The 62,246-nt window shown below is 35.8% G+C and overlaps 8 protein-coding genes across 17 annotated transcripts; 7 read left to right on the forward strand and 1 right to left on the reverse strand.

The window, feature by feature from the left end:
• Nucleotides 1-2,489: 2,489 nt before the first annotated feature.
• Nucleotides 2,490-5,527, reverse strand: LOC120000249. Its single transcript, XM_038848218.1, has 4 exons — nucleotides 4,791-5,527; nucleotides 3,991-4,231; nucleotides 3,063-3,180; nucleotides 2,490-2,963 (listed from the first exon to the last, which is right to left on the reverse strand). Exons 1-4 carry the CDS (start codon nucleotides 5,378-5,380, stop codon nucleotides 2,872-2,874), a joined length of 1,041 nt encoding a protein of 346 aa, XP_038704146.1. The 5' UTR covers nucleotides 5,381-5,527; the 3' UTR covers nucleotides 2,490-2,871.
• Nucleotides 5,528-6,905: 1,378 nt separating this feature from the next.
• Nucleotides 6,906-7,878, forward strand: LOC120000608. Its single transcript, XM_038848732.1, has 2 exons — nucleotides 6,906-7,397; nucleotides 7,666-7,878. The coding sequence occupies exons 1-2, from the start codon at nucleotides 6,906-6,908 to the stop codon at nucleotides 7,876-7,878; spliced, it is 705 nt and encodes a 234-aa protein (XP_038704660.1).
• Nucleotides 7,879-10,590: 2,712 nt separating this feature from the next.
• On the forward strand, nucleotides 10,591-11,571 carry LOC120000848. The gene has a single exon (XM_038849008.1). It carries the CDS (start codon nucleotides 10,634-10,636, stop codon nucleotides 11,342-11,344), a length of 711 nt encoding a protein of 236 aa, XP_038704936.1. The 5' UTR covers nucleotides 10,591-10,633; the 3' UTR covers nucleotides 11,345-11,571.
• A 12,380-nt stretch (nucleotides 11,572-23,951) lies between these two features.
• Nucleotides 23,952-26,424, forward strand: LOC120001012 (protein LAZY 1-like). The gene is made up of 5 exons (XM_038849225.1): nucleotides 23,952-24,057; nucleotides 24,343-24,409; nucleotides 24,477-25,276; nucleotides 25,411-25,693; nucleotides 25,933-26,424. Exons 1-5 carry the CDS (start codon nucleotides 24,052-24,054, stop codon nucleotides 25,950-25,952), a joined length of 1,176 nt encoding a protein of 391 aa, XP_038705153.1. The 5' UTR covers nucleotides 23,952-24,051; the 3' UTR covers nucleotides 25,953-26,424.
• A 3,557-nt stretch (nucleotides 26,425-29,981) lies between these two features.
• Nucleotides 29,982-31,600, forward strand: LOC120000609 (probable WRKY transcription factor 75). The gene is made up of 2 exons (XM_038848733.1): nucleotides 29,982-30,391; nucleotides 31,181-31,600. Exons 1-2 carry the CDS (start codon nucleotides 29,982-29,984, stop codon nucleotides 31,374-31,376), a joined length of 606 nt encoding a protein of 201 aa, XP_038704661.1. The 3' UTR covers nucleotides 31,377-31,600.
• A 3,219-nt stretch (nucleotides 31,601-34,819) lies between these two features.
• On the forward strand, nucleotides 34,820-42,604 carry LOC120000023. 3 transcript variants are annotated; one of them, XM_038847891.1, is made up of 13 exons: nucleotides 34,820-35,084; nucleotides 36,476-36,549; nucleotides 37,221-37,304; nucleotides 38,338-38,407; nucleotides 38,615-38,676; nucleotides 39,482-39,583; nucleotides 40,429-40,518; nucleotides 40,609-40,683; nucleotides 40,788-40,820; nucleotides 40,912-40,992; nucleotides 41,235-41,297; nucleotides 41,655-41,723; nucleotides 42,013-42,604. In XM_038847891.1, exons 1-13 carry the CDS (start codon nucleotides 35,042-35,044, stop codon nucleotides 42,229-42,231), a joined length of 1,065 nt encoding a protein of 354 aa, XP_038703819.1. In that variant the 5' UTR covers nucleotides 34,820-35,041; the 3' UTR covers nucleotides 42,232-42,604. The 3 variants fall into 3 exon arrangements, with proteins under 3 accessions (XP_038703819.1, XP_038703820.1, XP_038703818.1); XM_038847890.1 differs by having other exon boundaries at nucleotides 34,821-35,084; nucleotides 38,338-38,413; XM_038847892.1 differs by lacking the exon at nucleotides 41,235-41,297 and having other exon boundaries at nucleotides 38,338-38,413.
• Nucleotides 42,605-42,795: 191 nt separating this feature from the next.
• LOC120000022 (probable DNA primase large subunit) lies at nucleotides 42,796-51,723 on the forward strand. Of its 4 annotated transcripts, none has more exons than XR_005468564.1 (21): nucleotides 42,796-43,261; nucleotides 43,485-43,546; nucleotides 43,623-43,726; nucleotides 43,810-43,891; nucleotides 43,978-44,037; nucleotides 44,223-44,280; nucleotides 45,476-45,495; nucleotides 45,949-46,032; nucleotides 46,128-46,192; nucleotides 46,743-46,791; nucleotides 46,872-46,919; nucleotides 47,002-47,091; nucleotides 47,262-47,321; nucleotides 47,913-47,972; nucleotides 48,083-48,157; nucleotides 48,422-48,507; nucleotides 48,839-48,932; nucleotides 49,010-49,117; nucleotides 49,800-49,861; nucleotides 49,995-50,110; nucleotides 50,761-51,014. XR_005468564.1 is itself a non-coding variant. In XM_038847889.1 (20 exons), exons 1-19 carry the CDS (start codon nucleotides 43,129-43,131, stop codon nucleotides 49,815-49,817), a joined length of 1,356 nt encoding a protein of 451 aa, XP_038703817.1. In that variant the 5' UTR covers nucleotides 42,796-43,128; the 3' UTR covers nucleotides 49,818-49,861; nucleotides 51,239-51,723. The 4 variants fall into 4 exon arrangements, 2 of the variants coding, with proteins under 2 accessions (XP_038703817.1, XP_038703816.1); XR_005468565.1 differs by having other exon boundaries at nucleotides 50,058-50,110; XM_038847889.1 differs by lacking the exons at nucleotides 49,995-50,110; nucleotides 50,761-51,014 and adding an exon at nucleotides 51,239-51,723.
• A 1,438-nt stretch (nucleotides 51,724-53,161) lies between these two features.
• Nucleotides 53,162-56,649, forward strand: LOC120000025 (squamosa promoter-binding-like protein 16). Of its 5 annotated transcripts, XM_038847896.1 has the most exons (5): nucleotides 53,163-53,479; nucleotides 53,756-54,059; nucleotides 54,169-54,532; nucleotides 55,373-55,509; nucleotides 55,853-56,649. In XM_038847896.1, exons 3-5 carry the CDS (start codon nucleotides 54,321-54,323, stop codon nucleotides 56,443-56,445), a joined length of 942 nt encoding a protein of 313 aa, XP_038703824.1. In that variant the 5' UTR covers nucleotides 53,163-53,479; nucleotides 53,756-54,059; nucleotides 54,169-54,320; the 3' UTR covers nucleotides 56,446-56,649. The 5 variants fall into 5 exon arrangements, with proteins under 5 accessions (XP_038703826.1, XP_038703824.1, XP_038703821.1 ...); XM_038847898.1 differs by lacking the exon at nucleotides 53,756-54,059 and having other exon boundaries at nucleotides 53,162-53,479; nucleotides 54,303-54,532; XM_038847893.1 differs by having other exon boundaries at nucleotides 53,756-54,532.
• Nucleotides 56,650-62,246: the final 5,597 nt, after the last annotated feature.

Below are 62,246 nucleotides of genomic sequence, written 5' to 3' on the forward strand. Positions count from 1 at the left end.
CTGCTGTGGCTTATTATCAACCACCACCACACTTTTCTCTCTCAAATTCAATTCCATCTTCCTCTTAACATACTCCTCATACATCTCATCACCACTTGAAGAAGAAGAAGATGATGATGACTTTGAATATTCTCCAAAAATAAGGAACCCAACAATCACATTAACCACTATGAACAAGCACTTAGGGTTAGCAAAAGAATACCAAAAAGAAGGGATGGTAGTGAACAAGAAATGCTTAATGAAAGCACCTTGAGATGGGAATAAACAAAGTAAAGAAGTACTACATGCCAATGCAATCACAGAATGAACAAGAATGTGATTGTAAGGAAACTGAGTAGTACTACTCTTCATGGGCTTGAGCTTTTCTGCCTTCATTGTATCCATTATAGTTGAAATGGGTGCAAGAAGGACAATAGCAATTGGTTAATTTTTGGAATTGATGGGGAGGTTATAGTTGTAGGAGAGATTTAGAGGAGTTTCATCTCATAACATCAAAACATGGAACAAGGAATAGAATTGTAAGGTGTGTTTATATAGTGAGAAAAAAAAGTAGTATTTTAGAGGATATTTTTTGTGGGATTCTTTGCACTATTTTACTTGTATATGTTTTTGTTTTTTGAAATGAGAAGTTGCTTTTTCATAAAGTTATGGCAGGTTGAGAATGTGTGACAGTGCTTTTGTTTCCATAGCCTCCTTTTTCTTTCCACCATCATATTGTTGATGGTTTTGTTAATTTTTATTTCCCATGAAATAAAATAAAAAAACTTGACAGAATAATATTGAGATCTTCAACTTGGGCAGACCACAGTTTTGGATGCAAGCTTAAAGTTAAAGCCAGCCGTGATATTTAAAACTTCTGTTAAAGAAAAGATTATAAAAAACGAAATTATATATATATATATATAAAAAGTTACATAAACGAATTCTAACCCATTAGTTTGGTAGCCCAACAGGTGTATTCTATTGATTTAATCAATGGAATAACTTCATTGTAAAAAATTTATTGTTTTAATATAGATTCCATTTTTTTTAAAAAAAACACAGTATATAATTCATTATTTTAGTTCTAAATCCATTGTTTTTGAAATTCCATTAAAAAAAATGGAATTAATATCCACCCGATAAAACTCATCGATAATGAATCTTGTTAGAAAGACTTTATGCTTTGATTCCGAATATGTAATTTTTTTAAAAATCTAACATGTATTTTGAGAGTTAAAACGTTTTAAAATTTCGTTTAGGAGACTTGGACTCTCATGAACTATCACTATATGAGCTATCTAGCCCTACTGATAAAATTATGTACTTATGTGCATGTAGAATAATATTAAAAAAAAACCCAATTGGTTATAAGTTTATTTGATATTTTTATGACCATTTCAATATTGGAGGAGGAGTAATGGCAGGTAAAAAGTAAAACAACCTAATTAATTTATTTCCATCATGTTTTATTGTATAACATTTTGAAATGTATTATATTAATTGCTATTGCTTCCTCCTTATGAATGAAGCATTAGAAGGGCCATGTGTTGAATGGAAATAAAAAGGAGTTTGTAAAGGAGATGGAGAGTAATTAACACCATTCAATGAGCCTTTACATTGAGGGATCATTGTCCAAAATAACTTTAGTTATTGTAACTAATGCATGCTTTTGTTTGTAAACTAATATCATTATATTCTTACACAAGTTTTTGATTAAATAATGTCATACAATTGTGTTAATTAAGGGGGGAGAACACAGCTGAGGTAATCAAGCATGCTCTCTTGATGGATTTACCTTAGACCTTAGTGGGAAGGTAGATAGTGATATGATGTCAAAGAGTCTTAATTTTTATGTGTGCTTTTACTTTTGATGGGGAGAAAAGAATAATGGTTTCTTAGATTCCCATCTAACAATAAAAGACTCACATTTTTTTTTCCCTTTCCATAGAGAAACATGAATGGAGTCCATGTGTTTTGAGATGAATGAAGCTTCATGGAAGGCTTTAAAGGTTAAAAAAAAAAGATGCATATAAAGGTTTAAAAAGTAGGTTAGGTATCAAAATGCATCACGTATTACATTTATGTAAGGGGAGAAAGAAATTATTATATTTATCCTAACGTATCTAACAATGTATTTATTTTTTAAAACAAAAATCAAATTCAATAGCGTTTAAAACATCTGAGTTTATACCTGATGGTGTATAATTATCATTTATTTTTCATGTTGAATTTGTTCTTTGTATCGAACAAAAAATACATCATTAAATTCGTTAGACTAAATCCTACACGTCTATTAATTTTATTTTGTATAGGGCCTTTTTCGCCCTTATAATTTCTTTTGAAAACTTGCTTAATTTATGGATATCATTAGAACACCACCAAAATAACTTGTTATTTTTCTTAAGAGAGAGTTTGTTTGAAATTTTTAAAAAAAAAATAAAAATACATGCATATTATATACTTATAAATTTATACAAATCCTACTCCTAAAAGAAAGAAGGGAAAGGCCAAAAACTAAAGGAATCTACCATTGAATTGATTGATCCAAGCATAAAGTACAACAGAATGGCAACCATTCCAGCTTCGACATAATGGTGCCCCAGCCAAATTGCAATCACCCTCACAGAACTGAACAGAAAACAACAAGAAAAGCCGGCAAAACTCTACTACAAATACTACAGGTTATGCTCAAGCTGCGGGGACAAGACCTTGCAAAAGAGTCGAAAGATGACCAAACCTCTAAGATGAATAAAAAGAATGCTATGCAATGATAGCATGTAATTCTCAAATGGAGAACAAGATTGCATGCCAAACATTGAAAAGTCAAAAAAAATAGAACTACTCCTCCTATTCAGCTTTCTAAGCCGCAAAACTGTAGAACTAATTCCCTCAAAGTACGGCAGCAACCTTCTCTTGGGAGATGAGGGCTGAAGGATGGGCAATCAAAGGCTCATAGTGATCAGCTCCAGCACCACACCAACCTACAATGCAGAACATTTGTAGCTATCGTCTGTCAGCGGACCAAGAACAACTGAGAAGCAATAACAATGGCAACATAAAATGATGAACAGTTTCTTTACCTGTTCCTTTCATAAATAGAAAGAAAGGAGGCTCGCAAATTTCACTCCTTGGACGATGAGGGAGAAAGAAAACACAATTTTCTTCATCAACCATTGCATCAGACCCATGGGCTTGCACCTGTAAATGTCAAATGGACACAAAGGAGGCTTTTTTTTCAGAACTGCTTTTATGAGGCCAAAAAATATTTAAATGCAAGTGTGTAAAAGTATCTACTCTCCAAAACTACATAAAATCTCACCCAAAAACACAACGGCTGTGGCTGAAACCTGCAGCATAATGATGCCAGGAAAAACAGAGGAGGGTATTACACACTAATGTCCAAAGAGGACAGTTGATGTGAGGGGCAGGTTGAAGATAAATAGGAAGAATATAGAGAATCCCTTCCCTGCAACCTACCCAACTTAATACACATAACATACATTATAATCTCCTTATGGATGCCTTTAGGCATTTCTGGTTAAGCAGGTAGCTATTCATGATCATCATACATTTTCACAACAAAAATTCATCTTTAGAGATCCTTCTTCAAGACTGCAGTTCCATTATTCAAGTAAGGAGGCATCATCAACCCAAATAACTCAAAACCGTCAATTAACAACATGAAATCTAATAGTATTCTTGACGTTATTTCTCGTAAACAAACATCATACATATTGTCAAAGAGGCTTCCAGGTGGTTATTCATTACATATTATCATATCCTGTAAAACCAAATCTCACAGGTAGACAATAGTTTCCTTTTTTTTCTTCAAATGCACACAAATAGACAACAATTTTGTGCTGCTTAGCCAAGAGCATCCGTATAAAAAGATAAATAACTTGATGCATTTGAAATTTGAAAAGAAAAATGAACAAAATCAGACCATCAGATCACTAATACTAATCAGACAGTTAGAACATAGAACACAAAAGCTTCTTACGGTCTTACCACATAAATCTCTCGCTTGAATTCTGTAGCAAGACACTCAATAGCTATATCATCTCCAAAAGCTGCAGCATGGCCTTCTCTATTCTCATCTACGGATAATAAACCATCCTCAGTATACTGCAAAGAGATGATATCATGTTCATCATCAAGTGAACCGGAGATCAACATGTATTTCGCCCAACTGAAGCCATCTGTCACTGGACTACATCTCTCTTTGTAAATAGACTCCGCGGCCAATTCTCTACAATCAGAAAAACAAGTAATAAGGAAAAAGCAAAACCAAAGCCTAAAACAATCTACAATCACGCACACACTCCATTTTTCAAGCATTACTATTCTGTTGAAATCTCTCGGCAGAAAGGAGCACCACCAGTGAAGAGAATAACAATGAAGTCCCAATAAGTTCCATACAATCATAAAAAAAGTTAGATAAGTGCCATATATCGTCATAAAACGCAAGGAATTTTCAGACTTGAAGCTTTTGTTTAGTTAAAACCCGAAAGATTATCTCCAATAAGAAACAAGGGAAGAAAAGCTCAGCTTAAGGATGACCCATACATTTACACTTGAGAGCGACGAAGAGAGTATTATTGGATCTCTCAAGACGATTAAAAGATCCAAGATTTTCTGTGGATTTCAATATATATATATACTGTATATCTCCAACGACAATTTCTCGGCAATGATACAAGCAACATTTCCAACGTGAAGAGAAACCCAGACTATAACCATAAGCATGGATCCGGATCCGGATCTATATCATGAAAGAAAGAAGAGAGAACAAAGCACAAAATTTATACCTTTGCATCCCAAGCTGGACGAGCTCGTCGATGGCCGAATCTAGGGCAAGACGATCGTCCTTCTTGGCCAGGAGCTTCACCTCCTGTACCACGTGGACTCCCCATCCATTCTTCAGATCCGGCGAGTACATATGCCCAATCACCTCATTAATCACGCCTTTGTCCTGCTCGCTCGCCGATCCAAAATCTTCTGTGAACCGGTGCACAGTCCTCCGCCGGAGCTCCCGCGCGTCGATACCACACGCCAACGCCCTCTGAGACGCAGTGAACAGACAATTCCCGTCCGACGACACCTCGCCACCATGGGAGAGCCGGAAAACGACCGGAGAGGAATCTTGATCTCCGGGGCGCTTCCATAGCACACCCCTTGCATGCAGCCTTTGTAGACGCCGCCTCTGTTGGTCCTCAAGGCCAATTACGTCATCCCAAGAATCTTTAACAGCGATGGTGGCGGTAGTGGCAGCCGACTGGTCAACAAGATCAACAGCTTGGAGAGAAGAAGAATTCGGGTCTCGCCAATGGCCGGCCGGTGATGATGATGCTTGCAATGTCTCCGCTACCGCCGTTGAATCACAATAGAGCTTTCCCATTTCAATCCCTCTTTTTATTTATTATTATTATTTTTCCTTTTTATCAACCTTTCTCCTCCTCTTCAATGGAGAAATTGCAGAGAAGAGAGAGAGAGAGAGGGGAGAGGAGAGAGAAAGACAGGGAAGACTGGATTAACGGATAGATGTAACGACGCGGGAGTGTTTTGGACACGCGGCAATATCTGGAGGTCTCTAGGGGGCGGAGAATACTTTCTGACGAAGAGAGTGATGCTAACGTAAGCCTGTGGGGCCATCAACGGAAATCATGAGGCAGATTTATTATTTGCCAACTTGGCATTTGATTCACGCGATTCGGCGTTAGGTGAGCTGTGTCCTGTCTCTTTAATCACCCACTAAAACATTGACACGTATGAGAACGGGACCATTACTTCCCGATGGCCAATGAGGATTTGTCAATTATGAACTTCCACGTGCACGGCTCTTATGCCGACGTCGTTTGATAACGTTCGTGGCATATTTGTGAGCAACGGTCGAGTACTGACGTGGCATTATTCAAAGAAGTTGCCACTTTTATTTTTTGTAATTAATATTCTTAATTAAGGATTATATTTAATGATTATCAAAATAGTTAAATAATCAAGCAAATAAGATGAATTTCTCGAAGTTTTACCTTCGTATATTAAATGTGCTCTTTGTTTTATTAGGCCCATTAGTCTTAGGCTCAAAACCTACTATTAGGCCCATCGAAATAGATCATGAAACTCTCCTTACTATTAGGCTCATTCGAAATAGCTCATGAAACTCTCCTTACTATTAGGCGCAAATCCGGGTTGGGCTGGGCTTCATTTCGTTAATTCAAAATAGCGCATTAACTGACGTATTATTTCTATCGGGTGGGTCAATGTTATCCGACGATAAATCGGCTTGGTTTCTTGACACATGTAAAACGATTTTGCCTCCCACGTGTAGAAGTCATCCACGTGGCAATCTTTAGAACCTACACGTCAATCTACTCCCCATGACCGCTGCTGGAATGATTCCAGCAATTTCACCTCATCTCCACCATTAAATACATTAAGTGTAGGGTTGTCAAATCAATGTATTGTTGCATTGGATGGTGGAGATGTGATGAAATTACTGGAATAATTCCAGCCCCCCTATCCCTTCACTTAAGTTGCATTTATCAGTAAGAACAGCTCTTATTTCCTTGTTCATATTTTACTCTGTTTTTCACTTTCTTCCTCTCTTTGTTGGGATGTTTCATGCATATTATCGATTTATGTATTATTGGTCGTCTTCTTCTTTTTTGCCTTAATTGGGCTAAAAAGATGATAACGAATAGTTTTTTCAATCAAACTGATTAAATTCAGGCAAACCCAGTAAAATTGTAACTTGGATTCACATTCTGTGCATGTTTCAAGATCGTTGTGTTGATATAATGTCAGCTGCAACACTACCAGTGGCTCCTACAACAGAGCCAGCAGACACATCCACTTCAGATAATCACACAAAGCCCCAACAACACAAGCCACTCCACAATCAACGCTAAGAAGAATTAGCTGTGATGGGTTCATTGCTAGTAATTGAACTCCAACTGGTCGCCTTCATTATGGTATTCTCCGTGAGCGGCCTCGTCTCAGTCCTTGACATAGCATTCCCAATTTTCATGTCAGCATATCTCGTAGCCTTGTCGCGCTTCGCCTTCCCCGCGCACGATAGGGGCTCATCTGGGTCTCGAGAGATCTTCCAAGGTAGCAAGTTGTTCAGGCTGTATGTGGTTGTAGGAACAACAGTGGGGCTGTTCTTGCCTTTGGCTTATGTATTGGGTGGATTTGCGAGGGGCGATGATCAAGCTGTCCGATCCGCAACGCCTCACTTGTTCTTGCTTTCGTGCCAGATTCTTACCGAGAATGTTATAAGTGGATTGTCTCTGTTTTCGCCTCCGGTCAGGGCACTTGTTCCTCTGCTTTATACTGTCAGGAGGATCTTTGTGATCGTTGATTGGATCCAAGATGTTTGGCTCAACAAAACACTTCCCGCCAACGCAGAATTTAAGGTAGCATGAGAATGTGTCACAGTTACATCAGTTATGACAGGAATCCCAACAGTTAGTATATCAGTTATCCCAACTGTTGAATTGCACACACAAGATTTCATGTGCATCATTTCAAACCAGTAACTAGGATACCAATTAATTACTGGGATCTTTATCATTTTCGCAATTACGTTGGCTTTGTCAATGATCGTTTACTTTTGCTAATTATGTAATTTTTGCATAGCAACATTGATATTGATGTTAGGATGGTTAATTAATGATCATGCAGGACGTAGCATGGTTTTGGTTTGGGAGGATTCTAGCACTGGCCAATTTGGCATACTTCTCCATCAACCTTTTCGGGTTCTTGATTCCGCAGTTCCTTCCACGAGCGTTTGAGAGATATTTCAGAGAGAGGGATGAGATTCACTCCAAGATGGTGGAAGATAAGCGTTCTGCTGTGAACAACAAATCTCAGTCCACAGATAAGAAAATGGATTGAATGTGTGTTTGTTTACTTCTTTTTTTCCTTGCAAGTTTTTATTGTCTTGTAATGCACACTTAATTTTAGCTCTTAAAACATGTGTTAGATTGTGGTTGGGTTAATAGCATTTTTGGGTACTAAATAATCTTATCTAGTTCAACTCTGGAACTCATTTTTCAAACGTTTCAAGTTAAGTACTTAAATTTCAAATTTGTTTCAGTTTTCTCATTCGAACATATTTTTGTCATTTGGGGCAGTAAAATTATTGATGTGGCATAAACAATTATTTTATTTATATTTTAATTGATGTGACCATGGGTGACTTGGATATTTTATAAAAAAATAAACCCAAGAAAATAAAAACCTAAAAATCCAAATCTCTCCAATCTTCTTCCTTTCTAACGTGGGATTCACAAATACGCTACAATGGGTTCCCAAATCTCTCCATCTTCTTTTCGGACGGTGTCTTGTCTTTGTGACAATGGAGGTTTGACTCCTCTTCCATCTCCCGGGTTCACTTACTTTCTTAGTGTTTCAGCAGCTCGAAATGGATTAGTGGTTGGAGAGTTCCTGCAATCAACTTTATTTATTTATTCTGCACAACTTCTTTTCTTTTCCTTCATTATCGTCCTCGGTGATTTTGTGAGTTCCTTCTTTTGTTTCTTTTTTTTTTATTTGCCTGTGTTATTATATTTTTTAACGAATATCCAATTCACCAATCGACATTAGCAAAACCAATTGAATTTGACTTAAGTCACATTGGATGTTTGACTAATTGAAATAGTTGAAAACTGTCCGTGTGATGATTTTGGAACAAAAGTGAAATTTGGATACCAAACTTGAAACGTTTGAAAAATGAATTCTCAAATTGAATTAGATCAAATTATTCAATGTCCAAAAATATTATTAGCCCGATTGTAGTTTTTGAATTTGGAAGTTGATATGTATACGACCAGCTATTTTTCCCTTTGACTTTGAGTCACATGTTTTACGAAGAAAATTGAATTTGGAATTCCTTGACCAAAAACAGAACATGGAATCTCCTCCCCTATTTGATTTCAATTTTTTTATTTTTTTTTTGGCCTTTTGAGGACAATGTACGACGAGAAAAGGGACCTTATGTTATCTGGCGAAGTCAAAATCAAAATCAAATCCAAAAAATATTTGTCATTTTGTTCACTTTATTCAGCTTAATTTGTCCTTTCAAAGAATTTTCTATTTCTATCAAACAAATTTGAGGGGAAAAAGGTTGAAACGTTGTGTCTTGGGAATCCACTTTTTAAAGAATGATTTGGTCATATAAAATTCACAAAATTTCTTCTAAGTGAAATAAATATAACATGACATTGATCTTAATAAGACTCTCCTCAAAGTTTTGAAAGAACAACGAGGGTCTTCTAAGTGTATTTTTCTTATAGAATAATTTATGGTATATTTTTATTTTGAAAATAATTTGGGTTGGGCTACAGCCCTCCTCTGTTCATAGGAATGGTAATGATAATGAGAATGAGAGTGGTAGTTGGAATGGGAATGGTAAGTGTGATGAGAATGATAAGTGGAATGGGAATGATAATGGGAATTGAAATGGAAATTAGAATGAAAATGAGAATGGTAATTGAAACAACCATTACAATGATACGTTTAATTGGGTCCAGAATATTAATAGTAATGATGGATTACATCGTGTTTATATATATATATATATATATATATGACTGAAGTATTCTTATATATTTATGTATTTTCTCTCTTCATAAATAAATCATGATTAAATAATATTTTGGATGACCTACAATTGAAATAAAACATATAATATAATATTCAGAAAATTTAGGAGGATTATTGTACTATTAGAAATTTAAGATTAGTACCTTTTTTTTATTAAAATTAGTACTATTGAATTATATAACTCTCCTTCAATCAAGATAAATTGGCCGAATCACGTGAAACCAAATTAAAATATTATTGAATTATAAAATTATATAGTATATTAGTATATTTATTTTTAGACATTTTAAAAAAAAATATTTGAACCATTATTACACAATATAAGACCTTAAAACAATATTTATAAAAATGGTATGATAATAAAAAGCCTATAGTTGACTATTCTCAAAAGAATAGTAGGAGGTGAGAATGACCATCACATACACTAAGGAAACTACCATTTCCATTATCATTGTTTTTGAAACCAACCAAACAATGATACAATGACTCAAGGGTGTATCCAAATGTACCAGAGAATGAGAATGGTCATTACAATAATGCATTTTATTGCATTAAAAATACTGATATTAATGATTGATTAATGTAATGTTCATTATTATTCATTGATCTAACGGTGTACCAAACGTGCTATTTTCCTCAATGACCCAAATTCATCTCATACACAACTTGATACAACAATAATGCGATGATTTTTCCCTTCATGAGTAAGAAATTGAAGATATAGATGAATTTATCAACCGTTGTGCCAAGCACGCGCTCTTTTCGTTCAGAACCTGTTTCCTTGGCATTCGTGAAAAAAAAAACGTTATAAATACAAATAGATATACAAGGTCCGTTTAAGAGTGTGTTGTATTTTGTGATTTAATAAATACTAAGCATTGACCAATACATATGCTTACCTTTCTATCTTGCTTATTAAGTAATTTAATAATGGAAACAAAAAATAAATAAGAAAAATTTTAAAAAATATAAATAAAAAAGGTTGTTGAAGAAAAGAAACCCTACTAACTGTGAGAATCATTCACACAGAGACCCAAAGCCAAACATGAAGGTAAAGAAAAAAGGAGGCAAGGTATTCCCTTCTGCTTCTTCTTCTTCCTCCTCCTCTGTCAGTGGAACACGAGGAGGAGGAGAAAGAGATGTTCTTTCAGTTTTGAAGCTTCTTCCTGCAGCTATTCTTGCTCTCGTTTCAATCCTCTGTTTCGAGGACCGTGAAGTCCTTGCTTACATGATTACTCGTTCCATCAACCCTTCACCTTCAATACTCCCAAACAAGCCTATAAAGAGATCAAATCACAACAACAAGAGCAAAAGCAACCCAAGTGGCGGTGGCGTTAAAGGACATAAGCCGCCGGTTTTTGACTGTGATTGCTTCCATTGCTACACAAATTACTGGCATCGTTGGAACTTTTCCCCGAATCGGGACTTGATTGAGGAGGCGATTGAGGCATTCGAAGAACATTTGTCCAACGATGAAAAATCAAGGAAGTCCGGCAAGAGGCGCGACAAGGCTAATCGCCGGAACGGTGAGAAGCCACTGATGAGCCCTGTTCATGAGACTGATAAACCAACGTCTCCCTCTCCTACGGAAAATGTGTTGTATCCAATTACATCCTCTGAGACTGTGGTTACTGGATCGGCTGCGATGGTGCATTCTCCGGGGAGCACCCACAAAGGTTTTGCTAGGAAGGTGTTGCCGGACTTGTTAGGGTTACTGAATTCCCGTTTATGGAGTCTTTGGAATCCAAATGGTTGAGTTATTGATTGAGAAATGAAAATAAAACATTTTTCGAGCCCAGAAAATAAATAAAAGTATTTTGTTATGGGTAGATTTTCGCTGTCATAAGTTTCAATCTCCTGCCGGCAGGAAGTCATTTTCTCGGCGGTGAACATTGTTTGGCTGCTTTTCCTGGAAAAAATTTGATGTAATATATGTTGGTGATTTGTTCTTATTAATTGCTTTGGAAATAAGATTCTAAGATTGATTGCTGAGTGCTGATTAGGTGGAGAAGGATAGATATTTTGAGTGGGACAAGTGGGGAATCATATAATAGCATGCCATTGACCGACACCAAAGTGTGTGTGTACTTACCCCAAGTGTAGGGTATCGTCAAGTAATAAACCGGTGAGTCCGGTATCGATCCACGAGGAAGCAATGCAAATTTGAAGTGAATGATATGCAAATAACTAGCTAACACTAATAAACACAATGAATATCAAATAAAAGCAAGTAAAAGAAATGGGCCGAATGACTCGGTAGCATGAGCGATTTTGTGATCAAAGTAAGCACAAATTGGACTTAAAACAATTAATTAAAAACCTAGTCTCTAATCCGTCCCGGTGGTTACTCGGTTCTCATACTCAAGGTATCATTGCAAACACACACAACCATACACAATGCATTGTGTGATACTATCAATCATGCATATGCAAAGAGAATTGGGATATAAGACTTCAATTCATACATGTAGGCCATCGGGTCTCTTAATCTACGATGAACGCAAAGGGATAAGCACCTAATATTATGGATTAATGTTCCCCCTTGGGGCTCGGCTTGGCTAACACCCTAGTTTCACACTCAAAGATCAATTAACCATAACTCTCCCATGCACATTCCTAAATTAACCCAAAACCCCATCATCAATACACATAATTAATAGCTATGCAATGGAAAACTCAATTAATTAAGGAAATCATGCAATGGATTTAACAATTCTCAATCTAACACATTAGATGCAATCCCTAGACTAGACAATCCAAGAATACAATCAAATATGTCATTCTCATATATCCAATCACACAACTATCACGAAATTAAAAGAGAAGGATCGAAACTACGACCCTTTGAGCATACCTTGAGTAATCGAAACCTTGCATCCACCTTTCGGGATTAGAAACTAGAGAAGAGAACTACCCACTCATGATTGTTGCAATAAACATCCAATCTATTGTCATCTAAATCAGAGTTTATACAAAATCAAGAGAAAGCACCAAAAAACAACAAAGAAAACTTAGAGAGAGAAACTAGATCTACACTACTCCTATGGTGGCTTCATCTTGGAGAAGTCAATGAATAAATATTAAATCTCAACCTTGCAATATGTAGCCGTTGCACTTGCATTATTTTCCAAGTCTAGCTTTGCAAGATTTGAGTTGTCATGTGCACTTGCAGCCATCTTTGACCATTTGATTAAACTTGCACCAAATCTTGACCTTGGTATCTCCAACAATTTTGTCATCTTTGACCATTTGATCAAACTTGCACCAAATCTTGGCATTGGTATCTCCAACAATTTCCTTTTAAATGTGTAGAACTTGCAGCCATCTTTGACTCCAAAAATCAAGTAAGATCTTCTTTTAAGTCAAAAATTGCAAGCAAGAATGTTGTCTTATGCACAACCATTGGATTCACCTTTAAATGATCATCTTAACCCTTCAAGTCTTGTTGTAATCTAATCCATTCATAAAACAATTCAATCTCGGCCATAGATTAGTGTACCGTTGGAGCTTGTAGTCTTCAAGAATATCTTCATAATCTAAGTCCCGACACCTCACAGCAAAAAGTGCCCAAAAAGTGCTCCAACTTGCCCAATTCAGTCATTTAAGCCCGATTTCCTGCAGAACCAACGGGAAACATGTATAAGGGTAAAATTACTTTATTTAAACACAAATGAATTACTATAAGCACTAGAACCTCCTAATTAGATAGTATTAGGACCTCAAAATAGAGGTCCGGTCACACCCCCCAACTTAGACGTTGCTAGTCCCTAGCAATGCAAACACTTCTAAAACTAAAATTTGCTAAATAAAATCCTAACTCACTGACGTAGGCATCACGGTTGCATTTAGCGCATGCAACAAGCCTTTAAACCCCTAGGTCACCCTAGTGGACGAGTTGTAGTCTCGTGAGGGCTTATCAGAGCGATACCCACAAACACTTACCAAGGGATCCACTATTACTTTGAAAGCACCATAAATTATTCTTAAGTTCTCACATGCAAGAAATAGAGCTAATCCCCCAATTCCCCTGCTAGTCGAAAACATGCAAACTCTTTGGAAAATCAATCTCAATCCCCTTAAAAATGACCAAGAACATTTTATACTATGAAAAATATATGTGCAATCAAACTAGCAATCAAACTAGACAACTCAACACATTCACACAAGCAAAACCTTGTTATGGACCCTTTTGGTGTTCATAAATTCTCAATCCCAAATGTACACAAAAACATGAAATCATTGTGCTAAGTGAATGACTTACACAATTGAATTAAATGTATGTGTTTATGAAAGATAATTTTGGATGGGCATAGCTTTGAGAAAGAAATCACCTACAAGAGCAACTAATGCATTCACCAACTCACTTGCTTACCTTGGATCAAATTCATCAAAAGGTTAACTGGGTTGTAATGTGGTCATGGGACAAGGTAGGAAGAATTTGAATCTAGGTAACAAGTTGCAAGGTTAAGTTCAAACATGTGAGCTAAATTCTCATTTTGTCACCCCTTCCATTGTACCACAAATTCAAACACTTCTCATCCTTTACACACAAAGGATTAACTTTATTGCATACACCTTTTTTTTTTTTTTTTTTTTTTTTTTTTTTTGAATATAACATCATTTATACAACAACCCTCATAATTTTTTTTCTCATAATAAGGAGGGGTAATATCACTACCGATTTATTTTTCAAGCTCCTACTCAACCTTGCAACCAAAGATGGGAAATAGAAAATAGCTCACACAAGGCATGTAAGTGAAATCAAGAGGCTTAAAGAAATTTGGGGCTTATAATCACTCACAAATGAATAGGCTAAGCTCAAATCTCTCAACCTAGTGAATCCTTCAATCCTAAGTTCACAAGCAAGTGGCAAAATACAAAAATCACACTTCTCAGTAATCAAATGTAATGTTTACAAAGCTATTGAAGAACAAGCGATAAGATGTCAAATGAATATCAATGAAAAGAATCACCCAAAACCCAATGTATATCAATGAAGAATGGCTCAAAGGAATGAGAAGGGTAAAAAGGTAATTTTTCAGACAAAAGGATCCAAAAACGCAGTCATACAAATGCTTCAATGCCAAGATGTCTGCTCAACTACACAATTTTGATATCAAACTAGGTCCCAATCATCCCAAGAAAGATTGATCATAGTCATCCTACTCAATCACATGCTTTGACTTCACAAAAGAAATCAAGAAACCTACTCTACACTTGCATATTTGAACAAGAATAAGAAATTAGCGTTCAAATTGGTAGTGAATCCCCAAAAGCATCTACCATTCCCTTCCTAAAGTCCATCTAGCATGTATGAACAACAAAGCACAACACAATAGGATAGAGGGTAGGAAATCATACCATACTCTTCAAAAGTGATCGGAATCATGAGAAACGAAGCATAACCTGAAAAAGTTAATACCAACCACACTATCCAAGCATGACACAACAAGAAATTTTTTTTTTGTTTTTTTTTTTTTTTTCAAATTTTTGATATTCACAAAAGCACACCAAAATAAAGCAAGTTTCACAATGAATTCACAATTCACTCACCCCCCAACTTAAATGAGACATTGTCCCCAATGTCAAGAACAAAAAAAACAAGGCAAGAACAAATTGTGAGATGCATTGTGAACATACAAAAACACACCAAAATTGAAATCAAATCAAAACTAATCACAACCATACTATGGTACAAGGGTGGAGTCTAAACATGACACATGGGAGAATTGGGATCCTTGAGATCCCAAGAACATCCTCATAATCACTACTCCCATGTTGAGGAACATGACGGACCACGCATGATTCGGTCCCTCTTTCCCGAAACTCACATGGAAAAAATTGTAATTGGGATTTGGGACGCCATACTTTTTTAATTTCTGTAAAAAATTTCTGTGCAAAGTAGCATTTAGAGGACTTTTTAAATCCACTTGGTAAAGGTATTTTTTTTGGTTTTTGAGGATGCACTTGGTATGATTCAACTTTGAGTGGGGAAGGCTCTAAAGCTCCTAAAAGAGAGGACAAAAATCCCACACCGTAAATAGTTAAGGATTTCAAAACTCCTTTCATAGCATCTCCCTCAATCAAAAGTTTACTACCTTTCTCAACCAATGCTAGTACAACCTCAATTGAATCATGTGCAAGTGTCAACTTTAATTTGTCCTCAACATGAGAGTGAATATAAAGCTTAGGGATGTACTCAATTGCCCTCCCAAGGTGTAACTCATTCCCTTTTGGTCTCACTTTGTTCTCCTCTTTCTCTTCATTTCTCTTCTCTTCGCTCTTTTCCTCAACCTTTTCAACTTGATAATTATCCTTGTCTCGACATGATCTATCTCCAACTACAACATTTTTCACCTCACCACCCACTTCTTCCACTAATTTCTCATCCTCACTTACCTTAGGAGTCATGGTATTGTCAATTACTATCCCACTCCTTGAGGTAATGATGGGTTGTTCTTGTTCTTGCACATTCAACCTCTCACTTGAAGTTTCGAATTGAAATTCTAATGTTTGAGTGATCTTTGTCAATTGGCTTCTTAAATCTTCCAAGGCTCTATTGGTTTGCTCACGAAATTCAAATCTCCTTTGATTAACCTCCAATTGAGCTTCCATGAATATTTGAAGCGTATCCTCAAGTGATCTCTCTTGGGGTGGGGTGCATGGTTGGTAAGATGGTGGAGCTATACATTGGTGTGAAGATTGTGCTTGCCTAAAGGGTTGGTACTCATGTGCATGAATGTAATCAAAAGGAGGAGGTGCATGTAAATTTTGTCCGAAGGGAGCATATTGTGGCACTTGTGGCATTTGATAATACATAGGTGGGTGGACATTTTGTGGGGCAAATTGCGCCGCATTGTCTTGTTGAAGTGGTTGAGGTGCATTTTGCAAAGCATGCTCAACTTGAACATTTTGCAAATTTTGGGCATTGCCAATTTGGACATCTTGCCCTTGCACCGGATTCATCAACTCATCAATATTCACATGTTGCAAAAGACGACGCAATGCATCAAGATTCATATCACCCCCACGTACACTCCCCGCATCACTCACATTTATATCACCACTTATCCCATCTCTATTAGACCCATGCCCACTAACATTATCTCTAGGTTGAGACATGATGGCAAGGAACAATAGCAAGTAACACACAAAAGTAGCAATCAACCATGTCAAGTAACACAAGATTTTTTTTTTTTTTATTTATTATTTTTTTTTTCAATTAATGAACAACCAAGAACAATATTAAGCAAGAACAAGAGCAAGGATAGGAATAGAGCAACAATCAACCTTAGGAACAATAACACACCAAGATGTAGCAAGTAGTGATAAAAATAAAAATGCACAAAGCTCTCTTAAACAACGTATCACTACCAAGCAGCAAACAAGGTGGCATCCATCGCCCACAGGAATCTAAGTTAGCCCCATCCGCCAAGTTCTCCTCACAAATTTTTTTTTTTTTTTTTTTTTTCAGCAACTATACTAAATCAACTACTCTAGAAAGCAAGGAAAATGAAGGAACGAAGTTACCCTTGAAGCGTGACCGTGCTCCTTCCTTATTTGATGGTGTTTAATAGCATAAAGCTAGCATCTACAAGCCACCCAGCTCCATCTTTGACACTAGCTTCCCCGGCAACGGCGCCAAAAACTTGACCGACACCAAAGTGTGTGTGTGTACTTACCCCAAGTGTAGGGTATCGTCAAGTAATAAACCGGTGAGTCCGGTATCGATCCACGAGGAAGCAATGCAAATTTGAAGTGAATGATATGCAAATGACTAGCTAACACTAATAAACACAATGAATATCAAATAAAAGCAAGTAAAAGAAATGGGCCGAATGACTCGGTAGCATGAGCGATTTTGTGATCAAAGTAAGCACAAATTGGACTTAAAACAATTAATTAAAAACCTAGTCTCTAATCCGTCCCGGTGGTTACTCGGTTCTCATACTCAAGGTATCATTGCAAACACACACAACCATACACAATGCATTGTGTGATACTATCAATCATGCATATGCAAAGAGAATTGGGATATAAGACTTCAATTCATACATGTAGGCCATCGGGTCTCTTAATCTACGATGAACGCAAAGGGATAAGCACCTAATATTATGGATTAATGTTCCCCCTTGGGGCTCGGCTTGGCTAACACCCTAGTTTCACACTCAAAGATCAATTAACCATAACTCTCCCATGCACATTCCTAAATTAACCCAAAACCCCATCATCAATACACATAATTAATAGCTATGCAATGGAAAACTCAATTAATTAAGGAAATCATGCAATGGATTTAACAATTCTCAATCTAACACATTAGATGCAATCCCTAGACTAGACAATCCAAGAATACAATCAAATATGTCATTCTCATATATCCAATCACACAACTATCACGAAATTAAAAGAGAAGGATCGAAACTACGACCCTTTGAGCATACCTTGAGTAATCGAAACCTTGCATCCACCTTTCGGGATTAGAAACTAGAGAAGAGAACTACCCACTCATGATTGTTGCAATAAACATCCAATCTATTGTCATCTAAATCAGAGTTTATACAAAATCAAGAGAAAGCACCAAAAAACAACAAAGAAAACTTAGAGAGAGAAACTAGATCTACACTACTCCTATGGTGGCTTCATCTTGGAGAAGTCAATGAATAAATATTAAATCTCAACCTTGCAATATGTAGCCGTTGCACTTGCATTATTTTCCAAGTCTAGCTTTGCAAGATTTGAGTTGTCATGTGCACTTGCAGCCATCTTTGACCATTTGATTAAACTTGCACCAAATCTTGACCTTGGTATCTCCAACAATTTTGTCATCTTTGACCATTTGATCAAACTTGCACCAAATCTTGGCATTGGTATCTCCAACAATTTCCTTTTAAATGTGTAGAACTTGCAGCCATCTTTGACTCCAAAAATCAAGTAAGATCTTCTTTTAAGTCAAAAATTGCAAGCAAGAATGTTGTCTTATGCACAACCATTGGATTCACCTTTAAATGATCATCTTAACCCTTCAAGTCTTGTTGTAATCTAATCCATTCATAAAACAATTCAATCTCGGCCATAGATTAGTGTACCGTTGGAGCTTGTAGTCTTCAAGAATATCTTCATAATCTAAGTCCCGACACCTCACAGCAAAAAGTGCCCAAAAAGTGCTCCAACTTGCCCAATTCAGTCATTTAAGCCCGATTTCCTGCAGAACCAACGGGAAACATGTATAAGGGTAAAATTACTTTATTTAAACACAAATGAATTACTATAAGCACTAGAACCTCCTAATTAGATAGTATTAGGACCTCAAAATAGAGGTCCGGTCAGCCATCAATTGGATTATTAAATTAATGTTGCTTTATTTTATGGGTGGATTCTCATTTGAATGGCAAAATTTAGGATGGGATTTTCTATGTGTTTCTTTCGGTTTCTTTCTAGGGGCTTGGGAATCCTTTTCAAACAACAATGTATTATGTATCCTTTTCATAATTAACTTTTTTTTGTTTACCTGTTCCAAGGCCATTGATGTCGGTTTTGTCGTTGCGCCGATGTATGATTTATTTTGGGTGCCATTACATATGGTGAGTTTGGATCGAGGGAAGAGAAAAGAAAAGAAGATAATGGAATATAGAATATTTTTCCTTCTCTCAAACACCTGTTTGGATAGGTAAAGAGAATTTGGGGGAGAGAAGAGAAAAGAAGGGAAGGTAAAGCATTTTTCTTTTGTTATGTTTTGATAGATAAAAAAAAGATAGTAAATGAGATAATAACCATCATGAAGAAAGTAAAGGAAAAAAATTCATTTAATTTATTATTAAAATATTATGTACAAATAAACATAAAATTTTAACTTATATAACCTAAATTAGCGCGGTGGCGTTCCCTCCAAATGTCCTCCACATTTTGATGAGGACGTATTTTGTTAAAAAATTTGATAAAATCTTCCCCAATTCCCTTCAAATAAGGGGATTTGGAGTAAACTCATTTATCTTATTTTATCTTCCATCAAATTTCTCAATCCAAACACACCCAATGAGAAGAATACCAAAAATACCATACCACTTAGGTCAAATCTATTTGTTCTTCTTTCTTTTTTTTGCCTGCTGGTACTATGTATTCCTGCATTGGCCAAACTCTGGTAAGTAACCGAGTAGGTGATGTACAAAATTACAAAATTGTCCTCCAATTTTTGTTAAGATTGGGTAGAAATAAAAAAAGTTTGATACTTCGATGTGAAAGATCTAAAAAGTAAAAAGCGTTGATTTAGTGCCCCTTGTGAAATCCTATAAAGCCAGACCATGTGCCTGCTTTTCCATTAATGTTAGTTTTTACTTCATCAAACACCTCATAGCATATTTCACAATTTTAAACTTATATTTTTTTCATAACTTTTCCGTTAACATTGAAAATTAATCTTTCCGCTCTATCAAACGGACCATATTGATAGACCAATCTGGCAATTGAGCTTCAAAGAAAAGCAGTGAAGAAAGTGGGTTCACTTGGGGCAGCAGTGGTCCTTATACTGTAAGGCCAGTACTGTACTACTGTGTCCTATTGCAATGCAGATGACAGGGTTGCTGAGCTTGAGGATTGTCTCTTCTCTTTTTGTTTGTAAAGGTGAATGACAATAACACTTTGGACAGAAGTAGGTCAGAGAGTCAGACCCACCATTTCTGTATAATAATGGCGATGATTACCTTTTCTTGCGAGAGCAAACTCGTAATTTCCTGGTTCAGAAGCTGGGCCTTGGGCCACGTTACTCGACTTTAGCAGGATGGACCTATTAGGGCACATTACACAGACACACAGCCTAAGAGGGACCGAACGAACATGGTATGATGGTAATGAGACAAACAAGCTCGAGGTCCAGTGCAGTGGCGTACACAGTTTTGGGCCTCGATTAGTAGGCCTATTTAGATTAAAAAAATATAAATTCTTTTCATTTAAAATAAAATATAAATAATAGTTGTGAGATAAAATTATAGTAATGAAATGTTGGGTAATAGGATAAATAAAATTTATTCGTCCAAAAGAAGAACATTCAAGAGTTTGCATATAAATAATAAATGTAAGTTGTTACCAAACAATCAATATATAAGCTCTCGGAGAAAAAAGGAAAGAGAGAGAAAGAGAAAAAGAAAAAGAAAAAGAATCAAACGCGAGGTGTAAAATGACCAATTCATGATCAACAAAAAACACTAACACAGGCCCATCCCATCATTCATGTGAGGTACTGAACTACTGATCGAGGATCATTCACTATCAATAAGGCCCATTAGATTGTACTAAATCGTCAAGTCTCACTCCATAAACCCTAAATATTTCTGGGTACTTTACCATATATCAGTTGGTTTCACCAGTAAATTTGTTATAAAATGTAAGCTACCCCCACCCCACCACTTTATTCCAAGTTGATTGACTTAATTGATCAATCAATATGGGGGATCCTGACAAGCACCACACCATGGTAAGGTTAGTTGGTGGGGGGGGGGGGGTCACGGGGATTACTGAGGCTTTTTTTTATGATAGAAAATGTCAAATGGGTATGAATGTGGATTATTAATGTCTCCCTTTAGGGTTAGTTCCCATTTGATTTGATGGTTTTAGAAGGAAAATGTCTCTCACGGTCTTCTGTTTTAGGCTTTTAGTTACATGTCTGCTACCCAAAAAGAAATTGGCACAGAAACCCTCCTGACCCTACATTTTTTGGCACTAAATGATCTGAATTTTTTATAAAAGTCGGATCCATCAACACATGGTTTGGCCCTTGTCGTTTTTCTCCACTTTTGTCAAAAGGGTTTTGTCCAATTAATTAGACATCCTCACACGTTTGGGTGAAATACTTTGGAGAACACCTATGCTTCTATGATAACTAGTAACTAAAATAAACTAGTCATCAGCCCGTGCAATGCTAAGAACGTTATAGTAAAGGTTAAAAATATATAGTTGGGGCTGCTGGAAATCCAAGCCCAAACATATTAACAATGGTGTTTGTTTTGGGCAATAGTTCCTTCACGGATATGTTATATATTCATAGGTCGATATCATTGGTTTCCCATAAACACTTTGTATGAGAGGTATAAGGGCTTTATTTATATACCACTCGGTTGGGTTATGCTAGCCAATTCGATGAGCAATATTAGTCATGACATTTCTACACTTGTGCATTGGGTTATGTCAGACCCAACAGTGGATAAGTAGAGGCTACGTCCAAATGGATATAGTTTTTATTCTGATACCATGTCGAAAATTCCAGCCCAAGCACATCAATGATATTGTACACTCTGAGCCCTTGCAAATTTACTCTTCGTAGGCTGTCGCCATTCGTCATTGGTTCTTAGGCTCATAAAATACGTAGTTGTATGAGAGGTGCAAGGACTTTACTTATTTTCCGAAGAAATTAAAAAAAAATGATGATTTATGTATGAGTATTTCACATGATGTTGATTAATGCTACTTGTGGTAGTGTCTTTCACAAATAATGAAATGATGAACATTCATGAAAAGATGTTTGTTCTCATCAAGGATGTCTTCATTCTTTGTGTCTCCAAGCAACCAAACCCATTCCGAATTTTCGGCTATTTCTGCTCATATATTTGCTGGTAGGCCACACCCACACTTTGTTGGCTGACCAGGCATAACACACACTGGTCCAGTTGAACAATCTTGAAGTGAAAAAAAACATGCACAAAGTACAATCTACTTACACTTATTCATGATTGAGAATTCAGAATTTAATTATATCTTGCATGAAAGCAAAAGGTAGAAGATGAGCGGATTTGGTTGATCATACGTGGCAATTTGACCATCCTACATAAATTGTGGAGAACAAAATCTACCATTTTTATTGGCCAACATACCGCGCAAAACTCGGGGTATGTACCATGAGAACCCAAAGTCACTATCATTCAAGCATGCATATACTATATGCGTAGGATAAACTCGTAGACTGTTAATGACTTATAATATTCCACATCTCTTGGGTTATTATACTGTGTATAAAAAAAAATCATGTCTCTATCACTTATGGAGGCTTTTTTCTTTGGTTTAAGTACCAAAATGTCATGACTCAAGAAGAGTTAAGTCGTGTGGATTTAATGTATCCATCACGAAAACCGATAAACTAAAAAATGAACAATATCGTTTATGTCAGTGGCTGAGGTTTTCAACGTAATTACTGTATGATAACACTACATGCAATTATGCAAAGATATTTATTAAAGGAATATTAAACACTATTAGATCATGTTCATTTGCATACAAAACCTACACGGGGCAGTGGACCAACAAGAATCAACATGAGCTCTTTTCAACATTAATCGGGATCCGTAAAGAGGAAAAGAAGATCTCCTTCATTGTCTGATTATTTTTGCCTTCACTTAGGATCGTGGAGTTTTCCTATCATGAAAACAGCATCCCATGGAGGTAGTGCATGTGCATGAACATGTCAAATTGGATTTAAAAAAAAAAAAACATACGCATAGTTTGCCTAGCTAGTTGATTAGGGGTTAACCAAATCTCTAATAATGTCATATCATACCATTTAGATGCAATAATGCCCACAACAACATTCATTGACACTGAAACTTATAATATCAAAAATACCCTTCACTAGAATTTTGACATGTGGCGAGATATACCGAGCTAACACATCAACCTAGAAGACTCCTCGGCCTCCGACCCAGGTAGAGCCAATGACTCCAACCGAGAAGAAGACACCAAAAGGGCCCATATAGGGCATGACGACCTAGAAGAGAGCATCTCGACAAGATCAGGATGCCCTTCAGTATTGGTTGAGCCTTATCCTCGGAGACCCTTGGAAATCCAGAGTGTTGAAGTAGATCAACTCCATTTAGGAAGGCAATCATGATAGAATTCACCTTCTTGAAAATCCGCATGAGATCAAGGATAACATATCTATTATTACCAAAATTTGGATTCTCTCAACTCATATAAAAGGAGATTTTCCGCTACATGTAAACGATCATAAACCCTGCACTCTACTTGCTACTAGAGAGAGAGCTCCCAATACTCCCTCGAGGGCCTCTTTTAGCTCATGTGTTCTACTATGCATGCCATCCTCAATCGTATCGAGGACACCGTCTGATGTCAATCCTACTACTTGACACGTCATCAAGACTGAAAACTGTTTTGGGCGTCATTACAAACAAATTAAAACTATTTTGGACGTCATCACAAACAAATTAATTTTAAGGATTAATTGGTAATGAAATCAACTAGAAATAGGGGTGGAGGACCCACTCTCCAATTTGATCACATGATTTGATCTAAGAAAACGAGTAGCCAACCCAAACCTTGTAACTATCTCTGTGTTTCTCTTCCCTTTAGGTTTACCTTTTTATGCACAAGCATTTGATCATCTAACTGTGAAAAGGTTTACTCTTTTCTCTCCTTTCTTTGCAGCCAAACTGATCATCAGAAGAGAAGACAGAACAAGCAATGAAGGTAATCAAAGCATTAGTCATTTTGGTTTATACCAAAAATGAATCAGTTTCGCTACAATTCCTGCGGCTCTAGCTAATTGTCCACCCTTTCCAAGTGTGAAGATTTATATGTTATGTGTAGCCGTGACTAAGGGCATATATAAGGATGTTGTCCAAACCCATTTCAAGTAATTGTAGTAAAATCTGACCCGTTGAACCTTTTGCTTTTCCCGCGATACAAACATATTTTCTTTTGTCACTTCTTTCTTGATAGAGTTGCTCCTTTTTGTATCCCTTTTTGGTGCAGTTACTAGGCTGGATGCACCGGAAGTTCCGGCAGAATGGTTGTGAAGCAATGAAAGATCTTGCCATTGGTAATGATTAAGACTGGTTAAAATGTCCGAATCAAGACTCCTCCTTATGCTTTGTTCGTTGTTTCAGGGAACTCCTGCAGTACTTGTCTGACTGGGCAGCCATCGCTGGACGACCAAAAGCCAAACTTCTATAACAACAAGCCATTCAAGTTCAACCAGAAAGACCAACTTCGGAACTCTTTCGCTAGTTTCGAAGCAGCAGCTGAAGAAGAAGAATACTATGAAGAAGAACCATCGGAAGCGATAACAGAACTCTTTCATGGTTTCCTTGCTATTGGAACACTTGGTTCAGACCCTATCAACACGGACCCTTCCACACCTACCTTCTCATTCTCTGTTGAGAACATAACTGAGAAGGAAACTGAAGCAACCGAGAACGAATTGAAGCTGATCAACGATGAACTCGAGAAGGTTCTTGTAGCTGAGGATAGTTCCAACATTTCATCTGGGAGAACTAGCCATGTCAGCAATGGAAGGAGTAGCCATGGAAGTACTATTACTCTCAGTGGCAAAATCCTTGAAGCTCAGGACACTACTGAAAGCAATGTCTGTCCTCTCCAGGGCTATCTGTTCGGGTCCGCTTTCGAGCTTTCGGAGACGACAAGGACTTCTGTGGCAAAGAAGGAGAACAGGACTTCACTTGGTGAGCTGTTCCAGAGGACTAAGATAGCAGAGGATAATTTTGGAGGAGCTAAAGTGGACAAGGAAGATAAGAGGAGTGACAAGGAAGCAGGAGCAACAGCTGATAAATCTGCTGTGAACCTGATGAAGAAGATACTCAAGAAGAAAATGCTTCACGCTTCTTCAAGGAACTGCTCCACTACTTCCACTGTTGATTCTGCTTCAGCAGAAACCAAACTCAACAAGGTTTGTCTACAGTTTATACTGCAATTCAGATGATCATGGGCTGGCTAGGCCCATGAACAGACAAGAGGCCCAATAATATTTATGGGCCGAGCAACTAAAAAATTGAAGTTCTGATGAACCTCTTATTTGTACAGATACTACAAATGTTTCACAGGAAAGTTCACCCTGAGAACTCAACAACTACAAAGAATCAGCATGGAAAACCATCTAAAACTGAGAACAACAAGAATGGTGGTCAGAACAATGGAGGTAATCATCAGGTGCTCCCAAATGAAGAAGGAATCACTGCAATGAAACCTCAGAGAACACTTTCAAAGGGAAGCATGAGGCGCTACAAGAGCCAATCCAACCCTCCCCAGTTTTCTCTTAGTGACTCAAATGGGAACAGGGAGTGCTGGATCAAAACAGATGCAGACTGTAAGTACCAACTACTAGTGCATTGATTTCACATTCTCAGAACTCCACTATACTTGTCTGTCACCAATATTGCACCTCCACAGACAGACTCGAATGCATGCATGTGTTTCTGAGTTTCCCTCTAAGAACTTTAATATTTCTCACAAATTCACAATAGGCTTCAGTACCACACACGTCCCCTGTTTAATGTATACCAAAAGGAGACTATTCTGATTCAGTTGCATGACTTTGCTTTCTAGATCTTGTGTTGGAGCTGTGAAGAGAAGCAGCAGCAATCAAGCAAATGTCTTTTAAATGGTCAAGGCTAGTAACTATGAAGTGTCATTCTACTTGGAAGAATATACTTGGTGTGTGAATGTATTGTGTTATAAAGAGTTTGAGGTAAATAAAAAGGGGGTTCTCCCGGGAACCTACCTAGCTAAGAGAAATCAGTTGGAATATTATGCTTCCTTTCTTCCTGTATTAAACATATTTTATTTCTATCAAGATGAACTCTTTAAACTCTTGAAATCATGGGTTTGGAAAGAATAGTGGGTTTTTTTTTTTTCTACATTCTCCCAATCATGCCCCTATCTGGCATCCTCCCTCCAGCACCATATATGGTGCAATTAGCACAAGATACAAACATTCGACAAATTGGAAAGGTAACAATTTCAGCAAAGACTCAATAGCTTTAGGAGTCGTCGATCTAAAGAAGTTCATTGTCACCTTCTTCTCCTAAGGATATCATTGCTTCCAGGCCTGCTTCCTGCCATGATAGGAGATACATACAAGCGGCAAACTCAAAGGGTCTGTTAAGGATCCAGGTATTTCAATTTATATCATTGCTGCCCAAGCTAGCCCCAGCAACCAAACTTCCTCCTGCCATGGTAGGAGATACATACAAGCAGCAAACTCAAAGGGTCTGTTAAGGATCCAGGTATTTCAATTTATAGCAATCGTAGCAAAAGTTTGTGTTCTGAAATGGATCGTGAAATTCAGGTAACAGTAACCAAAGACCACTAAACAATATAAGAATCACAATTACGCACAAACAAGAGCGATGAAGAGAGTGAAAATAAGCGAAGGATCCAAGCGATGAAGAGATCGAGTGAGGAATGGACCAAGAACAAGAGCTGGAGCGTCGTATTGTGATAGGAAGGAATTTGCATTGGTTGAGAGTGAATATGGGCCTTTTTGTATTGGGCCGATATTTATTGTAGAATGGGCCTGAATTAGTTCTACTCTCTTTCCTGGCTCTATTACTAATTATCAATTAAGATTTTCGGAACTTTACAATTATCCTGAGTTTGAAATTCACATCATCCAATTATTTAAGAGGTGTGTCACATCACTCTGACAGATTATTTTTACACTGTGAGATACTTAGATGCGATTTTAAGAGTATGTCAAGTTCCTCTATGAATAATTCTGATTGTCGTCATTTTTTATTTTTTTTGTGAGAGTGAACACGGTGAAATTTTGTTACAGTCCACCAGATTTTAAGATTTTATCCCAATAATAAATCCACAGGTCACATATTGTAGTATCCGAAAATCACATGATCAATTATGTCTTGGGACGAAATTCATCAGAAAAATAGATGTTAGAGGACCCTGCGGCCTCCCACGCACATGTGGTAAAAGGTTCAAACAATTAACTTAACAATATGAACCAACGATTTTTTAATTATGATTATTCTGTCTCATGCCAAGTTCTTCATTGTCTATAAAATTTGACTGGATTAATGGTCACAAAATCTCTATATTGTGTGTTAAATCTTCTGCCATCAGCTGCTGCATATATTCTTACAATGACTTAACAATATTGAAATATATGTATAAAATAGTACCTCCAGATTTTCCAATATTGACCAGTCACAATCTATATATATATATTTATATGTATATGTATTTTTTTTTCTTTAGTTTAATATCATCCATTGCGCAATACACATTTGACTGACCAAAACATGACGCCTTAACAATATTCAAATTAATCTACTTGACTATGTATATTAAAATATGCTATAATGTATTAAGATTAATTATCAACACATGTTAATGAATATATAATAACCTCTGTAATATATATTTATATACAGAAATCCTCTCATACGGGGTGTAAAATCTGATTCTTTTATTTTTGTTAAAGTCTATAGATCGATAGATTAAGAAAGTATAATATTAAATTATAATTAATTGATACTATCATCATCTCTTCATAATGTAAACGTAATTATAGTTTATTCATCAAGTTGCTTTGGTTTTATGACGATTTATTAGAAACTTCTAATTGAAAATAATTAGCCAAGTCACGATTGTGAGAGAAGCAATTATATACAATCAACATGGATTTAACAATGAAAACCTCACCCCCTTACTTGTTAATTAGGTTTTTTCTCAAGTTCAGTAAGTTGGGCTTAGCGTCCACTTATTGGGTATGGGAGGAACAAACCCCGTGATGATAATTCGATATATTCATTGGAATCGAGACTCCATAATGGGCCATATAATTGATTGTTTGAGATTGTGAATTTCTGAAATAATTGATAACAAAATTACATGGCTGTTGATTCCTGTTTTGTCTTCTTTTTCCATCCTAATATTCCCTTCAACAGCCTAGAAAGTGACTCGTATGGACTCTATACCATTAAATCAATTCAAAGCAGACTAAACCAATATATATATATATATATATATATATATATATATATATATATATATATATATATATATATATATATATATATATATATATATATATATATATATATATATAAAGTTTTTTGTCGTGTTACAAAATTTTCTTTTTTTGGTGGAAGAGGGGGCTGCAGGGTGACTGGCTATTTCTAAATTTCAAACAAAATTCTATCATGGGTTGGTGACATTAATTAAGATTCAAAACCCACGTGTTTCTTGTCGTACCGTTACCAACCATGATAGTTAATATTCCTCTCCTATTGTATTTTGACTATTTGCTTTAGTTCTTGGTAAAACAAATTATGACCAAGACCTTATAGGCTAGTACTATATAATAATTAAATAAAAATACCCAAAAGAAACTAGTTTTTATTTTTATATTTCAATGACCAATCAACTCATCAGTCATCATACACACACAGTCAAATATTGACTTTTTTTTTTTTAATTTGATGATATATACGATGAAAATTATAAATTAATTAATGAGCCTCCATGACTTATTGCTTGGCAAACGCAAGCTATAAAATCATTTATGGGTCAATTTTAAAAGATTTTTTCCCGAATGTGAACGATATGTGTGACACCCTTTTTTCATCATCCGATGCATATGATCATCATATACATGTAATTTTGTCGCCAACTTACTCCAATTGTGATGTATGAGTAATGGCAAAGTAATTACAAAGAAAACCAACAAATGGAATTGAAATACCACGTTCTCAGCATAAAATTTGACTAGAAAACTTGTTTCGACGTGACATTTTGTATTTTTTTTCGTTACATTAGATAATAGCTGGTCCTGGGTCTCGTATCCTTTTATCTTTCAAGTAATATATCAAAATTTGAGAGTTTTCTCTCTAGTGGATTTTAATATTATATTTTATAGATTAAATGTTGGTTTAATATTGTTCGTAGTTTTCACCTGAGTCAAATTTATAATATACAAACGATCATGGCGTATATTAGAAGGTTGAATTTGAGATCTGATGGGACCTATGTACTATACTTACCAAACAAAGGGACGTACGAAAGCAAGATATATATATATATATATATATAGAAATTCTCCTATGTGGAACAAAAGTGTGAACCAAATTTGTGGACTTGTTTTTCAACCATAGATGTGATGGGTCCCATTATAAAGGTGTGGCCCCCCACTTATGTTGTGATTTATTACAACCATTGGATTTTGGTCCACAAACTTGGTCCACACTTTTTTGTCCACATAGGAGAATTCTTGTATATATATATATATAATTTGAAATTAATTAACACTAATTTCTGAGAGAGCGTTAACAGTTAATGGAGATAATTAATAGGTCAAATAAATATCTAATTGGCTAGGTATCATGATTACTTCCCAAACCCTTAATCATGATGGCTTATGAAAAATTAAGCTTGATTATAAGTTCTACAAAACTCCAGTAATTTAAGTTAATTACTTGACGTTTACGGCATCAAGTACAGGACAATGAAGGCAAAAGAAATTAGGTGGATCAAGGGACCCACCCTAGCTCGCCAAGGCAGCCGCCTTTCATTGTCTTAAATTCCAATGGAATCCCTCCCCCTTCACTTTTTTCTTCCTTCAAGATCCTTATTCCTTAATGGATAACTATACTGGTTTAATAATCTTCCCCCCTCCTCCTCCTCCTCCTCCTCCTCCTCCTCCTCCTCCTTCATTATCTTCATCATCTTCTGCTTCCTCTTTGTCAATGAACATGTCTAGTAGTAGTAATGCTACTACTTCTCATGGGTTATTCTCAGAAATGGAGAATATTAGTATGGAAATTGGGTCTGTAGATCTTCCAAAAAGAAGCTTAGCTGGGTCTGAAATTGAAAAAGAAGTGGTAGTGGAGAGATCAGGAGGGAGTAATATGAAGAAGAAGGGAGCAGAGAAGAAGGTGAAGAAACCAAGACATGCTTTTCAAACAAGAAGCCAAGTTGATATACTTGATGATGGTTATAGATGGAGAAAGTATGGCCAGAAAGCTGTCAAAAACAACAAATTCCCCAGGTATATATACATACATACATATATATATATATATACTTATTTATTTAACTGACAGATTAATTCCATATATATATTATGTATATATGATAATATGAATTGTGAAATTATGTATGAGTTTACTGCATATAGTTCATGAAGATCATTATGCAGAGATGTTTAGGTAGTAATTATAAAATCTATAAGACATGCATATTTTGGATTAATAGCTTCTATTGGATTAGTATCATCATGTAGTATGAACATTGAACACAATTTGAAGCAGGTTATTTTTCTCCAAAAAATAAAAAAAAAAAATTGAAGCAGGTTATTAATTATTAGTTGATTTGGTTCAAAGGGCTTTTAACTTTCATGTCTTATTTTTGTAATTAAATTACTAATATACACAATACATAAAAATTGAAGCAGGTTATTAATTATTAATTGATTTGGTTCAAAGGAATTTTGGACATATGTGATAATCTCTTTATGTATTGGTTGGTGACAATACATAAAGATAGTTGCTCTCATCTGATTGTCAGTGGAATCAGCAGTTAATTATCATATATATATGTTCACAAAAACACCAAGACTATATATATATATATATATAATTTCCATATATTGCATCAAAATGAAAGCTCTTTGCTTACCCAAATCATATTATATGTGGAAAAAAAAACTGCATTTTGCTTTTTTGAGTATTTAAATATTAATTGAAGTAAATATATAAGTAATTAATGAACATGTTATTATTTGTTTGATTGGTTTATCTATATATATATTACTGCGTGTGTGTGTGTGTGTTTGCAGAAGCTACTATCGATGTACTCACCAAGGATGCAATGTGAAGAAACAAGTACAAAGATTAGTAAAAGACGAAGGAGTTGTGGAGACAACATATGAAGGAATGCATTCACATCCCATTGAAAAGCCTAGTCATGATAACTTTGACCATATCTTGTCTCAGATATGCAATTCTACACTTCTTCCTTCTGATTCCATATAAACTAACTAATTAATTAATTAATTAATTAATTAAACTTTCCTTATAATAAATAATAAGCCAAGTTTAATTAAATCCTCTCTCTGTCATCTGTGTATCTCTTTATGGATATAATAGATATAGTGGTGTATTTCAATTTGTTTTCTTTGGATTAAGAAAATGTACCTGATTGGGTTAGCTTTGGAGCATGCACGAAAGGGTTCAAGTATGAGACAATATACATGTGACTGATGCGTAGCCCTCCAATTTTTTTAAAACAAAAGACTACTTATACATATATTTTATGTGTATATATATATATATATATATATATATATCTTCTATTTGTATTTTCAGCTTGTGTATCTATATATAGGTTTGTATATTTAGACTATGATTTTAAACATTTCCTTTTACTTGTTTTGACCTAATAGTAATAGTAATGAAAAATACATAACAATAATAACCTTAAAATTATTCATTATATTATTGTTAATATTAAACAACAATACTTATGTGCTCTAAATATACATTTATACAATTTTTTTTTTTAATTTAGATGGTCTTTATTTAGTTTTCATACATTTTAATATAAATTTATATGAACATTTTTTGTTACTTTATCAGACAAAACATCAAGATAAATGTTCATAGATAATATCATTTTAATGAGTTGTAAAATAACCCTAAAAAAAATTTCGGGGGCATTCCCCTCGAACCCCGCTAATTTTTCCCGAACAAATCAATATGCAATAGCATATCTCACAATCAATTCCTGGCTCCGCCCCTTTGACCGTATACACACATGTATATATGGCTACAAGAAGAGTAGTGCTCATGCGCCAGCCTTTTTTAGTAATTACTGATTGCCCTTGAACCCCGCTAATTTTTCCCGAACAAATCAATATGCAATAGTCTATCCCACAATCAATTCCTGGCTCTGCCCCTTTAACTGTATACCCACATGTATATATGGCTACAAGAAGAGTACTGCTCATGCGCCAGCCTTTTTTAGTTATTATTGATTGCTCTACTAGAAGAGACCACCTTCTTTGTGTGCCCAATGGCCACTGTTTCTTTTTTTGGATTGATGCACTTGCAATATGCATGCATCTTTGAGGGTTGAAATATGTGGACGGTGAGCATTGTGGGTTAGCAGGGAAGATTAGAGAAATTATTCAATGGTCTTGACAGTTCACACCAGGGGCGGCCCTGGGCCTGGGCGAGCTGGGCCGTCGCCCAGGGCCCCCAAATTTTCCCCAATTTTTAGGGCCCCCAATTTTTCATAGTATTAGTTAAGTTATATGGTGGTCCATCTATCCTCTTACTCTCTTAACCCATTTTAAAGCTTTATATGTGTTAGTTTATAAAACCCATCAAGAAAGAATGAAATTTTGAGGAGAGGCCCAACTAAAAACTCAATAACAACCAAGAAAATTTGAGAGGCCCAACTAATTTAAGTAAAAGAATTACGTCTCATTCTTTATTCCATTTTCTTCTCAATTCTACTTCTATCTTCTCGACTCTGACTTGTGACTTCCGAGTTTCAACTTTGACTTCCAAGACCGAGTTCCGACTCTAACTTTCGACTTTCGAGTTCCTGTTTCAACATTGATTTTGTTTCATTTGAGATTTTAGAACTAGAAGGAGCGTGAGACTTGAGACTTGAGTCTTGAGAGTTGCACTTGCAAGGAATTCTTTCTTTGAGTTTTGATTTTCTAGGGTTTTTGTTTTCTTATCTTTATGATTTCTTTGGTGTTTGCAATCTCGATTTCTTCTTTTATAAGTAGGTCTGAACAACTTCAATTATATGGAGAGACTTTTGGATTTTTGTTTGATTTGAAGAAGTTACATTCTATTGATAATGAAAGTTTGATATGGTATTGCACTAAACTTGAGAATTTTTTGAAGTGTGATAATCTTTATGATATTGATGCAAGAGATTTAGCTTTAGAATTAAAAGTTGTGTGTAATATCTTGCCTGAAGAAGTAAAAAAAACCTATTGAAATATTAAATCATTTGCTTGATGGTGGTTTTCCAAATACATGGATTGCATATAGAATATTGTTAACTATTCCGGTAACGGTAGCCTCCGCAGAGAGAAGCTTTTCAAAGTTGAAATTGATAAAATTATATCTTCGATCCACCATGTCGCAAGAAAGGTTAAATGGGTTAGATATGTTGTCTATTGAGAGTGATTTGGCGGAAAAGGTTGATTATACTAATGTAATTAGTGATTTTGCATCTCAAAATGCTAAACGAGTTATATTTAAGTAATTTTTTTTTTTTGGAGTTAGACTTTAACTATATGATAATCGCCACAAAAAAAATTTAGAGGGCCCCTTGTTTAGAGTTCGCCCAGGGCCTCCGTAGACTCAGGTACGCCATTGGTTCACACATGATGCCATATATTGATGTGGTAAATCACATTAGTGTGGTGTATTATAACTAATTTGATTGTCCCATTGCACGAGAAGTTGATATACTTTGTAATAAATGTAAAAAGTGTACCAACCGCTTTTGAATTGATACTATTCCATTGATTTTTGTGCATCACATCATATGTGTTAGTACCGCTGAATTGTGTTGTAATTTTTTGTTACATTGGAGGATAAAAAAGATGACTAAGATCTGACATGACAAACATTTACAACATTAACAAGTAAATACGACTTGATGTTATCAGGAGGAGAAATCCACCTAAAAGCCCTACCGTCAGTCAGAATTAGGAGGAGAAATCCAAACGGTTAGTGGATCACAATATAATCCACACTTCCATACAAACCAACAATGTTGTCCACCGAAAAGCCCTACCGTCAATCAGAATTAGGAGGAGAAATCCAAACGGTTAGTGGATCACAATATAATCCACACTTCTTCCATACAAACCAACAATATTGTCCACCTAAAAGCCCTACCGTCAGTCAGAATTAGGAGGAGAAATCCAAACGGTTAGTGGATCACAATATAATCCACACTTCCATACAAACCAATAATATTGTCCAGTTTGAGTTGGACGGTTCTCGAATATACATCGGCTTCGCACGACTTTATTCCTTCTTAACTCAATTACTAAGAGTCGAAGCCTATGTCAAAGCCCAGCTCACTTGAGCTAGGAAAATGCCGTGTTGATGTAATGAGGGAGGGCTTGTCTTTATACATTGTAAGGAATTTCCACAATATGCCGATGTGGTACTTTAATATTTAAAAGAAAATCAGCAACAACAATTACCTTCTCCTAATGTATGATTAATGCAGACCATCCAAGAACGAAATAGGTGCTCGTGCGCCAACATCGTGCTTTTGGGCTTGCTGCATGCTGTTGTTGTTTCGGGGTGGACTTGGGCCGATTCTATTATTTATTCTAGACTGGCTCTTTCCAAGTTTGGGCCTTTACATGGACTCTGGTCGAGTAAGAAGCTGTGGCATATTCGTTAAAGCGAGGGCTTTTTCTGCTGCAGCTGCTTTGGCCGGAGAAACCCCAATTAGAGCCAGCGATCGAGCCAAACACTTTTCTTGCTCGCCAAACTTCTGACCTATGACCTATGACCTATGACCTATGACCTATGACCTATGACCTAACGCTTCGAGGACTTTGCGTAGTCTCTCTCATACTTCCTACGGGTTGGTGTGAATTCTAGTCTTCAGTAAACTTATAGTACATAACGTATATTTCACTGGCGATGCGATGGCGCTTCCTCTCGGGAAGTTAGCAGTTCTCGTCGGCGCGGGTACGTACAATTCATCCTTTATTCTTCATGACCTTCCTGAATTTAGTTCTTTTTTGTGTCTCCCAATTGTGGGTAATTTCATGTTTAATGTATGGGTCTCAGAAGCGGATTTGAAGTTTCTCGGGTTTGGGGTTTTTTTTCTTAAACCCTAGATTTGATTTGAACTACTGACATCCACGCATAGAATTGTTTTATTATTGGACGAAATTTGGTTGCGTCAGAGGATAGGCAATTATATGATGTGTTCGGTTATTTTGCTGAACTTTGTTATGCTGTTGGTGTTTGCTTTCATGAAGTTAATGGGTTCTTAGGCCTGCAATGTAAGAACTTGACGGTGGTAGAAGCTTTTTGTAGTAATTGATAACTGTTAATGTCTGAATACAGTATGAACTGAGTAAACTGGGTTTCTTGTGCTGGTGGAATGAACCTTTCCCACTAAAAAAATTGTGAAACAAAGCAAAATAAATGTGTGGATATACTTGGTTAGTTGATACTTGATGGAAAATGGTGGTAACTTGTTTGGTAGTAGAGCTGCCACTGAATAACCTCTTGAGTAATATTTCCTTCCAACCTACTCAAGAAGACTGGTTTTGTGCAATACTTGTTTTACCTTGAATTTTTATATTGGCTAGGTGCATTAAGTGCCAGAAAGAAGGATGTGAAATGGACACATGAGGATTGAAAATGATAAGAACCAGTTACTGTCTGTTGCCTAAAGATTTAATAGGAATTTGAGCAAAATAAACTATTTTGAAAAATAAATGTAATTAATGCAGTTCCTTTCAAAAAAAAAAAATGAAATTAATGCAGTTATTGGATTGATTATCTAAGCTTTGTACAGGGTAACGTATTAATTTGAGGATTTCATGTTCAATGATGAGCTAAGTTGTTTGGTTTCACACCTTTGAGCTACTTCTGCAAATATGGAGGTTATTTTTTTGTCAATTTATTTCAGTTTCATGTGTTTTTTTCAACTCACTTGAACCTTTATGGTTCATGCCTTGGATGTCTTAATTAAAGCTGGTAAACCTCTTATTTTTCTTTTGTGTGATAAAGCTAATGGCTATGAATGTTTTCTTGTGTACTTTCTTGGTCTCTTGAATAAAGCCTTCTCTACATTCTTCAATAAAGCCTTTTCTGCATTGAATAAAGGAAAGTTATTGTTGTTGCGTGTTTGTGTCCTGTTGTTTTTCTTTTGTCGTGTTATTTTGGGTTGTCAACCACAAAATTTTGGGATAAAGGCCTGGATGATGATGCTATTTTGGGTTGCCAATGAAGAATTATTCCTTTTTATCATCGCTGCTTCAAATGTTTTGTAACTCTTATTTCATTAACATGTCTATGTTGAAGAAATATCTCACTGAAAGGTTTAGTTATTTTATCACATTTAGGTCTTGTTGGTTCCGTTCTTGCAAAAGAGGGGCGAATGTCAAGTGTTTCTGATTTTGCATCAGGCACGCTGAAGGTATTTATCCGACTAGAGACTATACATAAACTGACTACCTATATTATTGTGTGAATCTAAAAATGTCTTGTTCTCCCTCTTACTGATAAACTTTATTAGCCCTTGATTTTCGGTTCTCTTCCCTTACTTTTATCCCAACGGTGTCGACAAAGATCTTCATTTAATTTTGTGAGATAGTTCAGTTAATCTCCCTATCTTAAGACTTTTATTCTCTTTTGACTGGAAGGATCTGACTTATGAGATGTACCGTGTTTTCAAAATATCATATCAATTATACTCTTATCATTTTTTTCAATGTTGTATTGCCTTGAAATTGTTGCTGCGGTTTCTGGTATTCGGTTGATCTCATTTCCTGAAATGAGATCGCAATGTTGGGACTTGGGAACTAACAATTAATGGTCAAGCTAGTGCTTATATATGTTTTAACTTTGTTTCCAGGTCTCTATTAACAAAGGACCTCAAAAATTCTCAGTGTTTTCCTTTTTAGATTTTTTTGATAGTTTTTCAAAATAGTTGATATGCTATGGTGTTCTAATATGGCCTGTGTGGATAGGCAAACATTTGTTAATTGTAGCTCTTGGCCCTTAGTATTCAATTTTTTCCTCCATGATAGTTGGTTTTTCATCAGTACCACTTGCTGATGCTTCATAATTAATTTTCTTTTATTACAGATATTTTATAGGCAACTTAGACGAGATGATTCAAGTTCAACTCCTTCGGTTAAGAAGCCAAACAACAATGCTTTGTTGGAACAGGTTTGCTTTTAGATTTCCCAATTCTCTAATATGAATCTTATTATCTGATTTTTCAAGTGTATTTTATCCTGCCTTTTTAGCAGGAGGGTAACGTGGCTCTGCTGTATGCTTTTGATACAAAATAGTCTTGCAAGACCAAGAAAACTATTGTTTTTCCGTGGGTGCGAATAAATGAAATAGTTTATATTTTTCTTGGATGTGTAATGATGACAATTCCTTGAAGTTGAATGTCATCTGAAAGTGGAGGTTGGTTGCAAATCAAACATAAGTGATGGTTTAACTTGCTTCCTGTTTTGATTCGGATGAAACATTATTACACTGCACTGCAAAGCTGTTCGCTAGAACTGCTTAAAATAGAGATTAGAGAATCAGACGTGGAGCTGATGAGCTTGCAAAGGCCGTGGTGCAAAGAATACAAGATTTTATGCTTGGGTTTGACTGGCTAAATACTCTTATTTGGCTGATTCATTTCTTTCTTTATTATCTTAGAATTGTTAATGTTTTGTGCTCTTTTTTTCCTTCTCTTCTTCTATGTGTAACCACAGTTTCCTCTGCTATAAGGGAGGGTTCTTAATAATATTTCGGAGGTGCCGCCCTCTTTCATTAAAAAAAACCTGCTTGAAATGTATTAATCCGAATCCAAGCTAATTAGTTTGTCCAACTTTCCAAATATTTTGCTGATAAGAACAATCAAGGCAATGATGTAGCGTGGAAGACCTGGTTTTAGTTAGATTTCTCATTCTGATGTTTTTCAGTGTGAAAACTGCTTCGTTATCCTTATTGTGTTCTTCCCATATTTCCTCTTCCTATATCATTGTGACATTGACTCTCTTGGCTATATTGTTCTCTGAGACTCTGTACACTGTACACATGTGATATGAATGCATTTATGGTTTGATATGCGGATCTTTTCTTTGTCAAATATATGTTAATTATCTATTCAAAAAAATTTATGTTAATTATGCTTGGAATTTGTTTATGTTTCCTCTTAAGTAAGTGGAGACTTCCATGAAACAACTTAGTATTATTACAGGTTAATGTCCTTCGGCAGGAGCTGCAAATGATAACGTCTAATCAACCAATTACAATTATAACATCAAGTGGGACAGGTTTTATTCTTGTCTGATATCCATATGAATTTTCAGTTTTTCAATCTCCAGTAAGATTTCTTGCATCACTTTCATTCTTGACCTCAGGAGCTGTTTATGTTGAGAGGAATCGCCTTTCTTAACTTGCTTTGTGATTTCTTGTCAACCATGTTTATGATTCATTATCCTCGAGCGTTCATGGATATGCTTTTATTTATGCAGGTGCAAGATATGGTTTAATTATTATTATTGTTGTTGTTGGATCTGGCTATGTTTGGTGGAAGGTATTGATATTCTTTATTAGTGAATTTTTTGGGGTGAACTTGGCATGTGGCAAATGTCTTATACGATCAATTTTTTAAAAATATAAATTATGCGGTTATGTTCTTAATTTTATGAGGGAAGGGGGAATTGAACCTTGCATTTTGTTCAAATATAAGGAGCTGGCCACCCCTAGGACACGAGAGCTCCTTCTTATACAACCATTCTTATGAAATTATCGGGCATCGTAGTCATACCAAAATGTACGAAAACGTGATTATTGGTTTTTGACACATTTTATGCCTTTTGCCAGTAGGGACGTAGTGTTCTTCATTAATAAAGTTTATTGATGAGAATCACTGAGTTAGAGTTATTTCAGCCAAACCTATTGGCTGGTTGCTGATATGATGTTGATGGTGACTCTCCTATGGTCTTTTGGCATGGCTTTGGTGACCGTTTAACTCTTATGGTTCATAAACATTTCATGATGCATGCCTTATATGCTGAGGGTTTGGGCCTAACAAGTATTGCATATTTCACTTGCTTCCAATCTTGAACACTTAATTGAATGTATTGGCTGATATGGTGTACTAAAAACTTGTTCTGGATGCTGTATGGTCAAATTCTGAAATTAGATCTTCTCGTTTTGCTGTTGGACTTTGAAATCCTGAATTTAATCAAGTCTCTCATTTTTTATAGTTAGAAGATTCAATATTTTCAGCACATATCAACCTAATTTTTAGAAGTGTTAACTCTTGTAAGTTTGCTTTCATCTTATGGAAATTCTTGTGGTAGACTGATGCTGTATTCTTCATTAAATGTTTTCAGGGGTGGAAACTACCTGATATGATGTTCGCAACAAGGCGTGGTTTATCTGATGCTTGCACATCCATAGCCAAACAGCTGGAGAATGTTTATTCATCCATCTCGGCAAGTTTTTAATTTGCTAACTGACTGTGTCGTTTAAGTTTCTGTCAAAGCGTATAATGTTTTAGGTTAGGAGTAACTGAGAGGGTTGTATGCATGATAGAATTACTATGTCCATTGAAACTTTCAAAGGACAAAATAGATATTAAGGTGCTTCTTGGTTTGCAAAACCGTTTTCTATTTTCTGGGTTTGTTTTCCATGTTATGTTTTCCGTGTTCTGATCTTTGGCCTCAAAATACTCAAAACATCTATTTGATGTCGTGGGATTTTGAAGAGAATTGGCTCAAAACACTCAAAATGCATTTTGAAAAATAACACAAGCCAGTAACGTTTTGTCATTTTCTGTGTTTTTAGAAACTCAAACTAAAAAATACCCTTAAAATGCTCAAACCAATTTGCCCCTAAGCTTTTATTCTTCTGCATATAAATTGATTTGTGCAATACATTTGTTTCCAACGACCTTCGTTGCTTATTGGAAGTTAAGTCTTAAACATCCCTTTCTCCTTCTGCTTGTACATTCAAAAACACATCAAGTTATTATAATAATGTATAGCTGGTGATTTCATAATTTACCTCTTAATTTAGCATCTGCCTGTGCTGTATTATCTTGTTTATGAATGTTACGTTCTTTTCTTGAATATATCTTGTGTAGTTATCAAAAAATTTTCCTGCTGGTGGTGATGCTTCTACCAATGATTCTGACTTCTGAGAGTGAACTATCTGGATGTCACCATGTGTTAATTTTAATCAACATTTATTCTTAAAGATTCTCTAAGCATTTATTTGGATATTTGGTTTTTTCTTCTGATATTTATATTAAATTACATAGCCTGTTTTTGTTTTACAGGTTACAAAGCGGCATTTATCTTCAAGAATTGATCGTGTGGATGCTTCTTTGGATGAGTTTGCAGAAACCAATGCTCGCACTGAAAATGAGGTGTGCCCAATATATATACTGGCTGGTATATTACTTTTGTATTATAAAGGATTCAACATTATATTTACATGAAAGTTTGAATCCATTTAGGTGGTTGTAGTGCGAAAAGGATCCGAAAAGATAGGGAAAGATGTCAGGAGTGTTCGTGATGCAGTTGTAACTCTGGTGAACAATCATTAATACTAGGACCTTTCCTTTTTCCCAACCATGTTTATAAAATTTAATTCCAGGATGTTAAACTGAGACCGATGCCTTTTCTTGTATCTTAGGAAAGTAAAATACTCCGAATAGAAGGGAGACAGGTATTCTGACATTTTTTGTATATAGTGTGGTTTCAGATGATTCTTTCTAGTATTTGATGGTAAAAGTTATGGGTTTTAATGTTTTATTCAGGATGAAACAAACAGAGGAGTAAAGAAATTGTGCACTATTGCCATGACTCTGGAAAATGGCAAACCGCCAGAGCGTATCCAGGCACGTAATTAGCCTTTTATTTTGTATTCATGATGAAACAGCGGCGATGGTTTCTGTATTCCCTACGTACCCTTTCTCTATCTGTCCGTTATTTTGGTTGTTAGAAAATACAAAGTCAAACTGCATTGAATCAATTTCATCTAGATTATGATTGTTGACCTTAATTCCTGTAAATCTTGATTTGGAGCTTTACGCTTAAGATTCTCTTTCCACGTGTTAATTGTGTTATCTGGATTATGTAGGCTTCAACATCCAACTCTTCAAGTATTTCTCTTGAATTACCACCAGTCACAACCCCATCAAGGGTAATTCTCTTCCTTATGCCAGAACAAAAGGGGGGGGGGGGGGTGGGGGGGTGGGGATATCGTGGTTAAGTTTTTGTTTACTCCCTGTTATTTCCTATTTTATGGCCACCAGGGCTTATGTTTTGGAACTCATAGTGCTCTATTTTTATTTCTGCCAAAATTTTATGAGTTTTGGCTGTTTTTCGGTTCTGCTATGTTAGGAGTTCTGATCAAAATTGATTTTAAAAATATTTTATGCACTGAATGAGTTGTGTAATTACCGTGAGTATATAGCTGACACTAAGGCACTATTCTTCGATGTGTTAAATAATGTTCTTATTGTCACTTTCTCACTCCTTAATTTTATGTCTTATCCAGAGTGGATCTCTGCCTTCGGCTTTATCACTTGAACCACTGTCTCCCGCTGTTTCTAAAGGATCTCTTGAGGTTTGTTTACAGTTTACTTCTGAATGACTGTTTAGACACAAATAGGGGAAATCAAGTTTTGGTTGTCCTGGCGACGTGCAATTCATAGTTTTATACTTGGTATCTTTCCCAGTTTGGTTTTAATATTGAGAGGAAAAAAGAAAAATCCTCTTGTACTTTTTTCTTTGCACATTCTTAAGAGGCAGTAGCGAATCCCTGCGGAATGCTTACCCCTTCCACTGTTCTACAGATTCTGCATCCTTTTCTTTCACTCATCATCCAGTCTTATAAGTTGCTGATTGATTTCCAGGGTACCAATGGAGCATCAGAAGTGGTTGATGGGTTCAGCACTCCTAGTCCTGGGCTCCTTACTGGGTTCAGTGCCATAGAAGACACAAACAATGGTTCTTCAAGTTCTGGTTTGTTTGGGTTCAGAGTTCCTGGTGTCAATGCTTCACTTCTTACTAGAACACGCAGTGCGATTAATGCAGTGCCGCAGCAATGGCGTTTAAGTAGACAGCAATCTTGAGAATCGAATTCATTGAACTTCATGATATGCAGCTTTGCTCTTTGGGAGATTTTAAAGGTTGTCCGGAACCTGTGCCCCTGAAAGATCCAATATAGGTGATGGTGCCCATACCAAATTTATTTATGGAGATAGACTGGGTACTAAATTTTGTAGATGTGCTGTGTATGTTAGAAGTTTTAGTTTGTATCATTCTTGATGCATGTAACTTCAGTTAAGAGGTTCAAAGACGGACAGCGGGGGCGGTGGGGAAGGTAAATAAAGAACATAAAGATTGAGGACTGTCTTGATTACTAGTGGACTGAGTATTTTGTTTCTCACTTCACTCTTACCTTTACAAGAACAGGATTGAAATAACGGATCCAAAATGCATGGATTCGAATTATTATCTATTTTGATGCACTCAAACTGCATCAAATTCCCAGAAAAGAATAGCTATTCCCAGAAAAGTATTACTATTCCCAGAAAAGTATATGTAACGACTTCCAATTTTTTCAATTCCTCTTTTCCATTGTCTTCCAAGAAAATAAAATCGAAATTGGATACTGAACAGAGAAATCCTACCACTTGATTAATCTCCCTTCAATGTTTATTTTCTTGGATCCTATTGTCGTTCAACCGTCAATTTCTTGGCAATTGGCATAAACCCAATCACCGCCGCTTGGAGCCGTCCATCAAATCCAGAACTCGACAGAAATATTTCTCTCTCTCGACCTGTCCGAGTAACCGGGTAAGGCTAATGACGCCGTCACGAATTGTTTCCCGCCAATCTTACGTTTTGGCGCGCTTTCTCAGATACAAAGCTGAAAATTAAGTATGAGATTATCTAATTGAGCAACGAAGTTCACCTCTCGAGACTCTTTACTCTTTAGAAGAGAGAAAAAAGAGGAGAAATCAAGAATGGAGATTGTCGGATATCGATGGAAAGCTCCTTCGAACGACGTAGTTTCAACTCTCCCTCTCTACCGTTCCGCTCCTCCTCTCGAAGTTAGGCTTGAAGATTTTGAGCTCTTCGCCATGGATCGTCTCCGGGGTATCTCTATTCGGTTTCGGCTTCTGTTTTCCGTTTTTCTTTCTTGTTGTTTTATCTTTGTTTTTTTCCCCTATTTCTTCTGCCCTAATTCATTGATCGTCAATTTTCTTAATCTGCCTTTGTCATCGCTCGCTTCTCCATGACTCTTATATGTTTCACTAGCAGATGAGATTTTTAGGGCATTCGGGTCATGTAATTTAGCGATTGTTTATCTTTGTTGCAGTTCTTAAAGGGATTTCTGATGGTCTCTCCAGAGGAAAGAAACCTGAAGAAATGGAGAAATTGGTAATGGAGAAATTATGTGCCTCTTATCGTTTTCCCTTTCTATTGTAGTTTCTCTCAATTTTCTTGTGTTGCCCAGGTTACTGACCTTTGGAGAACAAATATGAGGCATCCGCTGGCATCTGAGGTTGTCAACAAGGATATAATATCACATTTTGTTCTCCGTCTTGTGTATTGTAGAACGTAAGCCAAGTTTTTGCTCAGTTCGACTCTGATCTGATTATAATTTCATGCTCACCTGCTTCTGATTATGTTTGATGCATCAGGGAGGAGCTTAGGAAATGGTTTCTTTCAATGGAGACTTCGCTCTTCCGCAATCGTTTTAAGCTGGAAAGCTCTGATGCTCAGGTGAGTATTGTTTTAGACGTGTTGCTTACTACATAAGTATGTGTGTATTCAGGCAGATACGATGATCGGATATTGACATTTTTCAGAGGGCTCTAATGGCAGAGTTTGACCTTCCGTACAAGACAGTTAGCACTTCAGAATATGAGGTGATTGTATTCAATTTGTTTAATCTTTTGTGTAGATAAACACAATTACTGTATCAAGATGATGGGGTTGTGCTCAAGTTTCTTACACGTTTCTTCATATTTTAGTGTGGGAGATATAGTGCATAATTATTTTGGGGCAGCCAAAGTAAATTTTTTTTAACATGGTGATCTAATTTTAATTACAGAGCATAAAGGACAAGTTGGGCCAGGTTGCACGTTCCATTTGTCCGTCTTTGCCAACAGGTAAGAGCAGATTCTTCATTCTTCTGCCTCTTTATCTTCAAATTAGAGATAATGAACTGGGAATATTTAAAATGAACTTCTTTGAGGTGCTACTGGAACTGATATACTTGTATCATAATGTAGCAGGTTTCAAACTTGCATTGCCACTTAGTTCCAAAAATATCTTCTATTTTTCGGTATTTGGAATGTGTTGGTGGTCATACTATTAGATGCATTACCAAAACATTGAAAGAATTAACAGGATAGCATGTGGGTCCTTCCATCTTGCCTCTTTCTTACTTTCAATTTTTAAAAGATACTACTTCTGGTTCATCATCATTCAATCTAGTATAATTTTATTGCCACGTCTTAGATATGGCTTGGATAGTAAGCTAAAAAGATTGGATCTGTTACAGTTGTGAACAAATTCTTTGGATCGTGCTTTAATCTATCATCACAATGTCCTATGAGTTGATGGCTGCAAGGAATTAGAATAAAGTTTGTTCGAGTTCTTTGGTAGTTTAATGTGGATGGAATGCTTCCTTTTTTTTTTCAAGAGAGAATAGATGGGGTCCTTCCATGTTTATGATGTATATCTTGTATACACTTGTTTCAGAATGACAATAAATTATGCTAAATCTTCAAGTTGAATGAATTAATCAAGATTTATGAAAAAGGTTTGACATTAGTTAGCAATAATAAATTTGGAAGTTTCGTTTTTATTTTTTTGTCTCTAGCTACAATACAAAAACATGGAATTAATTTTCCTTTATATTGCATTTTGGAAATTAAGCACTTATAGTTGTTGTACGCTATTTTTTCTTGTTGGTTTTCTTGGCTAGACTTACTTGGTACCCCTATTTCACTTGCTCTAGCTTCACTTGGTCTTTCACTGTCCCCTTGAAGTGTGTTATATCATTACTTCAAATGCCTATTAATGAAATCTGCTTCGTAGCTACTTTGGGAATTAGGTTCTGAGGTTAATAAATATCTTACCATCTATGCCTATCCACAATTCACCTCAGCATATTTGCCAAGAAATTTTGCATCTTAGAAATTTATTTTCCATCTCCTTAAGTGAAGTAATTCTTCTGCACAATTAGACCACAGCATATTAATTAAGAGTGTTTTTTTTTCCCTTCCTTTTTCTTCTCTTGTTCATTGTTGCATAGACTCTGACATTCTATCTCTATCTTGTTTCCCCTTTCTTTTGCAGCTGATGCCATATTCTACAAGGTTTGTTTAACCCCGTCGATAATTACTTGTGTATCTGAAGGGCTGTTGCAGTATATACTTATTACATTTCGGGATGATTCTATTGGAAGAAGAGCATGAAAGGAAGTTTTCCTATGGTGATGTTAGGGTGGGGGTCTCAAGTTTATGCTTTGACATATAGTTCATTTTATTCAAATTTTTAGGCTAAATTCAGTGCGCTACCCATTGACCCTGGGTTGGTTTAGGGTGGCTGGAGTATTGCTACGTTTGATGTTCATCGTCAAATAAGTTTGAGTAATAATGATCTTACTTGGTGATATGATATCTATCAATTTTTATTTGGAGGTAATGTGTGCGTCTGGGCTGGAACTTATATTTTTTTCTTTGCCATGCAACTCATCCAATGTTGGTAATAAGGGTTGAATCCATGAACATATATTTTCAACTTATCTGGTTTCCCGTGCTCTGATGAAGGTACCATTTGATGAAGTCCCAGAGCTAGTTGCTGGTCGTAGAGTTTTTATCCAGAAGGGGTATGCTTATGTTGCTATGAATCAGGTGACATCAACGATTCCTGCTAATCTTCGAACTTGCCTCATAAAGTTACATATATCACAAAGCTAATTAATTTTAGTAAGCCTTTCATCTTGTAGGTGGTTTCCCTTGTTGTCACTCAATTTCGTAGTCTTCTGTCAAAGGCACTCGTTCTGACTAACAGGTTATTGATGATTATTTGATACTCCAGCAGTCTAGCTTTTTTCTTTTTTACATAACTGATTTCCAAGGCCACTTACAAATATATAATTTCACTGTAGAGTGTTGCTGCTTCTGCCTGTTAAAGCCTGCTGGCTAATAGATAGTTTGTCTTAACCAAGATCTGTATTTTCGTTGCAATGGAGTACATAAGTTTTGTTCTATGCCCAATGCTTACTTGGAAATGAGAGCTTTCAGCTTTCCATCTGAAATCATCAAATCTAACAAATTAGTGAAAACTTGGGTACCTAAATTCATGCTTCTTTACTGGGTGGAGGGGCTGCGGAAACTAATAGCAGTGAGGCTTTACCTGATCTTATCTTTGAGAAGCCAAAACATGCTCTTTATTTCCTCTCTCAAATGGAGAGTATCTTGCTGGTATAAGCACATCCTGTGGTTCTATGGAAAAACTGGTTCATCTGTCTGTAGCTGCACAAATCCCTATTGTTGGTTCTTATTCTACATTATTATGTAGTTTGTACAGAGCTCTAAACTCTTTGTAATTTGGCTTGTAGAAAATGGACATCTACTATAAGAGAAGAAGAGAAGGACCGGTTGGCTCCTGTATGTATTCAATCACTGGAAGTGTCCAAATTAATCTGTTGGTTTTTAGGCCCTTATAGTTTTTTCTGGTTACTTACTAGATCGTGGAAGTGCTATGCATGAGCTATCTGGGTCCTGACTATTCTCAGGTACTTTAGTTTGGTCTATGCCTTCTTAAGACTTTGTGAAATGTTAAAATTGAATGTTGTAAATCTGGCAACACTTCTTCAGCCAAAAGAATTTGCGGAGATATCAATTAAGGACATTGACCGAGTAGCTAAAAGTTCATTTCCTCTCTGCATGCGCCACCTATTTGAAAAGGCAAGTATTACTTAAATAAGTGTGACTTTGTGATTTTTTCGTTTTTAAAATTAGCTTATGCATTAAGTCTTCTCCCCTCTTTAACTCTTATATTACATAAACTTCTACTTCCCTCATTCATATGTTGTTTCACATTATCCTTCTCATTATTGGCTTTATGCCATCTGCAGCTGAGAGATGATCACCATTTGAAGCATGGGGGGAGGATGCAATTAGGTCTCTTTCTCAAGGTAGTGCTCCACTGCCACCTTGTATAATTGGAGAGTTCTTTGTTACTACAAATTTGATATGTCAGTGAGGTATGCATGAGACATGGACATGTTTCTTCATGCTGGTCATGTCCTGGCATGTGGTACTAGACATTTCAGACATGCAGTTCCATAAGTTGTGAGTTTTCCTTGCTGATGACATGCATCCAAGTGTTTTTTGTTTTGTTTTGTTTTGTTTTGTTTTGTTTTGTTTTTTAATGTATGTAACCTACATGTCATTGTTTTAACTTTCTGCCTTCTTGTGTTCCAAGAACTGTTCTTTTTTCCTATGATTTGATTTGATTTTTTTTTTGTCCTAGCTTGTATTCATAAGTTTTTATGTATCTGTTATAAGGCTGAACCTTAGTGTGGAGGTAAAGTTGCTTAACCGCAATCTTTGTATTATTGGCGCAAACCAATGATGCCTCTAGCAATGCAGGAGAAAGCTATGTGTATTTGCCCCTCATGAATCCTGCAGCTGCTGTGGAATCTTAGTGAACTTGTGTTTTTTTCACTTAACTTCTAAGTGGACGTTGAAATGTTTTTTTTCCTCTCTTTCTATTACTTTTGCAGGGTGTTGGGTTGAAACTGGATGATGCCCTTGAATTTTGGAGAGCAGAGTTCTCCCAAAAGGTAAGTATTGGTTGAACAAATGGACACTAAAATTGTAATGTTGTTGATGTATTTCATTAATTAACTTTTTAGAATGTATTTACTTTTTATTCTTAACATGCCTGTTATAGGTTGGGGCAGAGAGGTTCGACAAGGAATATGCATACAACATACGACATAATTATGGAAGAGAAGGAAAGAGAATAGTAAGATGTCAATCTTATACTATTAGAATTACTACTTATATGTATGTTACATTTGCTATGATGCTCCTTAGTGTTAGATCATAACTCAATTCCGAATAGTAGGAACTAGGAACCAAGGAGGCTATTAATGAAGTTTGGCAAATACTAACAGCAACAATGTGGTCTTACCTTTTTTCTAAGAAAGGGTTTCAGGAACGTAGAATGTCCTTTCAGCAGCATGTTTGTGTTTGTCTAATCCATAGCTCCTTATTTATGATATTGCAGGATTATACACCATACTCATGTCAAAAGGTAATTGCATTGACTCCTGGTGTCGGAGATCATCATGGCTGTCCATATCGTCATTTCAGGTTACTCCTACTCTGGCTCTCGCAATTCTTAGGTCACTCATTTAGGCAGAATGTTATTGCTAATAGCCTAATATGCATGACACATGCACATAGATGACTTGGTAATAGGGTTCTGCCTTTTTCCTTCCCTCATCAATCATCATGCAAGAAGTCTAGTAGAGAGTCGACAATGATTACGAATGGAATTGGTCCAATAACCGCATAACATATATTTGAAGTTAGCTTATTTACATGATAGTAATTCAAAATATTGGCTTATTGCCTACAAGTCTGACAAATGCTTTTGCTGTCTATTTTCTTCCTTTTTCTGGCCTGTCTATTTACATGGCAGTGAGGAAAACTTAAGGGCTGCACTTGGCAAAATGGGACTAGCTAGTCGTGCAGTTGAGGATGTAATGGATAAAGTCCGAAACAGACATTATCAGGTCATAGATGATTATTTATTTATTTATCTCTTTATTTTTTTTTTCGGGCATTATGTGGATGTGTAATATATGTTCAGTTGGCTTGCACCTTAACATTTGAAGCTGTTCATGGAGCATCATGTGATACTGGAATTAACCATCCAAATCAGTACTTCAGTGATAGCCAACAGATACTGCAATCAAAGGTAAATGCATAGTATATATGTTTGATGCAACTGTAAGCCTCAAAGGATGACTTTACAATTTGCACTTAAAAAAATTGAAGCTGGTATATTACTTGTGTTTTGTGTTATGACGACAGTGTAAATGACAGAACCTCACCACCTAACCCATGAAGGCAAGCGTCTAAATCCCAACCTCTTTCACCCATCAAAAAGACTACATATAGAAAAAATTTCAAAAAGACTACATATAGAAAAAATTCACTTGTTTCAATTGCTGAAACAAAGCCATATAGTAGAGGTATGTGAAAGGATCAAGTCTCCAAACTTTTTTGTGCATGTAGCGAAGCTGTATATTTCAATGATTAGATCTTTTGTCCTCTTTTCTAAATACTTCCAAGGACATTAGATACTTGATTTGTTTTAAAATATTTTTTTAATTTCAGAGGTTGCATATTCTTTGAAGTGTGAAGACTAGCATCAAAAAGGACAAAAAAGAAGAAGATTGAACATGTGTTTCTAGGTGTTGCTAGGTTAGACTGGGTTCATATCCTAGGAAACAATTAGCCCAAGCTTGAACAGCTCTCTCTGGCCTAGAGCCTTCTACAGAAAATATTGGATGACATTAGCTTAGGAGTTTTCGTATCTGTTTCCCAATCCAAAATATACATGTTTAATGTTTTGAACAAACTTTTTTCTCTTGCAGAACAATCCTTCAAAGTAAGAGCTTTTGGGCATCGAGTAATAAAATATTGTGGCCCCTTCCAGGTTTGTATAATCGGTTCTCTTTCAAAGTTTGTTCATATTGATATAGTATGTTCATTTTAATCATAGTAAGAACGATGCCGGGTAATTAATTGAGAAGTAAGCTGAACTGAATTTATTTAACAATGTTATCCAGATGTTTCGTTCAATCAATCCTAGCTGTTGATGTTGTTGTTCTGAATTATTTTTCATGCAAAAGATGCTAACATCTCCACCAGTTGAAGTAGTTAAGTTGATGTCTTTGTCATACCGGTGCGTTAAAGATAAGGCCCCACAGTCTTCTACTTTATCATTTTTGTTTTGCTTGCTACGGTTTGATTTTTCTGCCTTTAAAAAGTTTGTGTGGGGTCCATTTGAGTCAGTTTGCAAGTGTCATCTTCATGCTTAAGCATCCACGAATTGGACATAGACAGCGCATTGGTGGTTGCCCACGCGCTTATTCATCCAAGAAGTTTGGTTTGCTGGCTGGAGAATTTATTACTTAGTAAACCCTTATAGGAATCTAAAGAGAGAATCTTTTGTTCTGAAAATGGATTCATTTAGGGAATTTGGTTTGATTAGTTGGGGTGATGGGTGATGAGTTGTTTATAGTTGTACCCAAAGTTGCAAAGAAGCATTAATTTACATTAAGAGAAGCAGTTCTTATATGTACCAGAAAGGGTTTGCTATCCCCTTTCTGCAAGGCTTATGGTGTTACAAAGATAAATTGGACGACTTTAGGGAACCTGGGGCCACATTGGGAACTTGGCCTATTTATTTGTCCTTTCATCTTTACTACAAGTATTACTATGGTAATTATGGAAGGGATGAGAAGAAAATCACATATCCGAGCGATGAGTGAAAAGACTAGTATGTGGATACCTTACTAATTGCGTTTACATATTCAATTTTTCTTTGTTCAGGTGAGCACATTGGAGCATGCAATCATTCATGTGCAGTTGTACATAAGAAAAGCATAGCCTTTTGTGTTAATTAATAGATGCATGACATTTGGTTGATCGTGAGTTATATACTTAAAACAAACTCAAGTGATCGGCGGAAGTCGGTGAGGATTTCTGATTTGTGTATTGCAGAAATCCTTAAAGCTTGAATATAGTAAAGTTGTCAGTGTAAAACATCAGCTTGAAACTAATATTAAATGATTTTAATATCCTAATGAAGCTACTATAAATGAATTGGCAATAATATAAAGTTGAGTAATGGTGGGAACCTCCTTTGATATCAGAGAATCGAGGTATTCAGTCTGGAGTCTGGTTTTATCCAGTTAGTTATCTCTATAGTATGCTTAAAGCAACCATTTTTCTTGTTTTTTTAATATTTGTTTATTAAGTGAAAAGTAGGCTAAAGTGCGAATGGGAATATTATATGAGTTTCATTCAGGTCCTGCTTTATGACTTGTGGGAAGAGTGAAGAATGGTTGCAATCAAAACACAGCAACTTTGTTAAGACGTGGTGTTTAAATTGAACTCCCTCAAGTAGAAAGTACGGGACCATCGTCACCTTTGGCCTTGTTTATTTTATTGATTGTGGTGGTCCAATCTACGTGGAAGGTGCACAAATCTACTCTAGCAAAGGGGTGTGCCCTGTGCTAGGGAAAAAGGAGTTAAAAAAAAACACCAATTTATTACATATTGTGGGGTCTGTTAAACAGGGTTTTGCCCATTTCATGTTTCTATTTTAAATGTCCGTTTTGGGTTATTTGATTCTCGTGTGCATATTGGATTCGTATGGCTTTGTTTTTCTTTGGATCTTCACTCATTTAATGATAATTTATTTCATATAGTGAGGTCTGTTAAACAGGGTTTTGCCCATTTCATGTTTCTATTTTAAATGTCCGTTTTGGGTTATTTGATTCTCGTGTGCATATTGGATTTGTATGGTTTTGTTTTCCTTGGGTCTTCACTCATTTAATGGTACTTTGAGTCCAAAGGAAAAAAAGTCGTGTTATGTAAGGGGTGGACTTGACTTTATAAACAACTTGGTTGACCAAGACCCAAATGATATGAGATTCTTAACAAATGTGGAGAGTCGCAAGTTTAACTCTCATGAGATTTTGATATTATTTGATCCGAGGTTTTATGGATCGCTACGAGTTTAGGGTACAGGGTTGAGCCCGTAACTAAGATAGTAATTGATTTAAACATTTAAAAAAAAGATTAGGGTGTTTGGTTGGTTGGTGTCTATTGTTCGAAAGAGACATTTTTTTCAACTCCATAGATTAGGGAATGCTAAGTTGAAAACTGAACTAAAGTGAATTTCTTTATTAGTTTCAGCAACAATTTTGGGAACATTCTTGTTCTAATATTCTGCTTAGCAAAATTAATCAGGTGATAGATAAAGCATCTCCGAGTAATAGAATAGTAGTATCATTTCTTAATTAAGGCGTGGGAAAATAAATTATTAATCGAAAGAGAAAATCAACCTTTGGATTGGTAGGGTAAAAAATCCAACGGATTAGAAGTGATTAAAAGAAAGCCATCTCCCTCTCTCTCAAGTCTCGAGAAAACAAACAACAAAGGGAAACATTATGGAATGTGAAACACGAGGAATTCAATGGCCAATTGGTACTTTTCTTTCTCCTCTGTCTTAAACACACAACACACACTCTCTCTCTCTCTCTCACTCACTTGTAAGAAAAAGTAGAAAGTGCAAACTACACCCTGTCCCTTTCCTTGCCACGCGTTTTAATTAATTGGTTTTTGTTTTTTGTGTTTTTTTTTTTTTTTTTTTGCTCTCATCTCAGTATCTCTCTCAAGACTGAAAAAGTGAAAGGGGGAGGAGACTTGGAGGAGACCATTTCCTTCTCTACATGCTCTGCTTCACTTCTTTTTTCCATTTTTGCTCTCTCTCTCTCTCTCTCTCTCTCACATTTATGAAAATACGAACACGCTTTCATTAGTTGACGAACATTATCCTCCCAATAATATGCTCTCAGGGTTAATATCAATTTTACATATCAAAAAGATAATCAGTGTTTTAATTTACATATTATTGTTTAAAATGTTTTAATTTAATTATCCAGTAATAAAATTATTTTAATTTGATCTTTTGGATAGATTTTTTCATTTTAAGATAATCAAACTATAGATGTGATATATTAACTGTTTAAATATTGATTATCACATATGTAATTTGATTACTTTAAAATAAAAAAATTTATCCAAAAAATAATTTTATTATTAGATAATTAAATTAAAATATTTTAAACAATGATATATAAATTAAAATCCTAATTATATTTCCATGTCCAAAAATGATATTAACCCCTCTCAATAAGTTAATAACAACACCCTAGTCTGACAAAAAAAAAAAAACAACACCCTAGTCGTCGTTTTCTTTGGCCTTTTTATCTCAGTCTCTCACACTCGCTAGCTCTATGTACTTTTCCAATGTTATCCTTGTCAGGCAATTAATGGCTTGGCGGACAGCTCTAGATTAGTCTTTCCCCTCCTCCTCCTCCTCTTTTCTGTTATGTGTCTTGTGTTGTTGTGCTATTCAGCTCTTCCTAGTCTTTATCTTCCATTGCTCGGCTTGCAGTTTCGTCCCGCCTCATTTTTAAGGTGTTTTTGCTGCTGGAGGTGAACCAGAACTGGCAATTTCGCTTTCTGAGGGTTCTCTCAGGTACCCATTTCTTAGTTTTGTTGAAATTTCTGTGTTTTTTGGATCGGAAACCATTTTTGTCTAACAAAGCAGCTTCAGACACAACAGTTGTACTGAAACTGGGAAACAAATCAGCCTGTACCTTTAATCTTATTTTCAGAAATTAATTAGTCCTTTCCTGTCCATTTTTGACCCGTTAACCCAACTATGTATTTGTTTTATAATCGAGAGTTTAATATTCAAATGGTTGTTGAGGGAAAATAATGGTGAATGCTTTTTTTTTTTCCCTGAGAAAAGATATCTTTGAAACTACACGTGTGGCTGGGATGAGATTGCTGACACTCTGGTGATGTGACATCAATCCATCGTTTGAATGGCAATAATGTTGCGCTTTACTGTGAAGGCCTTTAGGTCTTATCTTTCTTGCCCAATTTCTTAATTTCTTTGTCATGTAACTTGAAAAAGAAGTTCATGGTTTCTCTTCAATAATTCAGGTTTATATTGAAACATGAAAGATTCTGTTTCATTGTATGTGAAGTTTAGGAGCAGTACTAGGCACTAGCTCAAGTGGTCTTGCTTCCCATCCCCTGCCTAATTGGAAGTAATTGTTCATCTGTTGTGTTTGTTTTGGAAGAAATTGAAGATTCAATGTCCCAATATGTGACCACTGGTTATTGTTTGATCTTTTTTGACTGGAAATGATTGTCTAGGTGGATCAGTTGGAGAAGTATTGAAGGATAATTGCAAAAGGAAAATGTTCTATGGGCTATAGTTTCGTGACTCTTTTGAAATTAGTCTAATTTGATGAATCTAAAGAACTAAGCATTTCTCACATTGCTCAAAGGGTCTTGGAGACTCCTTGATGGAGTCATCATCGTCATCTGGTTCATTGAAGAGAGCTCGAACAACAAATAGCGCAACCCAGGTCTCTTCTTGCTTGGTCGATGGATGCACTTCAGACCTTAGCAAATGCAGGGACTATCACAGGCGACACAAAGTATGTGAAGTTCACTCTAAGACTCCTACGGTTACGATTAAGGGTCAAGAACAAAGATTTTGTCAGCAGTGCAGCAGGTAAGGAATGATAAATCCTGTTTACTTTCTGCATAGAAGTTGATTATTTATTACTTCTTGTCGTATGTTGTGATCAAAATCCTTATATGGATTTTGGCTGGGATTTCTCTTTCTTATTTGTGGTTTGCTTCAAATGTTGAGATTCTGTACTCGAAGCTGTACATACATGTGCTAGCACAAGCTCATATCACACATAGTGTTATTATTTGGGTTGTAATTTTCTTTGCTTGGGGTTTCAACGTGTTTTATCTACGAGATATCTACTTAGTGCTTCGGTATTGTTTTTAACTCCAAGAACTTTTGTTCCGCGTCTTGTTCATTAAGTGCTGCTTTATTGAGTAAAATTGCACATTTGATTTCGCACAAGTTCCTGTGGACTGTGGAGGTCAGATATATTCATTATGGGAGAAGAGGGTTTCACAGTAAGTCAGAATGGGCAACTTCACCAATAAGTAAGTGCCAGAAAAACAATCCCTAATTTTCTGTTGTCTTCTATGTGTGCATCTGTCTACACCTGCAAGGCATGGGGAAGCAAAGTTAACATGAATAGTGATATAAAAATAGCATGCTACGATTTCACTGCATCTTTGTAATAATTATAGTGCAGTACTAAAGGAAATTATCATTATGGTACTGCAATTAAGCTCCCTGATGGATGCTCTGGGCAATTGGCCCCATACAAGATCCTCTATTTGTGTATATTTATATTGTTTACTTCAAATCTTCAACACTATGATTCTGTTTTTCTTGCCAATGTACCCTGTATGTCGCATCCATTTTCGATGGCTGTAACTCAATCGTACGGTTCTTTTACTTTATTCTGTTTTCCTTGAATCTTAGGTTCCATTCCTTGGGAGAGTTTGATGAGGGAAAGCGTAGTTGCAGAAAACGCCTTGATGGACATAATCGGCGTCGAAGGAAACCTCAGCAAGATTCTTTGTCCATAAGTTCTGGAAGGTTATTTACCAATCACCAAGGTCTGAATTCTTACTCTACGAAGTTGTGTTCTCTTGTCAATGTGAACTTCCTTCACATAAACTGGAAAAAGATTCTCCTTTGTGCCCATAAGCATTGCCACAGCCTCTCCACAAATCGTGTTCATTATTATTAGTCAGTTGATGGGCGGAGTTTATCCATTCCCTAACTCATTGCTTTCATGGTAAATGAACATTTGTTTGATATTTACCCTTAGCATGCGAAGATAATTAGAAAATTTTAATCTCGCATGATAAGAGGATGCTAGGCTTATTTGTTAAAAATTAACGATTTAATTTGGTGCAATGTTTTCTGATTAAATTATGAAAAACTTTGATGTTGCAGGTCTCACTCCCAGGGACTTGCATTTTGGCAATGCACCGTTTCTTTCAACTAGTCCTGTAAGCAGCTCTGCCTGGTCTGGCTCTGTCAAACTTGAGAACGATGCATTTGTTTACAGCAACCATTTCCCGGGATCCTTTTCTCAGAGCTACAAAGTAGGAAAGCAGTTCCCATTCTTAGAGGGCAATGGTTCCACACTACCGAGCAATTCCCTCAGTCAACCGCATTTCGATGCCAATTCCATATTGGGTAGTAGTGGCAGCAGCCAGAAGATGTTCTCTGGTGGGTTAAACCGAGTCATCAATGCTGGTTGTGCTCTCTCTCTTCTGTCATCACCTCTGCCACCTACGGATACTCCAGATCTTGGTTTGAGCCACATGGTGCAGCCTGCGCTGGCTACCCGAACTCAGTCATCTTTGATTCCAAGCCTGCAGTATAACAGCCTGGGAATTGGCAGTGAATCACTTGGATCGATTATTGTACCCAATAGCGGCAGCGATACCAACCTTCATTGCCAGGATATGTTTCAGATAGTTCCTGACGGATCAACTTCTGCAAGTGCCTCTCACCAGACTCTCTCCTTCATCTGGGAGTAGTTCATGCTTTCGTTTTGGAAATAAAATATGACTACTCATAGCCTATCAAGTTTTTTGAAGCTGTTGCCTAAATAATAAACTTCTAGCCCCTTTTAATTAGAATTTTTAATGCTCCATAGGTCTATGGAATTTCTGGAGCTGTTCTTGGTCTTCTGAACTTCAATAATTTTATTGCAATCTATGGTCTTGGAAAATTTCATAGCATTTTTTTATAGAAATTATAGAGCCATTTTTATATCGACGAACATGTGGTCTAGTGATGACCCCTATGGTGGTGACCCAATGTGGGCACAAATGCTACAAGCTACTTTCTGTATGTTGGTGAGGGATTGACTCAAGAGAGACTAATTGAGTCTGATTCTTGGTAGGAATGTTTAACATATCTAATGGGAGCTCTTCTTATGATGACAATTAATTGGGGATTGATTGGCTATCATGTACTTCCTTCTTATCTTTCAGGAGAGAATGCCAATAGCCACTACAACTTTCTGTGATTAATTAGGAGTTTTGTTTTTTTAAAGGTATAAGCCGAACAATTCATTTTATCATAGCAAAGTTACACCCAGTGCTGCGATAGCAGTCTAGTAAATTACAAACCGAAGTCAAGAAAAGTAGACACTAAGACTAAGAATAACAAAAAAAGACAAACAAACAGACACCGAACAACACCGAGATGAACTCGGACAAATTAAACAACAAATATAAAATAGATACATATGAATTAGATATAGGTTCTTGACTTTACTTTCATCAAAAAAGGACCGATTTTCACCAAATTTAGAAACCCCATAATTGTGCATCATTTGTGTGTCCTTGAAACACATCAAAAGAACCGATGTGGTAAAGAATCCATGATAGATGAATGAGAAGATTCATATTTCATCCCCATGAGAGACGATGTTACGAAGAAATCCTAAAACATTCATTTTCAACACAAAAACAAAAGAAAACAACATAATATTCATACAAGAGAAGTGTAAATCTAAGCAAGAAAAAGAGGAGAAAAGGTAGGAGGTTCGTCGCCGTCCTCCTCCCTGTACCTTGAAAAAATAGCTTTGAAAGTCACACAGCACAGCAAAGGAGAGAGAAAGAGTCGGTACTCTTACACGTGATTAATTAGGAGTTGGTCCATCAACTTAATAGCATATTTATGAGGCAGCATTATATGTTTCATTTTTTTTTATAAGATGTTTTTATTTTTCTTGAGAGTAGAGAGATGGGTTCTACAACATATGATTTGGCGGGAAATCTAGTAGAATAGACCTGGCATGGATACGAAGCCAACCCACCAACAAATATATTTGCATTTGTCGATACCATTAGAGTGAAAGGGGCTACAAGTCTTTGCAATATCTAGTTCTTAGCGATTTACAGAACAATAAAGAGGTTTAGTGTTCTAAATCTCACATTACCCAGGAGAGGAATTAAAGTGTATAACTTAATAAGTCAAATCTCCTAACCTGATGAAGACGTTTTATGAGCAAAAGGAGTAAGGACTTATGAGAACAAATCTATGCCAGTTAGTATGAGTTGATCCAAAGTGGACAATATTTATTAGACCCAGAGAGAGGGGCTGTAGGTTGTATTTATTTATTTTTTTTAGCTGCGAGAATGGGCAGAAAGGAACATTTTAGTCAAGGCCAGCCCAGTAATTAATTCGCTAATGAGCCTGACATCCGTGTGTTTTGATGGTTCTACCAGTCCAGGCCCATGAATCTTTCCAGTTAGGGCTCGTTTTGGATAACTTTTGTACTATTAATTAATATATTACTTACACATTGCATAAACTATGCCAACTTACCGGATACGACGAACCAAACCGAATTAAAACAAAAATTAAATAAATAAAAAAGTAGACGTGAAAATTTGTGTGAATTATTGTGTATTTTTGGTCAGGTTACAGTAGAAAGCTGAGTGTGACATGACAAAATACATATGGCTTTCATGTGATTGGCTCCCCTAGGGTTCTTCATTTTCCTTTTACAAGTACACTATGCTCTTACACTTCACATAAATGTTAGCCACCACACAATCCAACTCCTCTTTTCTTTTTTTGTGTATGGTGGGATCCCCAATCACTATCTTTTATGTATGCACTAATTAAATTCATCAGTTAAATCAATGAAAAATTTAAACTCATATCTCCGTAGAGGATTGAACCCTGACGGAATAGCATGACTAGCATGCAACGAGGAAAAGAATACACGTGGCTACGTAATTATTAATTTAAAAATATTTGCAAATGCTTACAACTAAGCAATTACTAATTATAGTAGTTCGAAGAGAGATGATGTCATAATTAAGAGAAAGCAAAAAAGGGCTAAACAATATCGTGAGATGTAACCACTACTCCTCGTGTACGTATATGTGATCACTAATTGAATGATACAAGGACACTTCAATAACATTCTTGTATGGTTTATTAAGCCATACATGTTTAAATCAAATTAAAATTGTGTGGCCTTAAGAAGAAAACCCAAAAATTATTGCCCCAATTAACCAACACAATTAAGGATTATTTCCTATGTTTACATGGTAGATAGTAGTGAAGGGTACCTCTTACCTTACAAGTTTTGTCTCATCTCACTATGATTATTTAAAAAAAAAACATATTTATTGTTTATTATTTTTTTTGGTAATTCGCATCACACAATTTGTGGGACCCTTTTTTTTATTTCATTCTCAATAATGGAACTACAGTTTGCAAAGAATATGATTTGCCTAAAGTCACCGACTCTTTTTTCCCATGTGAGAGGTTCAGTGAAGAAATATTCAAATTATATATTTTATTTATAATAATTTATTTTTGTGTGCACTAATTTTGACAATAAAATTTGGAATTTTATTATATTATTTTATTTTTGGTAATAAAGAAGCAATGATGGTGTGCGCATTCTAGGACAAAAAAGAGAGCTGCAAAGACAACTAGGCAAGATAAATAATGGGCCTAGGTTAGGGCCCACTAAGAGGAGACTTACTTGAAGAGAAATTCTCCCAAAACAGTAAGAGGTCCACGTGTCATTACAGCTGAGATTGATGTTGTCTACCTTAAAACGGCAAGAAAAACTGACGTTTGGATTTGGCCCACATCATTCATATCTTCAACTTGCCACTTGCCAGAGATTATTAGGGTTTTTCACGTTCTTGTATGGTCCTCCCCAATTCAGCGAAAGTATGATCTCTTGATTACAAGAAAAATGCTGCAAACCCTTTTACACTATGGCCTAGTTTGGTAAAGCTTTTTAAAAATAGCAGATATACTAGTAGAAATGGTAGTAACAGAAATGCTGGACAATTTTAGTAGCAGATATGTTACCTGAATGCTGGATAGGTGTTTGGTTGAACTTTTGCTGTTAACATTTGGGTTGTGTAGCATATTGCGACAAATTACGTGTAGGGGTATTTTGTATATTAGTTGTATATGTTGTATCCAAACATACAAATTAATTTATAAAATTAATATAATGAATTTAATTAAATTCAAGATAATAATAAATTATTAATAAATAAATAAATTATTAATTTAAATAAATTGAACGTATTTATTTAATGGAGTAGATGTTCCGGCGTAGCTTCCCCTTTCAATACGAGCAAGACGGTGATAGAGGTGAGAAACTCGAGTCTCGGAACTTTAGGGCAAGTCAGGATATATTTGGTATATCAGTAATTGATTGGGGAAAAAATAGAAAAAGCTGGTTAAAATTTATGAAATTGTACAAAGGCCTAGCATTTTATAACTAGTAGAAATGCTCCCAAAAAACCTATTGGAATCTGAGCCATGAAATTGTTGTTTGGATGACATGCAACATTTATACTAGCAAGTAGTATAAATGCTGCCAAAAATTGTCATCCAAACTGGGCCTATGTTTGGTTCACCTATTCCCACATGAACGAAATGATGTATTCCTGTAGAGGGAGGAATTCCAACGTTTGAATGTACAATATACGAGGGAATGAAATTCATAATAATAGCTAATTTGAGAATTTAACTTATAATTCATCAGAGGTAGGAATTTATCGAACTAATCGCACTCCTTCGCATACGTTAAGAGAGTCCATTGATGAAAAGAGACTAGGGAAAATTTTCAACCCAATTTCTATAAACACAATTGAAATTCCTCGACAGTTATACATTTGCGTATTGATGAGACCATTCACTATTGCCTGAGAATTTACCTAGAAATTAATCATAAGTCCTCCCTTTTGGGTTGACTTGTTGACTTTCTTTTTTGCATTCACTTAAAAAGCAAAATGAAACAAATAGTTAATATTGCAAGTACGAGCAAGCTTTTCTTTTCTTTTCTTTTATTTTTCTTGATTTTTCCTCCTCCATCCATGCAACTTAAATAGTTAAAACCCAAGTATATCCAAAGGAGACTCTCCAAATTTCGCTGAGGAGGAGCAAAATTTGGTCATGCAAATGGGCTTTTTGGGGAAAAAATATAAATATAATTTGACTTTACAAAAAAGTTGCAATTACTTTATAGATACTTTTCTTTCTTTTAATTTATATTTTGTTTTTCACTTGTGTGTATGTACTAGCTTCTAGCGAAGGGACTAAAAGCAATGATCTGTCAAAAGGACCCACTTTGATTGATCATTAAATATGAGAAGGATATAAAGGTGTCTTTATATGGAGGTGGTCGGTAGTCACAATCAAAGAGAGGCTTGTGTAAGTGATTTTTAAATGATGAATATTATCTGTATTCTATTTTTTATTAAATAGGATGTAAATAATGTTCATATTTTTTCCTCCATCTTTTCATGCTTATATTTTTTATATTTAAAATCCATTATTTCTCATAGTTATTCAAATTCTATTGTTATTTTTTTTTAACCGATAATTTTTCAGCCCAACATGTTGTCTAGATAGTTAAGTCAACTTTAAACTCGGACTGTCAAGCCAATTGGGGATCGATAAGATCTGATAGAAACTTATGTGTCTTTGATGTCTATATATTTCATAAAATAAATATTGTAATTATTTTTTAACGAGACAGTTTGCAGGTCTTCAACACAGCGTAATCCTCATCATTGCATTGTGTGCAATAAACCTTGAACATTGTGTTGTATTTGCTCTTTTTTTAAAGTCAATCTTTGCGCCTAATCTTGGAGTCTTGGTGATCAAGTGTCATGATAGTTAGGCTTAAATCTCACCAAAGTCGACTTTTTTTTTTTATTTATCTTTTTTCCCCCTGTATCTCATGCTCTCTTTTATTCATATAATAATTATAAATATGTTTCGGGTTTTATAATTTTCAACCAATGAGATTTTATATTGCTCTATTTTATTTATTATTTAATAAAGTTTATATATATATATTTTTAAATATTATTGGATAGGTGAAAAGAAAGTGTTAACTTTTTTTTTTCTTTTGATAAACATTAGGAATATTAAACCAATTTGATTTTTGAGATTTGATATGCCAATTCAAAGGTCATGATCATGTCAATAGATCAATATTCTTGGCCCACCTCACAGTGCTTGAAACTTAGCTTTCATCGGAGCCCTTGTGGGTCGCGATTTTTTTTTCTTTCTTGCGGCACTCATATATATTAATTTTTTTATTTGAACACGAGAACCACAGTAATTATCTTTTGGATGTGTAATAAGTAAATCTATGAGCTTGTGTAATCTCATTCTTATTAATGCTCCAACTAATTTGTTTGTGATAGCTTGACAGCCAAAATAAAACTTTTCTAAACCTATGAACATGAATCAAAATGAGAAATTCGTTGGGATATTCCCTGCGTACAATGCTATTGGTGGACATATGTTTTTTAAGAAATGATCTAGAATA

The sequence above is a fragment of the Tripterygium wilfordii genome, chromosome 6, assembly GCF_013401445.1.
Source record: "Tripterygium wilfordii isolate XIE 37 chromosome 6, ASM1340144v1, whole genome shotgun sequence".
Classification (NCBI taxonomy): Eukaryota; Viridiplantae; Streptophyta; class Magnoliopsida; order Celastrales; family Celastraceae; genus Tripterygium; species Tripterygium wilfordii.

Excerpts from the sequence above, each read along its gene's own strand:
- LOC120000249 (XM_038848218.1), bottom strand. The coding sequence starts at position 5,380 with ATGGGAAAGCTCTATTGTGATTCAACGGCGGTAGCGGAGACATTGCAA. Across the intron at positions 4,232-4,790 it reads GTCCAGCTTGGGATGCAAAG|AGAATTGGCCGCGGAGTCTA; the intron begins GTATAAATTTTG and ends TTCTGATTGTAG. Across the intron at positions 2,964-3,062 it reads TCTATTTATGAAAGGAACAG|GTTGGTGTGGTGCTGGAGCT; the intron begins GTAAAGAAACTG and ends TCTGCATTGTAG.
- LOC120000608 (XM_038848732.1), top strand. The coding sequence starts at position 6,906 with ATGGGTTCATTGCTAGTAATTGAACTCCAACTGGTCGCCTTCATTATG. Across the intron at positions 7,398-7,665 it reads CCGCCAACGCAGAATTTAAG|GACGTAGCATGGTTTTGGTT; the intron begins GTAGCATGAGAA and ends ATGATCATGCAG.
- LOC120000848 (XM_038849008.1), top strand. The coding sequence starts at position 10,634 with ATGAAGGTAAAGAAAAAAGGAGGCAAGGTATTCCCTTCTGCTTCTTCT.
- LOC120001012 (XM_038849225.1), top strand. Across the intron at positions 25,277-25,410 it reads CAGAAACCAAACTCAACAAG|ATACTACAAATGTTTCACAG; the intron begins GTTTGTCTACAG and ends TTATTTGTACAG. Across the intron at positions 25,694-25,932 it reads GATCAAAACAGATGCAGACT|ATCTTGTGTTGGAGCTGTGA; the intron begins GTAAGTACCAAC and ends TTTGCTTTCTAG.
- LOC120000609 (XM_038848733.1), top strand. The coding sequence starts at position 29,982 with ATGGATAACTATACTGGTTTAATAATCTTCCCCCCTCCTCCTCCTCCT. Across the intron at positions 30,392-31,180 it reads AAAAACAACAAATTCCCCAG|AAGCTACTATCGATGTACTC; the intron begins GTATATATACAT and ends GTGTGTTTGCAG.
- LOC120000023 (XM_038847890.1), top strand. The coding sequence starts at position 35,042 with ATGGCGCTTCCTCTCGGGAAGTTAGCAGTTCTCGTCGGCGCGG. Across the intron at positions 38,414-38,614 it reads TATAACATCAAGTGGGACAG|GTGCAAGATATGGTTTAATT; the intron begins GTTTTATTCTTG and ends TTATTTATGCAG. Across the intron at positions 39,584-40,428 it reads ATGTTTATTCATCCATCTCG|GTTACAAAGCGGCATTTATC; the intron begins GCAAGTTTTTAA and ends TTTGTTTTACAG.
- LOC120000022 (XM_038847889.1), top strand. The coding sequence starts at position 43,129 with ATGGAGATTGTCGGATATCGATGGAAAGCTCCTTCGAACGACGTAGTT. Across the intron at positions 48,158-48,421 it reads GAAGAGAAGGAAAGAGAATA|GATTATACACCATACTCATG; the intron begins GTAAGATGTCAA and ends ATGATATTGCAG. Across the intron at positions 48,933-49,009 it reads TCCGAAACAGACATTATCAG|TTGGCTTGCACCTTAACATT; the intron begins GTCATAGATGAT and ends ATATATGTTCAG.
- LOC120000025 (XM_038847898.1), top strand. The coding sequence starts at position 54,321 with ATGGAGTCATCATCGTCATCTGGTTCATTGAAGAGAGCTCGAACAACA. Across the intron at positions 54,533-55,372 it reads TTTTGTCAGCAGTGCAGCAG|GTTCCATTCCTTGGGAGAGT; the intron begins GTAAGGAATGAT and ends CTTGAATCTTAG. Across the intron at positions 55,510-55,852 it reads GTTATTTACCAATCACCAAG|GTCTCACTCCCAGGGACTTG; the intron begins GTCTGAATTCTT and ends TTGATGTTGCAG.